The 72089-nt window shown below is 38.3% G+C and overlaps 1 long non-coding RNA gene across 1 annotated transcript; it reads right to left on the bottom strand.

Annotated features, from left to right (window-relative positions):
- Window positions 1-18463: 18463 nt before the first annotated feature.
- Window positions 18464-62926, bottom strand: LOC124393830. The gene is made up of 3 exons (XR_006927389.1): window positions 62866-62926; window positions 31340-31438; window positions 18464-18616 (listed from the first exon to the last, which is right to left on the bottom strand). It is a non-coding gene; the product is annotated as an uncharacterized LOC124393830 (long non-coding RNA).
- Window positions 62927-72089: the final 9163 nt, after the last annotated feature.

Below are 72089 nucleotides of genomic sequence, written 5' to 3'. Positions count from 1 at the left end.
TATTGAACACCTTTGGGATGAAATGGAACACTGACTGCACCTCAGACCCCCTCACCTCACCTACTTCAGTACCTGACTTTACTAACACCCTTGTGGTTAAATGAGCACAAATCTCCACAAACACACTACAAAATCTAGTTGAACACAAAAAATCTCATGTGTCAATACACTGTATATGGCATTGTTTATTTTTTATTTTATATTCTGAAATTAAAACAACCCTTTAAATATCTGAATTCATCCTCAGCTGGTAATGAATCCCTTACTTTATATCCAAATCCGTTGTTTAAAAGCTTTAGGGCTTTCTGTCATCTGTTTGTACTTTAATGGCCGTCTCATTCGACCTGATATACACCGGTGTGTTCAGTTCATAAAACATCTCTTGCATGATTGCTGACCTGGTGGTTTTATCCATGGCCCCTTGCTCACTTCTATTGATCTTGTATTCAATGAGATTTACTGTGGCAAGAAGTGAAGCCGGGGCTGTCGGCGACGTGACGGATGGAGCCTCGCGTACTGACTCGGAGCCAGAAACTGGCGAAAGGCGCTGGGCGTTTTCTTTCACTTCGCCTCGCATATATAATTTCTTACTGGCTCCAATTGACAACACTGAGCTCACTTTGCCCGGCGCTATCAGCATGCCGTCGACACAAAGCGCAACATCTTCATCATTAACGCTGAACCGGGTTTGCTCACTTGCTCGGCTGCGTGCACACAAATCCCATTCCAGACGCCATGTTCGATTTATTCGATGCGGCCCTAAACCTGTGGAATGCTCGTTTTGGCAAGCGATTGGTTTTTAGGGATTTTTGCTTTTCAGATAGGAGCCACATGACAAATAATCCCTTTGTACAGACTCAGATGCTGACTTTGTCGAACGCTGTAATGAGTAAACACAGCATGAAGAATGTTACCGGATGATTTTCCATCTTATATATTATGTAGCATCGAACAGGAAACTCTGTCTTAATGTTTTGTGCTAGCCTTTATATTGGACAATTACTCAATGTCATTGTAATTATAGGGGTTCTAAAAGGGGTTTAAAAAAAGGTATAAAGGTATTATAGAGTTTTGGAATTTATACTGATAAAGTTACAAGTTTGGCACAGAAACATTAATCTGAACCCTAATTACCATAAGCATTGCTCCTAGTCATGTAAATACAGCTGGTCAAGTACTTTGGGCAAAAGCATCTCTCTATTATAAATGTAACAAATATTAGACAATAATAACCTGTATAACTATTATACCTATTATACCTCCTTAACTATTACCTCTTCTACTTTTTTCAATATTGTACTTTCTAGGCATTTCTGCCTTACTACTTAACCACCAAGCCAATGCAGTTTCATTCAAACAGCTAAGGCCCTGAAAAAGGAAATTTTATATATGTATTAAACATGAAATTGGGAATGTGTCGGAGATGAGACCTGCTATTGTGCGACTTTAGCAAGGATGCTAGTTCAGCAGATTGCTAGTCTGATACATTTGCAGCTATGCGAGTTCAGCGTTTTGCAACAAGCAGCTGTTAATCAGTCTGATGCAAGGAGCCGAGGCTCAGCAAAATACAGTTTGTGTGTGTGTGTGTGTGTGTGTGTGTGTGTGTGTGTTATCCACCTCGTAGTACTCATGATCTATATGACATGTCCATTAAAAGTATCTGCACTGCATGCAAGTGAAAAATAACACACACTGAAGAGAACAAATCCACAAAATTAAAAACCCACACTGCATCTTAACAACTTGAAACGACAACCACTTCATCAGAAATTCTCTAACAGCACTAACAGTTACTTACAATTATATCAAATAGTGCTAAACGCATCACATATCCAGCAGAGAACGTTTGGGGCTCCTCATTTGCAAGGTCATTAGTGACACAAGATTGCCCCCTTTCCATAATACTTACCTGTTATCTAGCTACAGGTCTCCTTAGACCCCATTAGCACTTACATGGCGGGCCACAGAGCGATAATGACTTAACACGGTGCACAGTTGAACTAAAGGTGTCAAATAAACAGCATTGTGATGATGATGCAATTGAGAGAGCAGGGAATTGGTCAGTGAGCCAAGTGTTAAGAGAGAACTGCATCCTTAGATCACATCTTATGAATATAAATCATAGTTGATTTAAATAATAATAATAATAATAATAATAATAATAATAACAATGATAAATTACGGTAAATTGTTGTACAATAAATAAATAAAAAGTGAAATAGAAGCAAGGAAAAAGTATTCACTAAATAAATAAATATCGTAAGAAAAAAATACATATATTTTATCTACTAAATCTAAAAATGTATACAGAATAATATATACATTGACAAATAGAATAAGTATAACAAAGTATAATAAAACTCAACTTCAAGTATAATAATAACTTTCAACTTAACTGCCAATTTCTTTTTTAAACTCAGGTTTAACACTTAACAATGCCTAAGCCAGTCATTTCAAATTAATGTGGTTTTATATTAATAATTGATTGCATGAAAAGCTAAATAAATTAAAAAAGAATAGAAAAATATATCCAGTTGTAGGAAATGCATTTCAATTGTGATCTCTTTCTAAGATTATTAAGTCCTGATTGCTGTTATCATCTAAAAAAGTTTTTGGTTTAGTTACTCAAGGTGTCCCTCAAGACTCAGTACTCGGTCCACTCTTTTTTAGTCTAAATAATAGCTCTTCATATTATCTTCATTCTTTAATATAATGAAGCTAAAGATGTCTTAAGTCAATGTTCTTTTTTAGAAACCCAAATACTTGATGTACATATAGTTGACAGAGATATATAATATCTTTATATAACCAATATCATAGAAAAGTATAATAATGCTTATTGTCTTCTAATTCCATGCCTTAACTAATATGCCGATTTTTGTGTAATACGTGGCCAGCAAATTGAACACGACGGATGTTTCTCACTTGATATTTATAGAACCTGTGGTCTAAGTTTTGGATACAAATTTTACAATCGGTGGCATGGACTGAACAATGCGCTTAGTTTTGTGGCCTGAAAATATTAACATAAACCCATCGCAATCCACAGCATCTTCTATATTTTAATTTCAACTTGCAACCTTATGATCATTTGCCTAAAATCTGAACTACCGAACCACCTTAACCTTTTAAGCGTCCTCCAAGTTTTTTTTATATTCCCATGAACCGCTTTATCCTGGGTCACCAATTCTTTTGTTTTGGGTTTGAGATCAAAAGATGCATATGAGAGGATAGAGCAGATTTTCAGCTCTAATTTCCTTTTATATTTACATAAAATTTAGAATATATTAGAATAGATTTTGGCACATTTTGTTTTAACCCAAACATATTGTTTGTTTGAACCCAAACATACCACTAAAACATATTGGAACACATGACTGAAAAATAGTTCTTTCTGCCCAGGTTTGTCCTGTTAGATACATTCTTATACCCTAGATGTTTTCAGAGGAGACTATATAAATAGAAAATGCAAAACTCAGACTAGAGCTGGTGATCTGGTTCAAACAACAAACCCTAGACCTGTGATATTACTGTTAGTAATGTGTATTTTCCAAACAATTAATCTGATTTGACATCCAAGAACCAGGTCTATTGCAATGAAAATGTATGAAATGGCAAAAACTATTGCCATTGTTCCTTTATTTTATACACCCAATGTCCTGGTTTGACTTGAATACCACTCATATAGTTGGTTTTCCAGATTAACAACCAATCAGACAACCAAAAACTAGCATTTTATGCTATGGAAATTCACTAAAAGGAATAAAACTGTCTACTAGGTAGGCTGGAATACACCTTGGGTTGGATTGCTTTTGTAAAAGAAGCCAGAGTACCCGAAAGAAACAAAGCTGGACAGCTTCAAAACTCTACAATTCCATAACTGGACCTCAGGATTAATCACAACACTTTCTGGCTCTTAGGTACTAGTTCTTGGTTCAGAGGTAAGCAATCCATTTTAACAAGCAAGAACCAGTCTTCTGCAATGCAGATGCATGGAATGGTATTTAAAATGGCCACCTGCTTTTGAACCAGTTCCACCAATTTGTTGTTAATAAAAAACAAAAAGTATTTCAGGAAAAGCATAACTGAATCATTGGATACGCATAGAGGTCTTCACAAAAACACATTAAATGGAGTAGTGTTTTGAATATAGCACAAGGAGAGTCAGTCAGAAAAGTGGTAGTGATTCATGCTTAGGAATTAAAAGTCACAAGCCCTGAAATGGCAAATCCATCATTTGCGTAGCTGCTCTTTAATTCAACACCACTGGCTCGATCATCTTTCAATCGGCAGATGAATGCGACCAAGTTCCAGCAAAACCTAGCAGATAAATATCGTTTTGAACCTGCTGCTAATCATCTCAAAATCCCACTTTAAGCACCTGCACTATTTTGTAATGTCTCTGGCAGTGGCTGAACGCATTGTGGGACTTGTACTGATGCCAGTTAATATTATGGACCTGATCTTCTTGAATATTGTACAGCTGCTGGTTTCTTAGGAAAACCATGTGCTTCATTGATCCTGTGGATATTTTGTTATTTCTGTATCTGCTTCATCCAGCAGCCTGGAACATCAACTGCCCTCTGCTTTATTCCACCCAAAACACAGTTTGTAAAATGTCGTAGTTCACAGTCCTGACCTGGACTTGTGCTAACCTATATAACACTTAGTTGTATCTTTTGGTGGCCACCTGCACCACCCGGATATGTTCATCAAATGTGTCAGGGTGTGTGCGGTCATCCAATCTTACACTAACTTCGTGACTGACCTGGTCAATTCTTTTGTCTGCCCTTGTTTCGCCATGCTGTTTTTATACCAGAGAATTTCGAAACTGCCAAGATATCTATCAGTGCATTGGAGTGGGACGACGCACATGGGCTTGGGGTCAAAAGTGGAAAAAAACAAAGCTGTTCAAACCCTAGGGATTGCCATTTTTGTGTCTCTTTCTTGCTGGATACCTTTTTATTCGAATTCCCTGTTTAAAATAAAATATAAAAATCTGAAACAAAAGAACAGCTTTCAAGGAGTGGACACTGCATTTATTTTTTGACATACTCCTCTGCCACATACCTGGATAGAGTCAGCATAGAGAGATTTGTCCGTACGCCTGAACCATCCTAGGAGAGCCTGCTTCACATTCAGCGAAGAACTTGTAGATTAACCAGGATCAGGCGTTCCACGCACTGAACGTTATCGGGAATTACTGCAGTGGGCAACCAGGATGTCACTGATGGACATACGGCCATCTTTTAAACATTTACACCATTCAAATGTCTTACTGTGACTGAACGTCTCATTACTGTACTTTGCGTGAAGTCTTCTGTAGATATCTGCAGGTTTTATGCCTTCTTTCGCAAGAAACTTCATCACCACATGCTGTTCCACAAATGCACTAATACTGTTTTCTGCCATCTTGATTAACAGTCTCAGGACTGTGCTGTGACTTGTGCACCACCTATTAGTAATAGGACACAGTAGCCACTCACTACTGCATGTAGTACCACCAAGCTAGCATCACTTTAAATACAGTACCTGTATGAAGTCTTGGTTTTACATGTATGCACCTTGTACATTAACTCCTCTGTAAACCCTCTGACTGCTGCCATATTTCACCCCTGGTTTACAGGACAGTGTGTCAAGTACATTGTAACATGTAGAACAATCCAGGTGTCTTCTTCCATGTTTAACCTGCTCCCAGACCAGTTCCGATTTCATGTATAGTAAAATGAAAATGTTCAGTGTTAAGCCTTATTAAATTATACATTCATCAGATTTTAAATATATGTTTTTTAGAGTGATAGATCAGTGTTTAAGGTGAAATCTGATCATAATTGTATGAGTTCAGATCCCAACACCAACAAGCTGCCACTGCTGGGCCCTTACACAAGGCTCTTAAGCCTCAAAAGCTAGCAAGTTGTATACTAATAATACTAAGTTATGTTGGATAAGGGCATCTACCCAATGCCATAAATGTAAATAAAATAAAAAAAAGTAAGAAAAAGCACAGCACTCGTGGTTATACATTTTTGATGCTCTAATTGCGCTAATCTAAATCCTTTCACTCTTTAATCTTGTCCTTATTGATCACAATTTTTTTTTGTTTTCCTGGAAATAAGTAGTCATTTTACAAATACAGATCCGCATATCCCCTCCCTCTGCCCCAACACAATTACACAAATTATACCATTTATCGACTGATATTTCTCCTGTTCGAATGATAAAAAGCTTGGCTATTATTAACTAATACTGAATGAAGTCACATCCAAGGTCTCATTCTGTTTTTATTTCCTGACAGAATAACAGAAGTGTTGTTATCGACTGAGAAATGTCAGATACAGCGCTAAAAAGAAGTGCTGTTATTAAACTGCTTTGTGAACAAAGTCGATATCTATCCAACCCATTTTAATTTTATATCTTGTATTCTTATATTTGCTTGTGAACACAATATTAGGCAGGTGGTCATAATGGTATGCCTGATGGCGGTGTATAACATTATGTGTACTGTACATGGATGGCCAGTATTTATGATACATGTATTTGAAATACGTATTCAAAATATAAAATATAAAAAAAAATTTGTATTTGATAGAGTTGATGAAAATGGCTTCATATCTTGTATCAAAATACTTTAGTGCTTTGTGTTTTTGTAGTATTAAAATACTGATAAATAGTCTAAATGATGACATCATTAAAATGCAAAAAGTCGAGCCACTCGTGGCTTCTCGCGAACTTTCGATTTTTCATGATTTACTCTTAGTCCGGTTCCAAATCACGAACTATCGAGGTCGTGAGTGTCAAGGTCACGAGTATCGAAGTTCCACTGTATGTTATATTTATGATTAACAATCAAATTATTAATTAGATAGAAACTAGTTGAACACAGGTGCCATCAGTTGTCTTCTTATAGTAACTTGTTTAAGTCAGTGTTGCTAATGTAAAGTAGCCCTTCATTACCACACACTAAGTAACTAAATTAGGATACAATTATAAATGATTTGCAAACTGTTCAACATTTAACTATTAGTTACTTTAAAACTAACCTTCATTTGGGAGATCACAGCGATTATGTATGTGAATATTTGATCTGTTAACTGGTTGCATACGTCAGATTTTTTGCATGACTCAATCAGAGAAAAGCTGTAGCTATCAAACATTGTTTCCTTAATCAACTGATTCAGTGTTATGGGGAAGAACAGATCAAATAGGCCAATTGATGATTTTGTGAAAAAATTCCATGCTCCCTTGTAAAAGTATCTGTTTTATACTTCAAAAATACTAAATTCAGTTGTTTATTTTGATACATGGTGTGGCTGCTGTATTGTGTAGTTTATTTTGATACACTTAAAGTTAAGAAAAGCTTCATTATTTTGTAGCCTTCCCCAGATGTGTCCCTTACAACAGTCCTGTCTCTGAGCTTTTTTGCAGGCAGATTTTTGGTCCTCATGGCTTGGTTTTTGCTCTGATATACATTTTTAGCTGTGAGGCCTTCTATAGAAAAGCATGTGCCTTTCTAAATCATGTCTAATTAATAAAGTTTTCATTAAAAGACTTCAGTCAAGGCAACAAAATTCGCTATGATGCACACATCCAGAAATTAATACCGTCCGTGCGGAAACAAAAGTTCTGTTTGGTGTCCTGATAAAAATTTAGTTTTCATGCTCTACAGTATGTTGAGTTTGGTTTCACTAATAATAAACATACCTTGGCATCAGTATTTGTCCACGGCCATGTTGAATAAAGTAAAAGCAGATAAAAATGAGCATTTAAGTTGTGTTTAATCACGAGTTAACTTCTGACATTCATGCAATTAATCATGATTAAATATTTGAATAGGTTGAAAGCCCACATATATATATATATATATATATATATATATATATATATATATATATATATATATATATATATATATATAAATATTTATAATCACATTAGATGCATATTTCAAATATTTATAAGTAATCACTCAACAAGGGTTTGAAAATAAGGTGCATAAATAATTAAATGATATTTATATGTATGCTTTACACATACACAATTCCACATTACACCAGATGTGATTCTTTTAACTCCCACGTTTCCATTTGCATTTATTACTGTCCTTAGTTATTATTTATTTGTTATTTGTAATAAATGATCAAAATCTTAATTAAACAAAAAAACAATATTACTACATAGTATGTTTAGTATTATGCAAGTGAAATAATAAAAAAAATGTATATGCAGGCTTTATCGAAACAAAAAACAATAATATTTTAATATTAATAACGATCTAATGAAGTGTGTTCGGGGGCATAAAGGTTTAAGGCATAAAGCAAACTCAAACCAGGTTTCAGCTGCTCAATTTGAAGCATGCTTCGAATACTGCTAGGTTTTGTGGTCATTTTAAAAAAAAAGCATCATCCAACTTAATCAATGTAATATAAATAATTCAATAACAGAGAAATGGAAGAAAATGTATCATTTACATTTGGCTTATTTTGCTGACAAGTTAGACTTGAAATGTATGAGTTTGGTAGAATATAACTAGTCAGATATGATCTAATTCACATGGGTTTTTTTTTTTTTACTTTCTGTACAAAACATTTTTTTTCCATTTTTTTTGTATAATTTGTGTATCACAGAAACTTCTGCTTAAATATCCCCAACAAAACCAAACCAAAGTTTTAAAGACCATATTTATTTTACAGTCTCTCTTTTAAAATACAAACAGAAAACACATCAAATAATGAAAACAGAATTACACACAATTTCCTCAGTATTTTATGTGATCTACCTTTGCGCTAAGCACATCTTTTGGGGAGACTGTCCTGAAGTATTCTGAAGGAATCTTCTCGAAATATTATATCAGGCTTATATCAGAGTTCTCCTTCAAATGTAGGTTGTCTTTTATTTCTTTATCTTTAGATGTTCCCATACTGCCTTTGTAATGTTCAGGTCTGGACCCTTTGGAGGCTCGTCCATGACTGTTAAGTGTTTTATCAGCTGGTTTTCACTCCAAATTTCTTCACTGCATTAACAGTGTGCTTGGGATCGTTTTCATGCTGTTTTCCTGTTTTCCAAAAAAAAAAGAATGATGAATTCAAATCTGTCTCTACTTTTAAGCATTCATGATCCCATTAGTTCGGACAATATCACCAAGAACACTGGCAAAAAATAAAATAAAACCCTCCACCATGTTTCACTGAAGGCCACAAGCACTCATTCTTCCATCTCTCTCCAATATTGTCAACAACATTACCCAGAAATTTCAAACTTGGATTCATCACTACATAATACTCTTTTCCACTGAACATCTTTCCAATCTTTGTGAGCTTTAGCATATCTTAGCTTTTTCATCCAAAAAATTGTTTCTTGGCTGCTTCCCTTCCACAAAGACTTTTTATGAGAAAGCGTGTAGAAGAGTGTAGAAGATATAACTTGGCATAACTTGGCATCCTGATAAAGCTGCCAGATGCTGAGCAAGGCTGGACTTCTTTCTGTTCCTCAAAGAAGAAACTCTGAAAAACATCTCATAAGATATTGACAGTTTTCTCGACCTTCCAGGCCTTTTTCATGTCTTTGACCGCTCACAATTCTTTACAAAACACAGTTCGCAATTTCTTCAAAACAGCTAAAATACCACATCTGGAGGATACAGTTATATGGTGATTTCTCTTTAAAAGAGAGGCCTCCCTGATGCAAAAGAATGATTTTATATCTCTCTGTAAGCAGTGGCATTTCGATTGCAATAATGTGATTGAAAGTTGGTTTATTAACGAGTTTTAATGAATAAAACTCATACAGCATGTGTATGTAATGCTCAGACATGTCTTCCACAAACCTGCTGTAATACACTCTTTTTGCAGCAGTCATTTTGTCATTAAATAGTAGAACATATACAGATGGTAGCAATGATATTATTTAGGTTTCCATTTTATATAGATTTACGAAAGCCAGATTTCTGCTGTTGCTCACGTGTAAGGGAAGGTCACAATAATACTTGCCCCTTTAGTCTCTCTCTCTCTCTCTCTCTCTCTCTATATATATATATATATATATACATATATATATATATATATAATATACAGTACTGTGCAAACATCTTAATACCTGTATTGGTGGCCTAAAATATACATATATATATATATATATATATATATATATATATATATATATATATATACAGTACAGACCAAAAGTTTGGACTCACCTTCTCATTCAAAGAGTTTTGTTTGTTTCTTCTCACCAGATGGGATTTGGAGAAGTGATTCTCTGTATAGACAGAATCGTTGTGCTCTTGCTTATAATTCAGCAAGGCTTCTGAATGAAGCTTTGAATGGTCAGGGTGATTCACATCGAAAATCAAGGTTTTTTTATTTTTTGTTGTTTTAAAAGGATTAGCAGGGTCAAAATGTATTACTCACTAGTGCAATTGTTCCAAGTTATTTGTTTCCCATAGACTGCATTGAGTAATGCTTTGGGATTATGAGTAAGAATGAGTAGAAGTTTCTAATTAACTTGAATATAACGGCATAAGAAATTGTACTACGTAAAACAACCAAAAAAGCTAAATACTATGGTAATGATCAAACAGTATATAATTAAAATCACAATTTAATAATAATAATAATAATAACAACAACAACACAACAGTGCAGTCCTCGAGATGTTATGTCTGTACTACTTTGAATTAAACACATATTGCCATATACACAATATTGACAAAAGTGTTAGGACGCCAATATTTTTTTAGCCAAATGCAGTTTTTTTAGACTTCCTTAAAGGCGCACAGTTGTATGTGAAGTCTTTGGATGCAGTAGTATTACATTTTCTCCTCACTTAAACTAGGAGACCCAAACCTGTTTCAGCATGACAATGTCCCTGTGCACAAAGCCAGCTCCATAAACATCTGCTTTACATGGGTTTGAATAGAACATCTTAAGTCACCTTTAATCACTAAATCCCATTTGTTTTACTGATACACCATGTCACAAATCATGCACCAAAATTTGCGATGATGCACACATCCGGAAATGAATACCGTCCGTGTGGAAACAAAAGTTCTGTTTGGTGTCCTGATGATTTATGTAATTTAAAACACAATAATTACTTTAAAACATTTACAAGAATATTTTGTCTTTATGCTTTGTCTTTAACTTGGTTCTTTACTTTGGAGATAGAGCGAATGCTTGTTTGATGGAGATGATGTTCGGAGGAGGAGGAGGATAATTATTCTTTGGAAGGAGAATCTCCTTCCATTATGATGTCGGAGACAACTATCACTGGAATCACTGTTACATGTTATTTTTTCTTGATGATCTCCTTCCACAGTGATGGATTCTTATTTTCTTACACCTTCAATAACAGGCTTCTTTTTCATCGGCGACATGATTATCTCGATGCACTCTGTCTCACTGAGACCTGGATTAAACCAGGTGATTATATGGGTCTAAACGAGTCGACACCGTCAGGATATGTTTATAAGCATGAGCCCCGTCAGACTGGTCGTGGGGGGGGTGTAGGAACCATTTATACTGCTTCTCTTAATGTTAGTCAGATGTTAGGATTCAGCTTTAAATCATTTGAAGTGCTCGTTCTTAAAGTTGTACTTTCGGACATACATAGTAAACTCGCTCTGGTCACCGTGTACAGACCCCCAGGACCCTACGCTGATTTTCTTCAAGAGTTTGCTTGTTTTCTATCAGATCTCTTGATCAATTTTGATAAAGTGCTGCTTGTAGGAGATTTTAATATTCATGTAGATGATGTAAACGATGCTCTAGGATTATCATTTGTTGACTTATTAAACTCTTTTGGGGTTAAACAAAACGTCACCAGACCAACTCATCGCTTTAACCACACACTAGACTTAATAATATCCCACGGAGCAGACGTCACTGATATAGATATTTTACCTCAGAGTGATGACATCACAGACCATTACCTCATACTGTACACACTACCGGTAGAGCAGATTAGCCGTGTTGCACCACGTTATCGACCTGGTAGGACTATTGTTCCAACCACTAAGGACAGATTCGTAAATAACCTGCCTGATTTATCTCAATTTCTCACTAAACCCATAACTACTATTAATCTTGATGAGATAACTAAGAACATAGACCTTATCCTCACTAGCACATTAGACACCGTTGCCCTATCCGGTTAAAAAGGTTAGAGACCAAGCACCTGCATCTTGGTATAATAGTCATACACATGCCCTCAAGAGAACAGCACGTAATCTGGAGAGAAAATGGAGGAAAACTAAATTGGAGGTATTTAGAATCGCGTATAAAGACAGTATGCTCAGCTACAGACGGGCGCTAAAAGCTGCTAGAGCTGAACACCTGAGCAAACTTATAGAAAACAACAAAAACAATCCCAGGTTCCTTTTCAGTACAGTAGCTAAACTAACTACAAATCAGGGCTCTGAAAATTGTGTTCCATCACAGTTTAGTAGTGAGGACTTTATGATTTTCTTCACTGAAAAAATAGATAACATTAGAAAAACAATTGTGGCAGTTCAACCTCTTACAGCATCTCCTGAGACAGTGTTACCTTCAACTCCACAACTCCACTGTTTTACATGTATAGGACAGGAAGAGCTGTATAATGTTATTGCCAAAGCTAAATCGACAACATGTCAGTTAGATCCAATTCCTACTAAATTACTGAAGGAAGTGTTATATACAACTGGTGAGCCTCTTCTAAATATTATTAACTCCTCACTATCTTTAGGTCACGTCCCTAAATCCCTCAAGTTAGCAGTTATTAAGCCCCTCATTAAAAACCTAATCTGGATCCAAACACGTTATCAAATTACAGACCAATTTCAAATCTCCCATTTATGTCTAAGATTTTAGAAAAGATTGTCGCTGCACAGTTATGTTCCTACCTGCAAGAGAACAATATCTTTGAAGAATTTCAGTCAGGTTTTAGGCCCCATCATAGCACAGAAACTGCTCTAGTTAAAATAACTAATGACCTGTTTTTAGCTTCAGACCAAGGCTTCATCTCGCTGTTGGTTTTACTAGATCTTAGTGCTGCATTCGACACTATAGACCATGATCTCCTCCTAGATCGCTTACAAAATTACATCGGCATTCAGGGACAGGCATTAAGCTGGTTTAAATCCTACCTGTCCGATCGTTACCATTTCGTAGATTTGAATGGAGAGCTATCCAGGCTAATGCAAGTAAATTATGGCGTGCCGCAAGGTTCAGTTCTAGGACCCCTGCTCTTCACAATATACATGCTTCCGTTAGGAAATATTATTAGAAGGCATGGAATTAGCTTCCATTGTTATGCTGATGATACTCAGCTATATATTTCATCTAAACCAGGCGATACAGCTCAATTAACCCGGATGACTGAGTGTGTTAAGGAACTAAGAGATTGGATGACCCATAACTTTCTACTTTTAAATTCTGATAAGACTGAGATTTTGCTCATCGCCCAAAAACTGGTATACAGACGCTCCAGCATCTCAACCTGCATTTAGACGGATGTTCTGTAACCACTAGTTCAACGGTAAAAGACCTGGGTGTTATTTTAGACAGCGACTTGTCTTTCAAAAATCACATCAATCAGGTTACAAAACAGCCTTCTTTCACCTTAGAAATATTTCTAAGCTAAGAAATATGTTGTCTATATCCGATGCAGAGAAGCTCGTCCATGCTTATGACCTCCAGAATAGACTACTGTAATGCGTTACTAGGTGGATGTCCTGCTTCATTAATAAACAAGCTTCAGTTAGTCCAGAATGCAGCAGCCAGAGTTCTTACAAGGTCAAAAAAATATGATCACATAACCCCGATCTTATCGTCCCTACATTGGCTTCCTGTTAAGTTTCGAATAGACTACAAACTATTACTTCTCACTTATAAAGCACTAAATGGTTTGGCTCCGTGTATCTATCCAGTCTTTTAACACGCTACAATCCGCCACGCTCCCTGAGATCTCAAAACTCTGGGCTTCTAGTAGTTCCTAGAATAGCAAAGTCCACTAAAGGTGGTAGAGCATTTTCACATTTAGCTCCTAAACTCTGGAATAGTCTTCCTGACGGTGTTCGGGGCTCAGACACACTCACCCAATTTAAGTGTAGATTAAAACATATCTTTTAGCAAAGCCTACACATAACACACATCACATCATAACCTTGTGCTCCAGAACATCTGATCACATGCACATTATCAACTTGTGCTGTTAATATCATGAACAGCAGCTACGCTAATTCCTCTCCACTGCTTCTCTTTCTCTCCCCATCCCGAGGCATCCTGAGGTTGCTCCAGCTCCAGTCACCTCCCACCTCGTGATGATTACGGACCTTTAAAGAAGTAGATGCCGAACTCACAAACATCCTGAACCATCTAGAGACGTACCAGTGCCATTTGGATCCCGCTACATGTGTGGAGTTTTGACATTGGACCTCCTGGAGTGTTTAAAGGCTCTGGCATGGAGAAGCTGATGCTGGATCTGTGGTGATCACAAATGCTGAGCTTATAAAACTCGGAGCTACTAACCATATAGACTGTTTAAGACTGCAGAAAGAACATTACTTATAATCTTATACTCCAGTAATCATGTTAGTTCTCACTCTCCAGTGTTCTGTATTGTTGAAAGATTTATGATCAAACTCTTGATGTCACCCAGATGAGGATGGGTTCCCCTTTTGAGTCTGGTTCCTCTCAAGGTTTCTTCCTCATAACATCTAAGGGAGTTTTTCCTTGCCACAGTCGCCACGGCTTGCTCATCAGGGACAAATGCACACCATTCACCATCACTGTTGATTTGTGTAAAGCTGCTTTGAGACAATGTCTGTTGTGAAAAGCGCTATACAAATAAACTTGACTTGACTTGACTTGATTAAATTTAATGATCACTATTTCAAAACTAAATAATATATATTTACTGTTATGATGTAATACACAAGATGCAGTACAATATAATAGTGTGTACGACACTGTTCAGTAACGACTACTGTACTGTAGTATTAACAAAACAAAGACACCGCGAAAACCAGCGCTAAGGCGGTGCTATCACAATGAATTTCAAGACGCTGACTAAACTTGCTGAGGCGGAAAAGTGCGCGGGTTGCGTGACAGAAGAACCAACGTCCCCTTGAAACTTTAGCCACCAATAGTAAAGCCCACTAATATCAATTCCTATAACAAAATTGCAGGTGTTTTAGCTACAAACAATAAGAAAAGCAATACACAATGGTGATGATGAATAGCAGTTAAACGTTATGCGCTGTAAAGCTAAGCACAATGGGGAAATTTATTCATAAATAGCACAAAACACTGCTCCTGAGAGCATGCTGCACTGTATATAGGGAGCCTTTTATTTGTGGGGTAATAACAAAGAATGGGCCGCCTCAATAATGTTTACCCGCTTTCTAGCTGCAGGTCTCTGTGGATCCTATTAGAGTTGATATAGCAACTCTAATGGCGACGTGATGGCTTTATAAGGTGCGCAGTCAAAAGCAATCAAAGATGCACAATAAACAGTAAGAACGATGATGATGATGATGATGAGAATTCTGCAGGAATATTGGAGTGAGGCTAATTGTACATTGCCATTAAGTCTGATTTGATTAGATGAACTTTTATGACACAACCTCATATTATTCCTCTCCATATTAATGCATTTATTCAGGGAATTTAACATGCAGTTTGTTTGTTTGTTTGTTTATTTTGGCTCAGTCCTGGTCTTCCGTGAGAACCTTTATCAAGGAAGAGTCTGTTTCCCCGTCCCCGCTCCATTTCTCCATTCATTTTTTTCCCCTCCTGCATATCTTTCAGCAGTTCAGCACATTCTTATCTCCTGTTTCCTTTTCTTTTCATTTCTGTCCATCACTTCACACCATTCACTCGATTTTCTTACAGTTTCACCACCCAGAAAATACACTTTTTCAACTCCATGTCACAAGCGTGCCACAGTTTCCACATCCCAGGCGTGCATATACTGTATAAAGCATTTCACAGTAATGACTTATCCGATCAGATTCCCATTCATAATAAATGATTATTTGTGTGAGGAGAAAAGGCATCACAACGGTAGCTAATCCACATACCACAGGAATTTTCTGAACGAACTCCTGCTGCATTACACCAGCAGTAGATGATGTGGACTGTTCTTGTACCTAGTCAAAGTACTAATCACACTAAAGCTCTACTTTTTACATCCATCTGCTGAGTTAAACATGCTACACAATCACCCTTTTGCACAGATTTCACTATGATAAATGATAATAGTGTTCTATAAGAACTACACTATATGTATTTCAACACCTGATTTTTCCAGCCATTTGTGCTTATTTCTCAAACTGTTACCACAATATTAGAGGCACACAATTGTATAGAATGTCTTTGGATGCGTTAGCATTAAATTGTGCCTTTACTGGAACATGGACACTATGGATTGGCTGAATGTGCATACTTTAAAAATCATAATATCATAATATAAAGCTATGGGCAAAATTATTCAGACACCTGACTATACGCTTAATGTTCTTTTTTTTTATATATTTATATGTATATAACTATTTGCATTTGTTTATTGCATATATTATTTATTTAGATGTAATGATTTAAAAAAATCTTATTGAAGTCCATTTCAGCTATAATACTGGTGTGTGTGTGTGTGTGTGTGTGTGTGTGTGTGTGTGTGTGTGTGTGTGTGTGTGTGTGTGTGTGTTAGGGGGTCGTGGGGGGAATCAAGATGGGAGAAAACTTGTGCTAAGCACTAAAACGATTTTTCTCTTTCTCTCGTTTTATATCTATATTGTATATTATATCAACAGAACAAACAGTGCATAACATCTGGCAGAGTAATAAGAACAATTTTTTTTTGGAGAAATGGTCAGGGGGCTATGAGGCGATACGATATTACCACCGTGAGAGTTCACACGCTGCTCAGGCAAAATGAAACAGACTGCAGGTGGGCATAAAGATAAAGCATGAAGTATACGAGTTATTAGAAATTATTTATATCCAACTCAAATGTGGACTGAACTGATTTGGGTTTTTTTTGTTTCCATTTTGGTGGTAATGAAGTTTCTGATTTCATTTGTACACCACAGCGCTGTAGGATCCTCTGAGTGGTCATCAGGTGTCGATTAATTTTCTAGAGATTTAATAATGTGCTCATCATTCATTTTTTTTGTCTTTTTTCAAATAAGGAATAAAGCAGTAATAATGCATCATGTTTGCAGTTTCATTCCTTAACCTTTGTCTCTCTTCATTTTGTTATAAGGGTGCGCAAACATTTGGAGTCAACTATTAATCTATACAAGATTTTTTTTTAAATGTACACTAACATTTCTTTCGGCTTCTCCCATCAGGGGTCAACACAGCGGACCATCTGCATGTTTGATTTGGCACATGTTTTTACGCTGGATGCCCTTCCTAAAGCAACCCTCCCTATTTATCTGGGTTTGGGACCGGCACGAAGGCTTGTGCAACCCTAACGGCTGGGGTTGGTTCCCTGACCGGGGATTGAACCCGGGCCGCAGCGGTGAGAGCGCCGCATCCTAACCACTAGACCACCAGGGGACCTTTTTTTTATTATTATGTACACATCCTCTTCTTTATGTACACTATGTGGGCAAAATATTGGATACCTGACTTTTACAGCTGGGGCACACAATTATATAGGATGTATTTGGATATGATAGCATTTCATTTTCCCTTCACTTGAACTATAAGGACCCATTTTGGGTGGCCTGCTATAGAGCTCTGATCTCAACCCTGGAAAATGGGCTATATTAAATGTATAGTTCATATCTTTATTTATGATTTTATTTTTATATTTTTTATATTTTCTTCATGTTTGTATCGGACCAACACACCATGACAAATTTCTTGAAAAACACAACCCATGAAACCTGGCAGAAAAAAATCTTCTAATTCTGATTCTTCTGATGAATTAAACCCTGACTGCCCCCCAGGCCTCCTGACCCTACATTAGTACCACACTTTGCCAACACCCTTGTGGCTGAATGAGCACAAATCTCCACAAGCACACTCCAAAATCTAGAACATCTTCCAAGAAGAGTGGAGATTATTATAACAACAAATGGGGTCTAAATGCAGAATAGGATGCAAATCTTATGCTCAGGTGTCAAACATTTCTTCATAAAATGTATTGTCATCTTGATAATCGTTGAACAGACAGCGGTTATAGAAAGGAGTGATAAAAACCAATTTGACATCAATGATGTGTTTTGATTAAATAATAATCAAAAAAAGATATAAAAAGTTATATACATGAATGCTATAACATCTAAGTTGAGACACTGCAGTTTGAATTTCTGCTCAATCACTGTTAAATAAAAGAGCTGAAGAAGTAAACATGTCTGCAGTAATCTATTCTCCTGTAACCTTTCATCTTGATGAAAAGAGAAAAAAACACCTGTCTTTGTTAGTGGAATTTTTCAGAAAATGTTCAAGCAGGCGTACTTACTTATGTACACAGCCTCTTCTTTATGAAGACTGCAGGCAGAAACTGTGCCATTTAAACAGGTTGTGAAGGTCAGGGGTCATGAGTCAGGCATCCCACTGATGGAGCGATGGCTGAGTAAACGAGTGGCGAAATGTCAGCGAACGTCATCGGCGCGACTCGAATCCCAAACCTGCGATGAGACAAGAACATGAGCAGATTTTATTTATTTATTTATTTATTTATTTATTTTTATTATTATTTATTATCAAATCAAATCACGATTCAATTTGAACTAAAAACAGAGGTGCTGAAGTGATAAAAATAGAGAATTCATCATTTATGTATTAATACAATTATTACAAATTCTATTATATATTAATAAAAATTTTCAGAATTTTTCAGGAAATCACTTTTTAATAATATTATTATTGGTAAAAAAATAATAATAATGATAATTAATTCTTTATTTTAGGAGTAAAGAAGGAGTCGACTTCTTTGTTTGTACACATGGCAATTTCACATTAACTACATAATCACAAGCAATAAAATAGACACTGGTGTCTTAATGACTCACAGAGAACAAACAAGGATTAAAATGAGTCAAGCATAAGCAAATGTTTTAGAAACATTGTTTCTCAACCATTTAAAGAAAGAGGGTTGTTAAGGGGCAGTCCTATGATTCCATTAAATTATATTGTATTTTAATTGTACTGCATTTCCAACAAAGAACTTGCAGCTTTACAGAAATATAACAGATTGAGATTTATATTTAATGTAAAGAAGTTTCATGTCTCTGTCTTTCAAAGTATTTGTCTCTCAGAAAGTCTCAGAAAGTCTCTCAGAAAGTCAAAATAACTGCCCATTAAAGTGAGTACACTAAAGTGATAACAGCTGTACATCACTTAATGTCCTATTCATCATGTTCAGGTTTTTGTCTGCTTGACAGGACCATACTAATTTGTATAGCTTGTATTAGAGCACATAAAATATGGTGGTTTGAGTACAATTCTCTCTTACTGACCACTGGATGTTCAACATGTCACCTCATGGCAAAGATTCTCTGAGGATTTGAGAATTAGAATTTTTGCTCTCCACAAAGATGCCAAAGCTATAAGAAGAGCGTTAACATCCTGAAACTGAGTTACAGTACAGTGGCCAGGGTCATACACAGGTTTTCCAAAACGGGTTCTGCTCGGAAACAGGCCTCGCAAGGGTCCATAAAAGAAGTTGAGTCCTCGTGCTGTGCGTCAGGTGCAGAAGCTGCTTCAAAAAACAGATGCATGAGTGCTGCAGCATTGCTTCAGAGGTTGCGAAAGGTCTACTTAACAGTGCTCAGACCAGACGCCACACACTGCAACAAGTCGGTTTGCAAGGCCGTGGTCCCAGAAGGAGCCTCTACTGAAGCTGCTCATAGAGAAAAACAGTCTGCTGAAGAACAACCTTTTTAAGAGCATGAATTACTGGAACCATGTTCTGATGAGACTAAAATAAACCTGTTTGGCTCAGATGGTGTCCAGCATGTTTGGCAACAGCCTGGTGAGGAGCACCAAGAAGATTGTGTCTTGCCTACAGTCAAGCATGGTGGTGGTAGCATCATGGTCTGGAGGATTAAGGCAGTGCTGGATAACGATGGTGCTCACATAAAATATTGACAATTTGGATACAGTTTTGACCTTTTTACTTGGGTGTAATTACTTGGCAGTTATTTTGACATTAATGGTGGTATGTTGAGTTTAATTTCAGAGGACAGTAAACCTGTACTGCTATTCAAGCTGCACATTTACTTCTCTAAAATATATTCTAATTTCATTTCTGTAGTATTGTCCCTTGAGAAGAGATACTAAATTGTTGCTGAAATGTGTGAGGTGTACTTTTGTGAAACACTTCATTTAAAAAGATATATATATATATATATATATATATATATATATATATATATATATATATATATATAACTGACGTTTTTATATATTTTTGACCAGAAATATATATATGTTAATTATTCCCAATAGTCTCTTCATTTCATAGCTTTTCTCTCAGGTGCGCTGCTACAGGGTCTGTTCACATTAATCCAAACTGATTTCAGCCATGACATCACGTATTGTCAAAAGTATCTGCACTGATCCTTCAAAATGAACACTGCAGTCATACAACTTGCAGCATAAATTTCATGCGGCTTTAAGGCTGTTGCTTTAACCAATCAGATTGCGAGTTGACGGCACTGTGGCCATCTAGCAGGCGTCCGGTACCGTTGGCATTTCCTCGTCCTCTGATTGAATGGTCAGAAAGCACACTAGTCAGAGCTCCTAAACCGCTTCTGTAGCAAATCTGCACAAGCTCAAATACATACATGTGGATTTAATAGCTGCTTTTTTATTCCACGGCTGACAGAGAGAAGAAATTGATTGGGTCCCAGATATACTTCCAAGGACATTTACAAGACGTTTTTTTCTTTTCAGGAAAAGCTGGACATGGTGAGAAAAGGTGAGCCAAAACAGTTCACAACAGTTGTTAAACTTTTTCCTGAACTATTAATACAGCACTTTTGGGTTTTCTTTCTTGTAGAATTTGCAGTAAAAGACACAGTTTGCCTTCATACAAAATCCCCAGGAATATTGTAATGCATGGAATAATGCACAAGGAAGAAAACCAGGGGTGGGCTGTGGTTTCGTCATTTTATGAGGTTAATATCGAAGCTTCTGGTGAAAGTGATGTCGTTTTATAATATTGATGCTTTCTATAGCCATGGTGTCATAAGGATTGTATTAAGAGGTGGATTGTCAATTTCTGTTTAAATTAAACAAAAATGATCAAATTCTTTTGTAATTGCTGCGAGAGTTTTCTCAATTTTGCCCTGCAAATATGAGTGGCTGCCACTCATATTCACAGCAAAGTTAGAGTGCAGATCCTAGATGCAGCTCCATACATATATGGAGTAATTTGGGTTTTTCCAGCTCACACTTCGCTTCACGTTTGGATAGGCATGGCCTTGCAAGCTGTGGGTTGGTTTCTGTTTTTTTTTGGGTGGGCAAACGATAACACAACGTTCCACTCCAACATCTGGTTTGGGTAAGACATGTAACATATGCCATTTGGTGGCATGCTGTGTGTACCGTAATGAGTACTAGATGGGAAATGAGTTCCAGTGAAAGTGGCCAGTGCGCCTCTGCCCTCTGCTCGCTCTTGGCATGTGCCAACATTTTGCTCTCCAAATAGCAGGTGCCAGCTGCCGCCTAAAGCTGACCTTTCACCGTTCCTTTCTCGATCTGTCCATCCTGACATTTGTGTCGCTCGAATGCGAGCACAAACAACACACACACAAACAGGTGCACGCACAAACAACACCAGGCCTTTTGTGATATTTGGGTGGGAAATGAGAGAGCGCTGATCTCTGACAGACGGATATGAAAGCAGGCAGTGGGTGAGGGTTTTCTTAACGTGGAGCCTGTGACGACTTCTAATTATAGTCCACATGTGCCCTTTTAAAAGCAAGACCTTTTAATGATCTGAGTGCAGCGAAGTGGGACCTCGGTGCGGGTCTCGGGCAACTCGGTGCAAACTTCCTGCAGCTTTACCTCATCGTAAACGTGGACATGATTAAGAGAGAGAGAGAGAGAGAGAGAGAGAGAGTGTACAAGAACTCGTTTAAGGCATCAAAGCTTTATGTGCAGTACCACCGTGGGCCATGTGATGGCAATATTAGGAGGCGTCTTTGACATGAATCCACTTCCTGTCAGTAAAATAAACTTCCATCCTTTAACGTTATGGAAGACTTGAGGGAGCACAGGTCACTGGCCTGCAATGGGTCAGAAATCATTCGGTTCTTATTAGACTCACACCTGAGGGATTACACTAATACATTCTGGAGAGAAATGATCAACACTTGAGGGAAAAAAAATGGATTGTGCAAATGTATTGGCCCCTAAACACTGCCCAAAAATGGAGCACCAATGAGCAGATATTACATTGGAGTGTTTTTTTGTATTTGCCTTCAATACACCAATACACCATTGACACTCAAATAGGGTGTGTGTGTGTGTGTGTGTGTGTGTGTGTGTGTGTGTGTGTGTGTGTGTGTGTGTGTGTGTGGACAGTAACAGTGAAGTTTTTTGTCAGTTTCCAACTAGAGTGTGCACACCCCAAAATCTATAAAAGTTTTATACTAGTAAGTGGAAGTTTACTAAGGTGTCATTTAACAAACAAACAAACAAACAAATATACACAAATGACATAACACACTATAATGTGTGAAAATCAGTTTGTTTGATTTGCATGCTATGTGCTCACCTCATCACCTCATCATCTTATCGTGTGCAAATTCCATCCAACCTTTCTTTAAAAAAAGCAAAGCAAAAAAAAAATAAAAAATAATAAAATTGTCATTTATTTTTCTATTATAATATTAAATATGTAAGTACCTGGAAACAAATCTGCCCTCCTTATTTTTCTTACTTTATTGTATTTATTTATTCATCGTTCTGTGTTAATGTATTGTTTGTCTACTTACTGTCGATATGTAATGATGTGTTTTGAGTAAATTAAACTTGAATGCAATTTTCTTTTAGTTTCCACTGTCAAGAATAAACAAAAAACAAACAAACAAACAAATTTATGTGTAAATAATAAGATGGTTAGCATGTTTGGTCAGAAGTCAAGTGATTTTACTGGATGAAGATGATAGGGACATGCTAATAAGGTATAATGCAGATGATGATGATGATGATGATGATGATGATGATGATGATGCATGATGTTGATAAAAATGCATGATGTTGAATGATAAACAATGGTGATGATGATAATGATGATGATGATGATGATCAATGATGAAGATGATGGATTATAACATAATGCTGATGAAGTAAAATATAATTAAATAGATAGATAGATAGATAGATAGATAGATAGATAGATAGATAGATAGATAGATAGATAGATAGATAGATAGATAGATAGATACCCAATTTATTTTTCTTTGCAATGTATTCTTGCATATTTAAAAAAGGACCTAAGTGAAACCATATGCCATCATGCCGGATTTGTGTACAAAGTCAAACTAAAGCCGAGACTGGGGGATGAATAAAAGATTTGGCTTAGTGGACACTTACATGATGACCAACAACGTAGGCGTGTTATACAGAGCAGTAAATGAGCAGAGCAGCTGTGTTCCAGATGTTTCATGATGCACTAGACACTGCATTGTATATACATCTTATATGCATATACATTCAAGCCATATGTGTTTCTTCCCCAAGCTTACAGTTTCCCTTCACTTGAACTAGAAGAGCTAAAGCTGTTCCAGCATAACATGTAGATATCATGAAGATTTGGTTATATGGGATGGAGTGGAAGATCCCTAATGAACACCTTTGGGATGAATTGGAACGCTGAATGTAACCCAGGCCTCCCCACCCTGCATCAGTACCCGACTTTACTAAATCCATTTTAGCTCAATGAGCACAAATCTCTACAAACACACTTCAGAATTGAGTAGAAGATCTTCCCAGAAGAGTGAAGGTTATAGCATTAGAACAATAAATGGGAACTAAACATGGAGTGGGATGTTCTAAAGGCACATACAACATTCCTTATGGTCAGATCTCAAACCAATCTTCAAGACTCTAAGCAGAAACCTCATGTGATTAAACTGCAGCAAAAGAAAATCAATGTGTGTATGTATAATATAATGTTGATCCATTTTGCTTTCATATACACTTTGCAGCCACGAGGAGAGTAAAATATCTCTCGTCAATAGCTCCTTAGTGTAATTACAGCAATCGATAAATTCATTGAGCCCCGAGATGAAGCAGCACTCAATGAAACTGGCCACGTATGGACTCGAGTCTGTACTCAAAGCAACACTCGTCACGTTCAAACCTCAGCTGGAGTCGTGAAGCTGCATGAGGCTTTGTGTGCATGCTCACATTTCTGGTTCTGAATATAAACCTTATACATGTCCAGACACATCCCTCAGCCAGATGTTTATCATCATAATGCTCTCAAAGGTAAAGATGACCATCATCATCATCATCATCATCATTAACATAATCATCATTGTCATCATCATCATGACAATGATCAACAATATAAACAAAGTAAAGATCATAATCATCATCATCATAATCATCATCATCATCTTTGTCATCATCATGATCAGTGGCATCAGCACTCATCATCATCTTCACTGTCATCATCATCGTCTTCATCACTGTCGTCATCATCATCATCATCATCAGCAGCAGTAGCAGCAGCTGCAATCATCATCGTCATTGTCTTTCACTGTCATCATCTTTATCATTGTTGTCATCATCATCATCATCATCATCATCGCCTTCATCATCATCATCATCATCAGCGGCAGCAGCTCTCAACATCATCATCATTGTCATCATCATCATTGTCTTCATCATCATCAGCAGCAGCAGCAGTGGCAGCAACACTCATCATCATCATCATCATTGTCATCATCATCATTGTCTTCATCACTGTCATCATCATCAACTTTATAATTGTCATCATCTTAATCATCATCATCAGCAGCAATCATTATCATCATCACTGTCTTTCACTGTCATCATCATCATCTTCATCATTGTCGTCATTATCATCATCATCATCATCATCATAATGTTCAACAATATAAAGATGATCATTATTAACATAACCACCCCTATGTTCAACAAAGTATCATCATCATCCTCATCATCATCATCATCATCATCATCATCATCATCACCACCCCGAAGTTATACAAGTTAAAGATCATCATCATATAATAATCTATAATGGTCTCATATGTTGAGCAAATGTATGAGTTTCTCAGCAGCTCCAGTTTCCACAACTCCATCTGACTGTATAAGACTTGAAAGGACATTATTCAGAATCACACACTACTGTGCTCATGATATTTCTTACTCGCCGGTGTTTCTAACGTTTTCATGATCAATAATCACACTCTTGATGTCACTCAAAAGAGGATGGGTTCCCTTTTACGTCTGGTTCCTCTCAAGGTTTCTTCCTCATACCATCTAAGGGAGTATTTCATTGCCACAGTCATGCGAGGTTTGCTTATCAGGGATAAATACACATCATTCACTTAGATTTCAAATTTTGTTCTATAATTGTGACATTCTTTGAAGCTGTGCTGAGACAATGACCATTTTGAAAAGCGTCATCATCATCATCCTCATCGTTGCATCATCACCACCACCACCACCATGTTCTCCGAGATAAAGATGACTTTCATCACAGACACATTTCAGGTTTCATCCTGAACCGAGGCGATTGGATTTGGAGATATTAGGTATTTTAGGATATTTTTGGAGCTGCTTTTAAACACGCCTGTGAAGCGGTTTTACAGCGTTTGAATAGAGAATTGCATCAGATAGCAATGCCTTCTGGGTAAGTTCTGCTCCTTAAATTCTCAGCCGGGTTGACTCGATCCCCGAGGCCTTCAACATCTCATCGAACAAGCTTAATTTGAGCTAATAAACTAGCGGAACAGGCTTGGTTCCCTGACGGGAAATGACAAGGGGAAGTCGCCGTGGGCACGTTGCTTTAAAAAAAGGGAAAGAAAGAAAAGTGAGCAAATCTACATATTTATGACTGAAATACAATTTACACAAATTATATATAACTGATCTTCAACACAATAACTTTAAGAACCAGAATTGTAAAAGAAAACACTGATCCCATCCTGTATCCTGTACCAGGCACTGAGAAGTTCTCAATTCTGATTGGACAGGATCTGATGATGCAACACTGTAATTGTGGGTTTGACATTTACATTTACATTCATGGCTTTTGCGTCATTTCTAATGCGTTATTGTTTGTATGGTAAGAGTTCACTCCGCCGGGTCCTGACTGAAAGACTGAAGTTCAGAGAACGATTCAAAATCAATGCGTTAGAGTAATTTGAGTTGGAGAACTCGGCCAGGTGAGTTTATTACTGTCGTGCTTTCATTTGCGCAGAGGTCAAAAGGTCAAACAATTGAAAAGCTCAATGAGATTGTTAGGTGGTATTTGGTCATGAGTCAGATACAGTGCCCTCCACAATTATTGGCACCCCTGTTTAAGATGTGGTCGTGGACTTCAAAAAATTCTCCTTTTTTTTTAAACCACATAGAACCCAAATGCAAAAAAAGAGAAAAATCCAATCTTTCATTTAAGTACATAACTTTGGTGGTAAAAAAAATCATACATTTAGAAAAAAAAAAACTTGAAATCATGTGTCCCACAATTATTGGCACCCCTAACAATTCCTCTGAAAAATTTAATTGTTTTTTTTTTTATATATTTTCTGTAGTTGCTAAGGTTGGTCAGGGTATCTAGGGACTTTTAATTAGTAATTCATGATTTCCTGTTTCCCTGGGGTATAAATATGATGTGACACAGAGGCCTAATTCTCTTACCCATTTGTCAACATGGCAAAGACAAGAGAACACACCATTCAAGTAAGGCAGATGTGTGTCGACCTTCATAAGTCAGGCAATGGCTACAAGAAAATAGCCACCGCCTTAACTTGCCGGTATCTACAGTCAGAGGAATCATTAAGAAGTTTAAAACAACTGGAACAGTGACAAACAAGGCTGGAAGAGGTCCCAAGTTTATCTTGCCACAACGCACAGTGAGGAGGATGGTAAGAGAAGTAAAAAAATTTCCCAAGCTCACCGTCACAGAATTGCATCAAAGAGTGGCATCTTGGGGTCACAGAGTCTCCAAAACAACCATCAGACGCTCTCTACATGCCAACAAGCTGTTTGGGAGGCATGCAAGGAAAAAGCCTTTTCTCACTAACACTCACAAACGTAAACGCCTGGAGTTTGCTAAGCGGTACTGGGACTTCAACTGGGATCGTGTGCTTTGGTCAGATGAGACTAAGATTGAGCTTTTTGGCAACAAACACTCTAAGTGGGTCTGGCGTAAAACAAAAGATGAGTATGCCGAAAAGCACCTCATGCCCACCGTGAAGTATGGTGGAGGATCTGTGATGCTGTGGGCCTGTTTCTCTTCCAAAGGCCCTGGGAACCTTGTTAGGGTGCATGGCATTATGAACGCTTTGAAGTACCAGGATATTTTAAATAAAAACCTGATGGCCTCTGCCAGAAAGCTGAAGATGGGTCGTCATTGGGTCTTTCAGCAGGATAATGATCCAAAACATGTGGCAAAATCTACACAAAAGTGGTTCAGCAGTCACAAACTCAAGGTCCTCCCATGGCCATCTCAGTCCCCAGACCTCAACCCAATCGAAAACCTGTGGGGCGAGCTAAAGAGAAGAGTGCATAAGAGAGGACCCAGGACACTGGATGATCTAGAAAGATTGTGCAAAGAAGAATGGTCAAAATCCTCTCTGTGTTCTCCAATCTTGTGAAATGTTATAGGAGGAGATTAAGTGCTGTCTTGTTGGCAAAAGGAGGTTGTACAAAGTATTAACATCAGGGGTGCCAATAATTGTGGCACACATGATTTAAAGTTTTTTTTTTTTTCTAAATGTGTGATTTTTTTACCACCAAAGTTATGTACTTAAATAAAAGGTTGGATTTTTCTCTTTTTTTGCATTTGGGTTCTATGTTGTTTTTAAAAAAAAGGAGAATTTTTTGAAGTCCACGACCACATCTTAAACAGGGGTGCCAATAATTGTGGAGGGCACTGTAATTTTACTGGATAAGGATGGGAGGGGGGGGGTGGCGCGGTGCTAAAGATACATTTGTCTAACAATGATGATGATGATGATGATGATGATGATAAATAATGAGGATGAAGATAAGCGATGATTAAAAATGATAAACAGTGATGACGATAATGATATATGCTGATGATAAACAATGACAAAGATGATGATCAATGTTAATCGTAATAATGATGATGAAGGTGATGATGATATTTGATGATAAATGATGAAGACAACAAAGATTTTGGATGTAAATGATGATGATGATGAGGATGATGAATGATAATGAAGATGACAAAGATGATGGATGCTAATGATGATGATGATGATGATAAAGGTGATGAAATGTGATGATGAAGATCAGTGATGATAAATGAAGAACAACGATGATGATGATAAATGATGAAGGTGAATGGTGAGGCATGAAGACGATAAAATGATGACTGATGGTGATGATGATGATGAGGATGATAAAGACTGGTGATAAATGATGAAGATGACCAGCTGTAGTATTTAGTTGTCAAAACGAGAACCACTAGGAAATTATTCATGTGTTGTAGTTGGGGTCTTAAACAGGTTTTGCCATTTATCACACACTCTTATCATGCCGTGTGTGTGAGTGTGTGTGTGTGTGTGTGTGTGTGTGTGTGTGTATACAAAGCTGTCAGCATGTGGAGAACAAAGAACAGCAACATATTACTTTCTTTTATTTAAAGCTCTGACATATTTCCAACCAATATGCCCCATATACTATAGTTCTCTACAGCAATAATGGCAGGTGCCGGGTCACAGCGCTGTAAATATTAAAGTGGATTTTTATTTTCTCCTCCCTCTCTATTTCATTTTGGTTTTCTAACTAGAATACCAAATAATACAGAACTACATGTAAGACAATCTGTTGTTCTAAGCAAAGCCGGAACTACGAGTCTCTTAGCCGCAAGGCGCTCTGGGGGGAATTTGTACGAAGAGCGATTCCTAGATCCGGTGACCAGCAAAAACCCAAAACAGAGGTAAAAATGGCAATTTAAAACCGAGCTGGTCATATTCAAGAGCGGGAGCAATGGACCTACACGGCGCTTAACGATCAGAGAACGTCGATAAGACAAAGGATGGCGAGCGCCGCCGCGGTGGGCCGATGGGACCGAGCTCAGAAATGGACAAAGCGATTCGAGATGAGTTTTGAAAAGAGTTTACGGATACACTGGAATGCATTTGAGAGGAAAAAAAGAAGCCTCGGTCTGCTGGGTTTCCCACAAATCCCTGCTGCTCGGGACCTGAATCAAAGCAAGACAGATCCTCAGGTTCTGAAGGCCTGATTGCTCGTAGACGCGGCACTTCAACAGGGTTTTTATCACGATGCGGGCGTGTGTGTCGCTCGCAGGGGGAAAAGCCTGTCCTCGTCTAATTCAGAATGAGAAAAGAGCAGACAAAACAGCAACAAATTACAGAGAGGTCGCATTAATGCTGACGAACGCGGCATGACAAGAAAATAGCGCTGGGGCCGCACCTCCCCACTCGTCTCCCTGCCCCAGAGAGATTTAAATAATAAAAAAGCATCAGCTTCTGAACAAACAGGATAATTATGGCCTGCAGTCTTGCTGTCGCCGGTCCGGCACTGAGCCGCAGAAACACACGCCTTATTATTATCACTCGAAGCTTTTCCGCTAAAGAAATTAGGCTGACATCAATGTTTTATAAAACCATTTTTTGTTTTATTTTTGATTTTTTTTCTCGGAAATCGACACATTACCAGTGTCCCTCTGAACGTTGCGTATTTTTGACAAATTTTTTTAAAAAGGAAGTAAATTGTTCCAAAGGTTTACCGAGCTCCATTGTAAATAAGGCGGACATCTACACCCAGCCAAAATGGAAACGAAATAAAGTGGACAAATAATCATGTTCTAAAATTATCCGCACCAGAAAGCACTCATTTGGTAGTCGGCACGAAAAACCAACTGTGGGGAGACAAATAAATAAACCAAACAAAAGACAGGGAACTACATTTAACTTGGAATTTTCTTCCGGCTCAAACAGGTCAGTTGGGGTATTTTGGTCTCCATCTCTGAAGAGAAAATCTCAAATGGTTTTCTTGAAGCCGCTGACTGTTAACGAGCCGCAACAGTGCCGGCAACTGCTGTTCATTTTCCTAAATAAATAAACAGAACTAAAAAAAATACGAGTCTGCTTTCTTTACCGTTTAGTGAGCGCATAGGGCCGTGGCGAGGCTGGTGAAGAAGGGCAGGAGGCGGACGGGCAGTAACGAGCCGAGGCGAACGAAATCATTGACATGCACGTCCATTAAACAGCTCTGAGATCTCGCCTGAATAATGCATCAACAACGCCCTTGGTCATGAAGCAGCCCGTTAGAAATGACACTTTGTGCGAATGAATCGGATTTATGAAACATTTACGGATCAAATATGCGATTGTAGAACATGCATTAGCCCTGAAGGTAAACATGGGCATGCAAATGAAAAACTCACTCGTTCAGAGGAACGTTTTCTGTCGAATCATCAACTCTAACAACCGACAAATTTTTTATGACGTTCGTTGATGGACGAAGTACACAAACCATGTAGTTGAGTAAAAGTAGAGATACAGTAGGGAAAAATCCAACGTGGAACACATATATCTATGAGATTTGCTAGATGCCCTTACCCAGCGCTACTTAAATCTCCATCAAGAAATCAATTCCGATGATAAATACTGGTTAGGACACAGAATACTCAGGAATACCATCAGTTTAAATCCCTAACTATTTTCTCTCTCAATAGAGTTTTTGACAAAGAAGTGGATAACATTTTTTCGAAGATTGCTCGAGATTTAGCTGTTTGGACACCACCTTCCTGCCAGAACAGAGAACAGTATTGAAAAATTTCTTCCTTGTATGCTGAACGACGGTGGGACCAGTTGTGCATGGCTGAGGACAGAATGGGGCATGGTCCAGTTGTAGAGGATCGGAGGAAAAGCAGAGTAGTGTGGGGTAAGGCAGGTGCTGTGAGGTGGCTGTGTGCTGTAAAGAGGCTGTTGTGTTGGTTAATGCAGTGTTGAGGTGTACAATTTGATTTGTATTTTAGGAAAAAAACTCAGTGTGTTTGGGTGTTGAGGAACAGTGCATCGTTGAGCCTACATTCCATACTCAACTCTTTTGAAATTGGTGATTTTTAACTTATATTGGAGTAAGTAAGTAAGATACTGTATAGATATGTTTACTCAAGTATGATTTTCAGGTTCTCTTCACACCTCTAGCCAGGGGCAAATCACAGCAGTCCAAGTCTTGGGATGACGAGGGATTGAAGAAGTTCCTGAAAGGTCTGTGTGGACAGAAACAGATGAATTCTCCTGATGGTATAAAAATAAAATGAGCATGTTAGATTAGCAATGTGAGAAGAAAAAGACATGTTTCATGGTTTCAAAGAAAAGTTCATGGTTTCCCAAATGTGCATGCAGTGAAAAGAGGCACCTTAACACTTCTTGCTCAAAGCATTGGCATGAGGATTGCCAAGCAACACACTCAGACAGAGTCAGATGGCAAAGTTTCTTGCTAAATTTATTCAGACCATAGTGAATATACACCACAACAAAAGCATACATCCAAAACGACAGCACGGTTCAGACAGCAGAAAAAGGTTTAAAACAATAAATCCAGAGGCATGCTGTCATATATGGAATGCTATGAGACAGAGATAGAAAGAGCAGCTGGACAGAAAAAGAAAACCAGATAAAATGGATACAAAGAGTGGGCCAATAGATTGTAACCCTATCAAAATTTGAATCCGAGTAACAATGTTAACTCGGCTGTCATGTTAGAACGGCCGCCATTTTGGATACAGAAAGATAAAGTGGAAAGTGGAAAAGTGGGAGCCATAAACAGATTCAGGTTCGACTTAATTCATTCGAGTGTATTCGAATTGGTTGTATTGGTTATTGTGCTAGATACGAACAAACTCTTCAAATGCTTGTGAGATAGTTTACACAAGAAATGTGATATTTATGAAAATCGATTTTCTCCATTTCACTGCGAAATACTGAGCAAAATGTACATCTGACGACCGATTTTGAAATTATTTCTCGGATTCAAATCGTGTATTTTTGTTTTTCAGCCTAATGCCATTTGGAATTCACAAAAATATTGACATTTTATTCTTTTATTTATAAATTACATAGAAATGAACTTAAACCATTTTTTTGTACAGTGATCTAAGGCAAATCGACAAAAGCAAAACTATTGTTAACCTATAAAAAAAGAAAAAATATTTATATATATTTAATTACATTTTTTGCAAGGTTTGGGTGTATATGTTGATTACGGTTAATAAATGTACATTCGGCTATGCCTTCAAACTCTATAAAGTTAATAATATAAAGTTAGTAATCTTCAGTGAGTCAGATTTACAGACAATGAAAAGAATGAATTTGATTAATTTTGGGGGAAAAAACGTATGTAATCATAACATCGCTCCTTATTCAATGGTCATTTTACAATAAGCTGGTAAAGACCAAACATATTTTTGGATATGATTAAAGTGTGAAGATGTACCTTCATTTTGAGCTTGTATGATGCAGACAAATCCAGAACCCCAATAGAAATAAAAAATTTTTTATTCTTTTTTGATTAGTCTTATAATAATAAATATATCATAACATTATAAAATATAATAACGGTCACGAAAGTTCATAAAAGGCAACAAGGACTGAAAATGACCTTATAAAATTATATGGTAAACAACCTCCTCATAAGCACATCATGCACTAAATCATCAGAACCGTAGAACCCACAATACATTTTCTGTCTTTCATAAAACTCAGTTACTTTAATTTCAGTTCATAGAGTTACCTTGAATTGCTTTCTTTTATGTTTTTTCGTGTGTAATTAATATATATATATATATATATAAAAGTTAGACACTCATTTGCACAAGCATTGTTTGTAATTCTGGTTAAATCCATTTCCGATTTCTACTCCCTCAAACCAAATTACACCCTAGCCCTTATCGCCGTTTACATTTGAAGATTAAAACAATAAAAGGTAAAAGCCATGGGGGCAGTTGATGAGGGACATTTAAACCAGCGCTGAACCCACTGGGGTCGACTTGAAAGAAAAGACTTGGCTAACTGTACAAGAATCTGTGCGTCCCTTCTGACCAAAAAGCTGGCGACTCCAGGCAGGACTGTGACCTAGCAGGCTGCCCTTGCTAGCTCTCATTACAGTTCACGCACCCCGCTGAGGGAGCAAGTCTCGCCTGGCCTGATCTCATTCTCCCGAACACGCTTTAATCAGAGCGGGGGTGCAGGCAGCTCAGTGGCAACTGCGGACTCAGACATTGTTTCGTGAGCCAAGAAGAACGTCTGCCAAAGACCTCTATCAGCATGGGCTCAATCTCAGATAGACGATAGGAACAAAGAAGTAGTTTAGCGGGCCACTGTCCACTTAGTGTCTAAAGCCAGACTTCGAGTCTGGGACTTTCACTTCAATAACCGCAAGCAAGATCACAGAAAAGATCAGTTTGACTGACTGATAATCAAGCACTGGCATCTCTCATAGACCATCATCAAACAAGAACCGTTAACTCAAAGAGGTGGAAAGTAAATAAAATGTACTCGCGGTACTGTAACTGAGTCGTTTTTGTGTGTGTACCTCTACTTTTTCAAGTAGTTTTTAAAATCATTAATTTATTTGACTTTTATTTAAGTATGATTTGTTTGCGGTATTTGACTTAACTACATTTGAAATCATATCCAATACTCAGAAAAGAAAAACATAAATAGAAATGATGCAAGGGTAGTGCAGTGATTGATAGATGGGCGAGAGAACAAACGCACTAAACTCACAAGAAGAAAGATGGAGATGGACAAGACAGATGCCAGTGATGCAAATCCAGCTAAAAGCGAAATGCAGTTGAATTCTTATGAAACAAACCCCTGGCAACCACTTTGTAAGAAATAATTTAAGAAAGGCAACAAAATTATTATGCCGTGTAAGCTGTGTGCGTCTAAGGCGACTGAACTAGTAGCTTTTAAAGACTTGACATTAAACCTGTGCAAGAATTTTGAGGTAAGTTATATATTTTAAAGATATACTTATATCTTTAGATTTCAGAATTGTTGTACTCTTGTGTTGAATCACTGTGTGACACAGCTAATGTTGGTTAGCACCAGGGTTGCAAATAAATGGGACTTGGGTCAAAATTGTCAATGCACAATGAAGCTAGTTTTATTACCAGTGTCACAATATAAGAGTCATACAATAAATGAAAGGTGTTATAGTTTTGATTAGATCTGCTGGTGTTGCGTTAGTTTTGAGCATTACAGTATAATCCATCACACACTTTTGCTGAGAATGCAGTGTCCAATTAACTCTTCATGACTCCCTGCTCTCCCCTTCAGCCACTGCTCAAAACCTTGGGGTAACTATCGACAATCAACTGTCCTTCTCCTCACATGTAGCTAGTGTGGCACGTTCATGTCGATTTCTTCTCTATAATATCTGAAGGATTCGACCATTTCTGCCCACACAGGCTGCCCAGGTGCTTGTTCAGGCTCTTGTCATTTCTAGACTGGACTACTGCAGCTCTCTGCTGGCAGGTCTCTCCCTGAACGCTAATCGTCCACTGCAAATGATCCAAAACGCAGCTGCACGGCTTGTGTTCAGTCTGCCCAAGTTCTCCCACACCACCCCACTGCTGTGCTCCCACGACTGGCTTCCAGTAGCTGCACGTATCAGATTCAAAACACTGATGCTCATCTACAAGGCCAATAATGGACCAGCACCATCTTACCTCAGAGATCTCATCACATCTCGCACTGCACCACGCTGTTTGAGATCCTCCAGCACTGCTCGACTGGTACCACCTTCTCTCAGAATGAGAGGTAAGTATACTGTTCTGGCACCGAGGTGGTGGAATGAACTTCCCCTAGATGTCCGTACAGCGGAGTCCCTGGTTATCTTTAAGCGACGGTTAAAGACCTTCCTCTTCCTGAAACACTTAAATTAGCACTTTCCGAGTTTACTTTGTAAAAATCAAGTTATAGTCTGATTTATATTAAGTTTGTAATCTTGCGTACCAGTGTAGATTTATTTATTGCTACAGACTCAAAGCACTTTTGTAAGTCACTCTGGACACGAGCGTCTGCAAAATACCGCAAACGTAAATGTAAATGAAAATGCAATTAAAGCGTTTTGATTCGTCACTGCAGAAAACGCCACAGTTGTGTGTGTTCTCACTGTATGAAAGTCATAGACTGTAGTGATTTTTTTATTGAATTTTATACATTTTTCAATTTATTTGATTTGTAAAGGGGTTCCTTCAATTTAGAAACAACAAATTTAATATTTATATTGTCTTGTCCTTTTTGAACAAAAAAGGACAACTTTATTTTTTTTTAAGTAACTAATTACATTTTTGAACCACTTTTTACTTTTACTTGAGTAGATTTTTAAACCAGTACTTTTACTTCTACTTAAGAAAAATTACTCTTTTCACCTCTCATAAAATCACATAAAATGCTATATATATGTATATAGTGTGTGTTGTTGGAGGAAAATAATAATGAACACAACAGGTCACTATTCTTTTTTTAGGTTAATAAGACAAAAAAATGCAGCTTGTTAAAACACAAAAGCAGCTTAAACTCCTCATCCCTGAAGATGTCTATAAACTTACACCATGATCCGTCTTCACCCTGGAGACTCCTTATTAATACTCACATTTTGTAATCTGTTAACATGGAGCGTCTGCTGAACAAAATTCCTGTCAACGCCCTGTTGCTACAGCAACCCTAATGTATTCCGACAAGCGTATTGATATTCATAAAAACATACCATTTGCAGGTGCACTAATGTCAGACCTGCTCACTGCCTTCTGACCAATCAAAATCCAACAGCACAGAGGTATAAACACCTTCCATAACTTCCATATATTCTATAGGGTTGCCTTGAGTTCTATATGGTTGATTTGAGTCTGAAACTTGTGGCCAGAGAAGTGCACAAAAATACACAAACTGGAGTCTACCAAATGTTCACTTCTCAGTGAACTCCAAACACACAGAAGTTCCAAACTGGCACTTTCCATGTGGAATGCCTATCTTCCTTGGCGTATTCGTGTGGGTGTGACTTCCGAACTTGGCAGCTAATTAGCAGAGCGGTGTCGAAGATCAGAGGTTAAGGTATTCAGTTAAAAATTCCACGACTGCCAGAAAACCACCATGAGACTCTCAACCCTCGAGTGCTCCGCCATGAGTTTCGATTCAGCCTTGATATTCTATTATTTTTTTGGAACAAGCACAGATTGTAAAAAACAAACAAAAAATAAAATCTGATTTATTGTGATGCTATTTGGAAACACATAAGAATATGCAAAATCAATTTATGTAAAATGTTTAAAGAGGTAAAGGTCCAGTCCAAGGGCCAAGCTTAGCACTCAGAGATGTACATTTTGGATGAAATCCAACAAAGCAGCTATCTCGTGGTTGTGTGTAAACGGTTTTTAAGCTCTGCTTGGCCGATGTTCAGAGAAGCGTTTTATTGGTTGGTTTCTGGTGAGAACGATTCGTCGTGCTTTCAGGGTGTTTTGGGGAGACATGGGGATGACCTGAAAATCGTACACTCTCACCAACATTGGACGAAGAAGAACACTCGAAAGTTGGTCGAAAACCCTGAGCTTTCCAAAGGGCGCTCGGCCATTCACATTCAGCCAGAGGCTTTTTATGGGAAAGCAGCCAGGTCCGCACTTTGAATGTAAATGAATATTGCATGCTTTACTTTCCCACCAAATGTCATCCTCCTCGCATGCTGAGTTTACTCCTCATATATTTACCCGAGGAAGTGCATAAGAACCTTTCAATCAAGGAAAGGCACCTTCCTCTCGACTTCTTTTGTATTAATTATGAAAATACATTCAGGCCAAGGCCATTCAGATGTCTAGTGGCAATTGGAATTGAAAAACATTTTTTTTTCACCCAGCTATTTTTTTTCCCCCTTCCTTTCTTTGCTTGTTATTTTCGACTCGAGACTGTGGGAAATCCCAAATGCATTACGCCGGATTGCTTTCACAGTCCAATTAGCATTTTGAGCAATTACACCAAAGAAGGCAGCAGCCATTTCAGAAGTGAGTTACTTGGAGCGTCGGAGCACTTTAGATAGGAGATGAGGGTGAAGTGGAGGAGGAGGAGGAGGAGGATGAAGGGAGATGGATTAAAACAAGGCAGAGAAATGAAGGATCCACTGTATAAAAAATTGCGGGCTCAACAGAGAAGCAGCGTGGCAAGGAGGTGTCGGATTCGCCAGGTCGGGCTTCAGTGGTGCTCGGATGGATCTGACAGGTGACGAGGATAAAGACTAAAGAATGGATAAGATGCAGCCAAATAGGAGGAGTCATTACAAAAACACTAACCTTCTTATTGCAACTTTCAGTGTAACTTGGCAAACAATTTATACATTTATACACTAGATAGAATAAAAGTATTGGGATACCTGAATTTTCCGACCATTCCTGGTTCTGCCCCAAACTTTTATCACAAAGTTGGAGGCACAAAGTTTTATAGAATGTCTTTGGATGTGAGAGCAAATCATTTTCCCTTTACTTAAACTAGGAGACCCAAACCTGGTCCAGCATGACAATACCCCAGTGCACAAAGCCAGCTCCATTAAGATATGCTTTACATGGGCTGGAGTGGAAGATATTGAGCGACCTGCTGTAGAGCTCCGATATATATGTTATTGAATTGGAACCCTGAAAGCACCCCAGGCCTCCTCACCCTACATCAGTACCTGACTTTATGAAAACCTTAGTGACAAACTGAGCACAAATCTTCACAAACACACTCCAGTGTTCAAAGTGAGGAGGGGCTAGGGTTAGGGTAAGGGTTAGGCCCTAGAGAACTTCGTGTCCTTTGGTACACTCCAGTGTCCTTTGGTACACATACACGCACATGCACAAAAATAAATAAATAAATAAATTAATTAATTAATTAATTTTTATTATTTAATGCTTCTAAAAGGGTTGGGGCATGGGTGGGGGTGGGCTATAGGGTGACCCCCCAAGAGTTTTGACACAATTCGAACACTGCCACACTCCAAAATTGAGTGAATCATCTTCCCAGAAAAGTGGAGGTTATTCTAACAGTGAATGGGTAATAAATGTGGAATAGGATGTTCAAAAAGTACATACGAATTGTATGGTAGATTGTCCACAAACTTTTGTCCATACAGTGTATAATGTACTGTAATAGAAATTAAATAACACAAACACAGCAAGCTTTGTTCCGTTTCAAGCACGACGAGCATCTGTTTATATTTACTATAGTAACGTTTGTCAATATAGTGTATACTGTGCTGAAAATGTTCTCATTTAGATTAAAATTAAATGTAACTATAAATAGATAAAAATTTATAACAACAGTCTGTGGTAGAACTGCGGAGGTAGAAAACGAATCAAACGAATCAAATCTGTCCTGAAGCGTTTTATTCTTCTGTTGATACAGCGATTTTCGCCAGCACGCTTTGTTTCATTTCATAAATGCACTGTTTATCCGTTAATAGTTACGTATTGTTGCTATACTAACTTTTGTCCGTTTAGTGTATGTTGTGTTGTAATAAAAAATAATCAAGTGCAGGCTGATAGTTACAACAAATCTGCTTCATCACCCTGACCGCAATGTGGATTTTTTTCTGATTACAGAGAAAATTGGAACAATCACTCAACACCTCTTGAACCAATCAGAAGCGAGAATTCAATACTACGATGTAGAAGAAATGTACAGGATTATTATTTTTAACCATGTAGCACAAGCAGCGAACAGATGTAAAGACTCGCAGGTGTTTTTTTTTCCTCTAAACTCAAGCATCCCGAACTATAAAGAAACAGTGTTATGGCGCCTGAGGAGCGTCCTGTGAGAATAGCAATAATGAGATGTAATGAGAACACGGCGCTTACAGGTTGGTGTAATTTTCCAGGAGACAGAAGGGGTCGTAGGCAGTTTGGTGAGAAATCTTAGCGCGTCCCTCGGTTACGGCTCCCCGCGGCACATGTTCGGGACTAAGCCGATGAGGTTTTTTAATGCTAGAAATCCTAATAACTGCAGTCTGCGAGCGAAAGCTGTCCACAGTGTACAACTGTAATGATGAGAAGTCATAATAGGCGGCGAGGCCACGCTGCGAGCTAACGTTCAGATTAGCAAAGCAAGTGGACCGTGTGCTAGAAATTAAGCACGGCTAAGAAGAAACGTTTTTAAACTGCTATGGCGTCTTTGATGGCTGATTCTGAGCATTTGGACGTCCCTCTTTGTAAATTTGTATAACCTTCTGATTCCTCCAAATGCTAGAAATGTAAATGTAAATTCCAGATCTATGTTTTAGCTCAACTCACAATCCAGTGTTAGCATTAATAGAATAGGACAGGGTTTTTTTCAGTGACATGAAAAGCAGCATTTGTTTAGTTTTATTTACTTTAAGCGACAGAAAAACTGCATCTCATTTAGGTTGTTGCTAAAATGAAATGTAACTATGAACAGATAAAAAAAAATGAACGCGTTTATAGTCAGCTAATCAAGGTCATCATAGGAACGTTTTATTTATAGTTACAGCGAATCGATGCACGCAGTGGTGTTATTTTGTGAGAAGAATCACTTTATTTGGCAGATGAAGTGTGATGGTGTGTTGGAGGGGTTCACTCTATTTACTGGTTCATGCTGTTCATGTTTTACTCATTCAACAATTATTAATAAGGACAAAGCCATATGACTCTGCAATGTTACTGAGAGTCGCTAGCAAAGATGTTTAGTAATAAAAGAAAGAAAGAAAGAAAGAAAGAAAGAAAGAAAGAAAGAAAGAAAGAAAGAAAGAAAGAAAGAAAGAAAGAAAGAAATGCAAGGCACTCAAACTCAAAATAAGAATCAAGGAAGGAAGGATGGAAGAAAGAAAGGAGAGATACAAGAATATTTGATGGAAGAATGTAAGGGAGAGACAAAGGAAGAAAAGAAGGAAGGAATAATACAAAAAATACTCACTATATGAAAAGATGGAAAGAAGGAAAAATACTAGCTAAAAAAAGAAAGGAAGTATGGAAGCAAAGGAGGAAGGAAGAAAATGGGTACTGTTTAATTCAATATAAGAAAGTAAGAAAGAAGTGACAAAGTAATCAATGGAAGGAGAATTAAAATGGAGAGAATATGAGATAGTGTTATTGACCTGCAGAGGAACTCAGTCCTCACTGTTCTGTTTTTTTCTGGGTTTTTTTTCCTGCTGGTGAAGCTTTTCGGTTCCTTCTTTTGTGCAGTTTCCTCCTTAAGTGTCTGACCTTCACCCTGACCCTCATTCTGACCTTCACCCTGACCCACAACTGAGACACAGAATAAGAAGGAGAAGCAGAAGACTGTGAGTGAATGACAGAAGGTTCAGTGCAGCGTTACAAAGAGCTCACATCAGGGACCTGCAGCCTTGAGATCATCTGCGTCTGAGGAAAGCTGTGTAAATGAAAGGAGGAAAATCAGACTACAGAGGGGTGATGCAGGGACAAGAGAGCAGAGAGAGAAAGAGAAAGAGAGAGACTGTGGAATGGAGTGATGGAGAGCTTGCAGATGGAGCATTTGTGTTGGATTTACGGACAGAATGGAGGGATTGACCCCAAGAGTCACCTGTTTTTATTTCTTCCCTACTTCCTGCAAAAGCTGCATACAGATGAAATGCACAGTGAAGAGCTGACACACCATCTGCTCCCTGTGTGTGTGTGTGTGTGTGTGTGTGTGTGTGTGTGTGTGTGTGTGTGTGTGTGTAAATGCAGGGTGTTGTTTAAGGAAGGAGGTGAATGTGTTGACAAAGTGGTAAGGATCGGTGAAGGTGTCAGTGAAGAGACACACACACACACACACACACACACACACACACACACACACACACACACACACACACACTTCCCTGCTATTTCCTGCTAAACTCCCTACAGGCTAATATACACTGCATTTATTTTTTTTTCTCTTTCTTTTTTTTCCAGCTGTCATCTCTCTGTGAAAAAAACATCTGTATTTCAGTGCTTCTGCAAAAAAAAAGAAAGAAAGAAAAATAGAAAGAAAGAAAAGGAAGGAATTTGGGAAGCACTCCCTCTACAATAAAGGAAAAAAATACATTTTTTTACTTTAAAGAAAGAAAGAAAGCGTCTCTCGAAAAATAAGAAAGAAAGTGTGGAGTATAGGAAAATAAAAAATGGAAGAAAGCACTTCCTTTCAAAGAAAGAAAGAAAGGAAGCACAAAAGTAAAGCATTTTCTCTCAAAAGACAGAAGCATGTGAATTTTTCAAATGATCTTAATGCATTCTATGAAGGGATCAGCAGAAGGTGAAGGAGAAGTGGATGAAGAGAATGGGAAGCGAGTGAAACACGGCCTTCAGGCTCCTTCTACTTTCCTGGATGTGTAAATGTCTGTGAGGGAAGTGGATGGATCTGCTCTACACCTCCGTCTCCCTCAACAGCGTCTGATCTTCATTCAGGAGGAAAGCATTTTAATTGCATTTCCATGTCCGTGTCCTCGGAGAACGTCCCCCCCGTCCCTCGTCTCAGCCCCCAGGCACCACTTCACCCGCCACCCCTCCCACCCAGTGCACCAAGCCGGAGACAGGTCGAGTGCAGGATTCTATGAGGATCGTCCTCCATATGGGGACTCCAGAAACCAAAAAAAAGACAGAAAACCTTAAATACATTTATAGCACTCACCTTACAGGCAGAGTGACTCTGAGGCTTTTTTTTTTTTTTTTTTTTTGCACTGCTGCTTCCTGTTAGCCGCTTGAGATTTTCGCAGACGTTCCTTTTGCACTGGATGAATTAAAAAGCAATATTTTTATCACCAATGCGAAAAAAAAAAGGCTGCAGGCCCGAGCGCTCATCATGTTTCCGTCGCTAAAGCAGAAGTATCATTTCTCATTCGCAGCAAAAAAATAAATAGTCGCGCATTAAAGGAAGGAGTCAATTAGATGAGAACATGGCACCGCATTCATTTGCGTCTTTCTTTTTTTTTTTTTTTGCGTATGAAAAATCGGCACGCTAATTGATTCATTATTCTGAGCTGAAAGCAATTATAAAGTTTACACTGCTCGCATTAGAAAGGTTGCTAGGTTGTTGACAGATTAGCGCCCTTGTGGGCATTTGGCACCGTAATTGCTCATTAAACACGGAGGTGGTACCGAGTTCCCAGACTGTCACACGACTAGTAAACATTTCCAACCCCCGACTAACCCGCCTCAGTCCAAACACGGCCCAATTAACAACAACCTGAGTACATGTTCCAGCTCCGTCTCGCCGTCAGACGTCTGTTCCGATTCTTTCTTTCCTTGTGCTTTTTTTAATTTCTTTTTTAAAATTTCTTTTATTACTTTGTGCATGTGAAAAATTCAGCTCTGCCTTTTGGTGACCTTCGGTTTCATAACAACTGTACATGAAATGCAAGGGGGAAAAAAATACTCCATACAGCATAAATATATAAATATATATAATATCGATTTGCAGCCGTCCGCCAAGGAGTACGCAGAGATGCTTAATTGCAACTCCCATAATGTGAAATTGATGAAGATCTTGTGGAGAAGATATTAACACATCAATGGAAGCCTTAACTCTTGAGGGAAAAGAGAGAGAGTGCGGGAGAGAGAGAGAGAGAGAGAGAGAGAGAGAGAGAGAATGTGAGAGTGAGAGGGAGGAAGTTAGAGAGAGGGAGGAAAGGAGAAAGAGAAAAAAAAGTGAGAGGGACAAAATGTGAGAAAAAGGGGTAGAGAGAGAGAGGGGTGAGGAGAAAGAAAGAGTGTGAGAGGGACAAAATGTGAGAAAAAGGGGTAGAGAGGAGGGCGGGAAGGAGAAAGAAAGAGTGTGAGAGGTACAAAATGTGAAAGTAGGAGAAAGAGGGAGGAGAGAGAAAAATTGAGAAAGAGGGATAGAGAGAGGTCTAAGAAAGAGAGAGAGAGAGAGAGAGAGAGAGAGAGAGAGAGAGAATGTAAAAAGGAAGAAAGACAGAATGTAAGAGGGATGAAATGTGAGAAAGAGGGAGAGGAGAGAACGAGAGAGAAAGGGAGAGAGAGAGAGAGAGAGAGAGAGAGAGAGAGAGAGAGAGAGAGAGAGAGAGAGAGAGAGAAAGTTGATCACAGATAGACTGATTAAGATGTAAATGCACTTCCTAAGACACGGCTGCATTTCTGTGCCTCTGAGCCACTGCACTGCAGAGGCAACATGAAGCTTTTTTCTTTTAATAACTGGATTGTTGCCATTTTTGAAAATCAACTGATGAAAAATAAAAGGAGCATTTTTTCCCTTGGTAACTAATGCAGTTTAAGGTTAAGATTTTCAGCTTTCAATTTTTTTTGCACAATTAAGATTCTGTGCCTTGTGCACCTTTGCACCTTAAAGATGTCGAGCGTGGACTCTTCCTGCTTCTGAACAGTTGGCGAGGGCAGAGGTCATGCTTGCAAAGTCTAATGAGATCTCTCTGAAGTTTAAAAAAAAAATCACCTTTTTGCACTTTCATAAGGGGATTTTTTTTTTGGGAGGGGGATTTTTATAACCCAAAAAAGTTGCAGTTTTACCTTCTCTGACACTGGAGACTCGAATATGATACAATCATATTTAAAAAGAACATTATTTTTAGCTTATTTTTTCTAGACCTAATAAGTGAGCTGTTACTATGAGACCGATATGCGGTTCTGTCACGAACTTTCTTTTTTAGCACAAAGCTGGAGGTACACAATTTTGTAGAACCCTGTTTCAGCATGACAATGGTCCTGTGCACAAACCCATCTCCATGAAGATATGGGAATGGATGCTGGTATGATAAGATATGGGATAAGGAATATAATAGCTTAGTGGTTAAGGCTCTGGGTTGCTGATTTGAAGATTGGAGGGTTCAAGCCCCAGTATCACCAAGTTGCCACTCTTGGGCCCTTGAGCAAGGCCCGTATCCTTCTGTACTCCAGGGGGCACTGTTTTATGTTTTATGACCATGAATTCTGACCCCAACTTCCAAACATTGGTGGTATATACAAAGAAAGTATGTGCTTTTATGCACATATGACAAGTATAAGGCCCTTTACATGTATATGGGAAGATATGGAAGATCTCGAGTCACCTCTGATCTGAAAAACTTTGGGATCGATTGGAATACTGACTACACCCCAGGCCTCCTCATCTCACCTACAACAGTACCTGACTTTACTTACACCCTTAGGAGGCTCCTATAACAGCTAATAAGGACTAAATGTGGAATGGAATGTTCAGGTATTCATATAGTGTATAAACTATTTTTATAGAACCTCATAACCAATCAGATTAAAGCATTTTGTCAGCGCCGGGGTGTAAAACAAGTGAATAAGTATAACATGGTGGTTCTGATAGACACTCACATTGTAATAGTAAAAAAGGTAAATGGCAGATGCACAGGATCACACTGAGGTCTGAAGAAAAAAAAAGACATATGAGACTAATAATTTTGGCAACTTTGTTGGAATGCCTCCTGCAACTCCAGAGGAGACACCAGGGTTTTCGGCTCAGGAGGAAATATGAAAGGCTGAGAAGTTTGTCTCGGAGAAACTACAGAGAAGTTCTTCGTTCTTTTATACAGGTAATCCAAAACTTTTCCTTGGTCAAAGTTTTAGATCAACCAGTTACAGCTTTTTTGCTCTTCTCTTAATTCTTAAACCACGTTGTTCAGGGTTTTGTGTTTATCTAATGCGCTCGTTAAATAAAAAAAAATCCCTTGTGTTTTTTGGGTTTAAGTATAGTTGTTTAAAAGGGTTGCGTTTAAGTGTTACGCAGAGAATGAACTGTTAAATGAACACGAACAAAAAAAAGCAAACGGATTTCCGATATACTATACGGACAAACGTTTTGGGACACCTGCGTTTTCAAGCCACCTGCGGTTCTTACCACAAAATTGGAGGCACACAACTGTATATGATGTCTTTGCGTGCGATAGAATGAAATTTGCCTTTTACTTTAATTAAGACCCAAATCTGTTCCACCATGAAAATGCCCCTGTGCACAAAGCCAGCTCCGTGAACATATGCTTTATAGGTTGGTGTGGAAGATCTTGATTGCCCTGCTATAGAACTCTGACCTCAACCCTACTGAACACCTTTGGGATGAATTGGAACTCTGACTGCATCTAAGGCCTCCTCACCTGACCTTACTAACACCCTTGTAGCTGAATGAGCAAAAACTCCACAAGTACACTCCAAAATCCAGCTGATCGTCTTCCAAGAAGTGTTGAGGTTATTATCACTGCAAATGGGAACTAAATATGAAATTAGATGTTTAGAAAAAACACATACCAATCTTATGATTGGGTGTCTATAAAGTTTTGTGCCATATAGAGTATCTAAAGAACTCAGAAAGCTAGTCATGTGATTGCTTGGTTAATTAGCCAAAAGACAGACAAACACTTGACTGGATGACAACAAAAATCATGTACACATACATGACACATATTACAACTGAGATTTTTTTCTTCATTCTGTATTTTTGCTAGCTAACTATGACTAGCTAGCCACTTGGGTTTCACAAAAAGTGTAATGCTACGTTCACATGTAGCGGTTTCATTGCTGCATGGCAACAGCTACTGTATTATGTAGTGGTTAATTGGAAGAAAAAGACCTAAGACTTCTGATGGGATGATCATGAGTTAAAATCCTGGGGCCCTGACCAAGGAACTTAACCCTCAACCGCTCAGTTGTATAAATGAGATTGATTAAAGTTGGATTCTGCAAAGAAAGATCTTCGGTTGCTTTGTTGATCTGGATCACTCAAGCTTTCATGAAACCATTGCATTTAAAAAAAAAAAAAACTTGTTTTACTGATGCTATATGTGTTTTTTTTTTTTTTTTCGTGAAACAATGGCACTGTTCCATAATCAAGCTAAAATCACGTAAGAAACAAAATGCTGCAAAGTCAGAATTGTGCAAAGCAGCACTCACACTAGACCTGCTGTGAAAATGATAGGCGTCCAGCAATAACAATGTTAGAACATACAGCTTGTTTACGTACACAGCAACACCGTGTATTTCCAATTCATCCCAAAGGTGTTTATAAAGTTTGATGTCAGAGCTCTACCGCAGCACACAAGATCTTCCACTCCAACCATTGTAAAGCAAGTCTTTATGGAGAACACGTTGTGCACAGGGGAATCATTGTGTTGGAACAAGTTTGGATCCCCAAGTTCAAGTGAGGGGAAAATTGGATTCTACATACATTCTACAGTGCAGGGTGACCCTAGCGTAACCGATAGACACTACTGCTTTAGAAATGCTCCGCCCACTTTGTGTGACCATTACTTAATTTCTAAATAGTGTTCAAGTCTGTAGCCTTGTGTGAGTTCTAAACCCTGATTTATATATATTAAAAAACGATATTCTGACTATTAAATCCTCACCCTGTATATAACTCAATGGTATGAAAATAAGGCTTTCTGTTTCTGTCTTTCTTTCAGATTAATCATAAAATATCAAATTCCCCAAAAGTTACATCCTGTCACATGTCCCGAAACATCTGGAGGCAGGAAAAGCTGTCATTACCACCTTATGCACACCTCAAACCTGCAATCACACCTTAACCATGATCTTCTGCTGCTCAGAGAATACCTCGCTGTGACTCTTTTCATTCTGATAGAGGAAAGAGGCATCCTGTCTCAGCCAGGGCACAGCTGTAGGTTAAGGGGTGGAAGGGTTAGATCAACAGCCCAGGAGGAACCTTCTTCTCTGTCTCTGTGCTCCAAAAGTATGAGCACACAACTAGTTATTAATCATATTAATAAATCCCACAGTTTGTATTAATGAATGCCTCCATACAGATCACTGCTTCAATGGAACGAGTTGATGACTTACATGTCTCTAGAACTCATCTAAATTTAAACACAAAATGGACAATAGTATTGTGACACCTCATTTTTCTAGCCATATGTGGTCTACCCCCAAACACTTTTGGTATAAATTGGAACTCTGACTGCATCCTAGACCTTCTCCCCCTACCTCAGTACCTGACTTTACTAACAACCTTGTAGCTGAAATCCCTAAAAGTGTCTAAAAGTGGAATAAGTTGTTCAAAAAGCACATTCGAATCTAATCATTAGGGTCACAAAACTGTTTGTCCATTTTGTGTAGCAGCGTATAGGTGTTATTATTAGGCATGGGAATTTACCAGCACAAAAAAGATGCCAAATAAAATGCACTGAAAAACAACAATTTTACACAATCCAAACTTTTTTTAAAGGATATCTGGAGATTTGTTAGTTTTGAAGCAGATGCTACACTTCGATTTATAGGATTTAGCAGAAAATGCCAACTAAAATGATGTACAGCTGAGGGTTATAGGTTTTGCTCAATGGCCAAGTTTTTGGTGTTACTTGGTGGCATTAGGATTTAAAAACGTGATTTTCTGATTCAGAGGCCAATGTTTTAACCATTAAGTTACCACATCCCCACACTGACCCAAAGATACCCACAGATGCTAAATAAAACCATTTCAAGACCCCACAGAACATAACAAAGAACCACAGAGGAACTATTTTGTTTTCTTAAATCCATACTTTTATTAAGAAAAGTTCACAAGAACCAACTATTTTCTACCCCTCATCAGTTTTACTACTCCAACAATACACATTTTCCAAAAGTAAGTGCTCCTTATATATATATATATATATATATATATATATATATATATATATATATATATATATATATATATATATATGTATATACAAATTCACAAGTATTTTTTTTTTTCAAAAAATGCTGCTTTTTTAAAAAAATAGATTTTAGTTGCTTTGGGTGGGGAAATGTGTCTAGAAAATCTGAAGCTCGATTTTTTTTTCCCACAACATGATTGAATCTTGTTAACTGGTAATATTAATGAGAAGTCCAAAAGCAGAATGAGACGAAATGCTAGCATCAAAGTCCCAGCATGCAATCCAGCGATATGGCTAGTGAGCGATGTTCGAGATGACAGGCGTGATGAAGACGAGTGAAAGCTGAAAGTTTTTTCAGAAGAGTGTATTCATGAGAATGCAAGAGACAATCAGGAGAGATTCAAGTGCTGCTGCATCTCTTTATTGTTCCTGTATAGATAAATCGCACTGCACCACTATCAGTCCAGTACCATTGTGGGCAATGTAGAAGCCCAAGTAAAAAGATTTCATTAGAAGACATCTCCTGAACACTGTTGAGGAGCAGATGTTAATTCTAAAGATAAATATACGACGCGTACAGGATGGACTTTTCCCTTAAAGAATGTGCGTTCTTTTGGAAAGTTTTTCTTCTCCGTGACATGACTTCCCTTGAGGTTTTTTTACTTGGTGAACTTTTGCCACCCAGGCAGCACTCCATTGCTGTTTTTAATTAGAATATAGTCTCGACTGGGTCAGTAATACCTTCTGTCTTGGAGGCTGGGAGCTGAATATGAATGAGTGTGTGAGATACAGTGATTCTGCTCAAGCATGTATGTGTGTGTGTGTGTGTGAGTGTGTTATTAGAAATTATTCTAGCTTATGTTATAGAGGGAAGTCCCAGCATAATTACCTGCTAGTGAAATTATAGTGCGTGGAATTACTTGCTTTTACTTGACATGAGTTTTCTTTTAATTACCGACTGCTGTAGGTTGAGATGGGAATGTAATTAGTACAGCGACGGTGTGGTGCATAATATTAGAGCAATCACATCTTTGTCCGATCGTTGATTCATTTTCTATAATAGCCGCTCTGACAGCAGTGCAGCTGTGAATCACAGGCTTATATTGCATTATGGTCAGTGTCAGTAATGGATTGTGATTGGCTGGAAGTAAGGTGTGTTTTCAGACTGTTGAACGCACAGGTAGTTTATGGTCAGTTTAATCAGCGTTCTAATTAAATAGCTGACACTTAATACAGTCTGAAAGTCTGTACAGGTAGTACAAACTTTTTATATAAAGACAAAACTGAGCTAGCTGAGGGAAGTGGTGTCTCAGTGGTTAGGGCTCTGGGTTACTGATCAAATGGTTGGGGTTCCAAACTGCAACTCTTGGGGCCCTTGAGCAATGCATTTAACCCTCTGTGACCCCAGGGATGCCATATCATGGCTGACCCTGTGCTCTGACCACAACTTTCTAACACATATATATATATATATATATATATATATATATATATATATATATATATATATATATATATATATATATATATATACGTTATATATAATATATATCAATGCATGATATAAGGTGATAATCCACAGCTAGGTGTGAGACGTTATAGCATTTTAATGTGCTTTGCTTAACCCCGGGCCATTATTCACCCCCACATCATGCAGTAAAATGGTGTAAGACTCAGCTAGCAGTGGATTATCACTCATAATCAGTTACTCTGAATCTTATGTAACAGAATGTTCAGTCAAGGTGCTCTAGGTGATGTTAATTTAACACTTCACGGAAAGACTTTCAAGTTGATTAACCCCTGCCCCTCCCCTCTGATAGAACTGTGCCGTGTGCCGTGTGCCGTGTGTCGCGTTTAATGCAAAAAAAAAAGGAAACAAATTCTTTCTGTGGTTCAGACCTGATATTTTCGATCTATCGGCTGCAATATGATTCATGTACAGCGAGCTAATAGCACAAGTCGTATTCATTATCACGAGGCTGCTTTGCAAGGCAAATGCAGCGAACTGCCTCGCCTCGGCGTGCCGTTTCAGAGGAACAAGAGGCATCGACGGTGGCGGAACAGACATCCTGTCAGTGGTGTCAACATTTGATTTCCTTCTGACAGGGGAACGAGGGGACGGACCATGTCACAGAGTCACTCGCGCACAATTACCTCAGGGTCAGCACGGGGAAATTGCCTTCAGCATTGATCATTTCCTGTCCCGGATAATTGACCCTCCTTACATCCTGAGGGTTACACCATCTCACTGTTTAGATTCTCCGGCAAGTGAAAAAGGTCGTGACCTCGTGGCTTGGTCTCGATCTCACTTTTCCCACTCGGGTACTTGGCAAGGTGTTAAACCAAAAGCATGCAACCTTTTCTATTTTGCCTTATTAAACACTTTTGTTTGCATTCCAAGTCTCTAAGAGCTCCGTTTCAGATGTATTATCGTGCATATTACCAGTATTGCTCAAGGGGCTCGCACGGCCGTGCACTCCAAGCGTGCAGATTAATTATAAAAGTGTAGTTTATAACCATTGTCTGGGAAGTTTCATGGCTCGAGTCTTATTTACCACCGATTGCATAAGAAGCTTTATCTGCTCATCAGTGGGCGGCTCGGGCTTTACAAAGTGGTCCGGTTTGTTGGAAAGTGGTTTATAGAAAGGCAGTTTAACACCTTTTGTTGTCTTCTTTATGCACTTCAGTGAGATTTTGAGGGGTGAGATGTTGGAGGTGATGGCAGATTTGACCTTAAAAACATGCTCTCTTAAAGCAATCCAAATCGAGCCACAGGAGAAAAAAGATAAACGGAGGATGAAAAACCTCGTGAATCTGGATTTGTTGCTTATTGGTTCATACAGACGTACAGCACGAGGTACCGAGTGTGTGATGTTTCTCCACAGAAATGTCACAGAGACATAAGATAAGACAAACGAAAGAACCAAATTCTCATTTCTGCATTTAGATTTCGTTCACACTGATATTTTTTTCATCCATCTTTGCATTCTTTATGAGAATAAAGCTCCAGAGGTGCACTTAGTAGTTTAATATAACCCTATTGCTCACAGTAAATAATTTATTATTTAACACACGGCTCTGTGCAAAAGACTGCGGCGCTTCGCTGAGCGAAGATGCCCTGCAAATGTAAAAATAATGAAAAAAAAAGATGTCTTAATATAAAAAATGACTAGAAACAGCACTAAACATCTACTAGCAGAGTAGAAGTAAAATAAAAAAAAAAAAAAAAAAATCAATATTCAGTTTCTTTGTATATATTAGTTCGATCAGTTTAGAAGGAAATGACATTGATGTCAACTTTTTTGTTGCGCATCCGCTTGCTATCAGCGTAAGAAATGAAGGGTATTCTTTTTAAAAAAAAATGAAAAAAACAACAACTAAAAACTCATTCTGACAGGCATTGGACACCAGGAATTATTGTACCAACTGAATTATTTTTCACAAACCGTATTTATTTTTTGTATTTTCGTGCTCCAGCGGTTTACGTGTTCTCATCTTTAGTTTTATAAAACTGATAACGGCATTATTTTTAGAATACATGATGTGGCCAAAAGTATTGGGACACCCAACTTTTCAGAATTAGAAAAAGCTTTATCACCAAAGACTTTGACTCGGCATCAGGAGCTTCCAGTGCAGAAGTACAGACATAATGTATCAGAATAGTGAACCAGACAGTTAAATAATGCAATATATATGGAGTAAAACTGTTGTTAAATAAATGTACAGATGTTATTTACAAGTGTTCAGTTTACAAATGGATTATTGGATTCTATGTACAAATAAACAAGTTATGATGGACAATGTGTAGTTATGAATATTTTAATCGTTCATGCTGATTATAGCCTGCGGGAAAAAGCTGTTTTGGTCAAGTCAAGTTTATTTTTATAGCGCTTTTCACAACAGACCTTATCTCAAAGCAGCTTTATGATTGTGGCAAGGAAAAACTCCTTTAGAAGTCATGAGGAAGAAACCTTGAGAGAAACCAGACTTAAAGAGTCTCACGAGTGTGATTATAAATCTTTAAACAATAGAGAACACTGGATTTTGTGCCGGCTGTTCTGGTGGACGGAGCTCTGTAGCGCCGACCAGAGGGCAACATATCGAAGAGAGACTGGGCTGAGTGTGTGGGGCCCAAAGTGATATTCTTAGCCCTTTTCTCCACTCTTGATGAGTAAAGCTCTTGGAGCACTGGGCAGTGGGGCACGAATAATCCTCTCAGCATACCTGACTGTCCGCTGTAGCTTCTTGATGTCTGATTTGGTAGCTGAACCAAACCAGACAATTATAGATCTACACAGGACAGACTCTATCATGTCGTTATTTCAGATATTATTTCAGACTTTTTCAACTTTTGGGTTCTTCCCCAAACTGTTACCACAAAGTAGGAAGCAAACAATAATATTGATTATAAAAAAAATATAAAGTTGTCCAAGGAAGGAACAGTGGTGGACAACAGTGGACGACAGGGTGATGCACGTGGGGGGCGAAGTCTGGCTCGTGTGGTCCAACAGACGAGCTCATGTAGCTTAAATTGTTAAAGAAGTTAATGCTGTTATTGCTCGATGGGTCAGAACTGTTTCGGAAACAAAAGGGGGACCAACACAATATTAGGCAGGTGGTCATAATGTTATGCCTGATCTGTATTTATAGCAATTATAGCATTGTCAGATGCCCTTATCCAGAGCGACTTACCACTGAGCAGTTGAGTGTTAAGGGCCTTGCTCAAGGGCCCAGGAATGGCAGCTTGGTGGTGGGATTAATATTTGTGATCTTCTGATCTAGAGTTCAACGCCTTAACCACCAAACTACCACTTCACCTCAATACAGAGCTGAACTCTTGCAGAAGTCATGCAGAATTCATGCAGCTCTTGAGTGTCCTGCTATAGAGCTCTGACCTCAACTCTACTGAAAACCTTTGGGATGAAGTGAAACTTTGAGGCCTCATCACCTCACCTTCATCAGTACTTGGATTAACTGACACCACTGTTAGTTAAAAATCTTCCGAGAAGAGTGGAGGTTATTATAACAGCAAATGGGGACTAAATGTGTGATGGGATGTTCAAAAAGCACATCCAAATATTATGGTCTGTGATAAAGATACATATTAAAATGCTCACAGTAACAGGAACCAGAAACCAAAGGATCAGATGAGTTGCACATCCGGCAGCTCTGGGATGCGATTGTGATTGTAATGCAGGACGGGGCGTATTGTGTATCGTACGCTAATCGACCATCTGTTTCTCATTACCGCAAAAAAAAGCAAAAACACAGGAATCGATTTACAGACACAGTGATGCTAATACGTGAATAAGACTTCCAACTCGTGCAGTCTGAGATCATCTCTACGGCTTTTAGGATTTTTTTGCCAGTTTGTATCATTAGTGATGTTCGGAGTGCTTCTGGGAAGTTTGTCGTTGCTCCGACTTGTGTTTCTGGCGTTTTGAGAGACGACGGCTAGCCGTGTTAGCAAGACACTTAGCGTAAGTGCCTCCTGCATTTACAGGCGTAAAAAAGAAAAAAGAAAAATAGATAAATAAAATAAATAATCCTGTTCTAATCGACATCTTTCCTTCTTTTGACTGGAAGCATTCACTATGTGTTCATGAAAGCAATTGATTTTTTTCTTTTTTTCTTTCTTTTACAGTTTTTCTCCTTGAATGCAGCCAGACGTCTAGCCAGGAAGCACAGAGCAGAAGAGCAGGAGAGCAGGACTGTGCAGCTTCAGTGGCAAATGAACATAAAAGTACACCATTTTCTCCTTTTGATAAGAACTACTTATAGAAAATCAATCTCCATTCACACAATTCTTTTTTTTTTTCCCCAGCTTGTATTAAGCGTATTGTGTTACAGTGTTGTGTGCAGAGGCGGCTGGTGGAAGTGTGTGTAGAGGACTGAAAAATATATATAAAGCATTAGATCAGTTTATTTGCTGTGAACAGAAACCTAAAGGAAGACGACTTTTAGATTTTTGTATAACTTAGTGCAACAGCTCTTAAACACACCCACACATCCACAAATCCACACACACACACACACACCCACACACACATACTAGACGGAAAAGTAAAGCTGATTTCCTGCAGTTTGTAGATCATGCAGCCAGTCATGAGTCACATGATTACACAAATTAGTCTTACTCACACACACACACACACACACACACACACACACACACCCACACACACATACACACACCCAAAACCTGTAAAAAATTTAAAATAATTGTACAATTTTGTCGTATTGATATCGTCATCGCAAGATCGCAAAATCTGTGGAACCATAATAACTCAAGGACCACCAGGCAGGAGAGTTCAAATTCTTTGTGGTTTATCTTAATTTTTAAATCTTAACTAATATATAAAAATATATAGATATGTGTGTGTGTGTGTGTGTGTGTGTGTGTGTGTGTTATTATTATTATTATTAGAATTATTATTAGAATTATTATTATTAATTAATATTATTATTATTATTATTTTTTTATTATTATTATTATTATAAAGAAATGATGCATATTCAAAAATGGTGAGACCAGAAAATATTAATAATAATAATAAAAATAATAATAATATGTCAGCGTGATGAAGCATGCCAGGTTTCAATGTTCAGTAGCGGCGAGATGATGGATCTCACGCTGCTCAGAAATAAGTGTCATGAAAAAGAATGCGACTCTGGAATGAGCACCAATAAATCTCGAAGACGTTTGATGCCTCCAACGCCGATGCGACCCCAGGACCGAGCGTTTCCTGATTAAATCTGAACACATCAATACCATCCAGTGAGTGAGGAGATGAAGAAGTAGAAGAAGAAGGAGAAGAGGAAAAAGAAGAAGATGAAGGAGGAGGAAGAGGAAAAGAAGAAGAAGGTGAAGGAAGTGGGAAAAAAAAGACAACAGAGGCTGTGAAAAGTCCTGGAAAAGGCCTGGTCCTGCAGGACTTTATAAGAACATGTTTTTTTTCTCTCTCTCCCTAAAGCCTAGTGATATTAACTATTCATAAGAAAACATTATGCAGATGTTTATGGCCTGGGTTTTGGGCCAAAGTCTATACATTCTCCTCGCTCCTGATATTGAACATATGCTGTGAAAATGACCCTAAGCGTAAACAAGAGGAAAAATAAATAAAATAAATATCACACACACACACACACACACACACACACACACACACACAGACACATACTGTATATATACGTGTGTATATACATATACAAATATACACACACAGACACACACACACACACACAAACACACACACACACACACACACACACACACACACACACACACACACACACAGAGGATAAAGCTCAACACTAAGCACAAATCTGATGCCACAAATGGACCTCATGCAATATTATAGAAGTCAGATTTCATATGAATGCTAAAGGAGTTTGGGCATTTGCTCGTTATTAATTAATTAATTTATTTATTTAGCAGAAACTTTCTTTCACACACACACACACACACACACACACACACACACCTGCCAGACTTGAAACTTTCCCCTTACCCAAGGTGGTAATTGAACTCATTTAGCTCAGTGTGTAATCAGCTCATTTTTGTGCTAGCTCTATACAGATCGACTTTGTTCATAGATCAGCATCCGGAGCCATCGATAAATCTAATTCCTTTTTTTTTTACTCCTCCTCTCGTTACCTTTAATCACTTGAGACGCTTTAGGGAAGTAAATTAGAATGCGTCAGTGCATTAATCACAGGGTTTTCTCACATTGTGGAGGTTCAGACGTGCGTGCATATGTGTGTGTGTGTGTGTATGTGTGTGTGTGCATGCGCAATTTTCCGATTTTGGTCTTGTCACATTATTGTATTGGATCCCAATAAAATCTCCTCTCAGATCTCTGTCTGACTCAGAGCGAGTGATCTTCAGGTCAGATTATAGATTCTATAATGCTAGTCCTGCTATTATAGATGACGGCTACATTCTGCTCTGGTCCGCAGAGACACTCGCTTTGAAAACAAGCTAGCATAAGCATTGTTCAGCTGTTTGTCTGAGGTAATGAAATGATTTTTTCCGGTCATTTACATGTTTTCTTTAGATTTTGTGGTTGCGCTAAACAGACTTAAAAGTGTCCTGTGAGTTTTGTGTCATTTTGTGACATTCAAAAACATGTACATGCCTGAACGCTAATTCTTGATTAGCCTGGATTATTTTAGTTCTGGTTTCAAAAGTAAATTTTTTTAACACTGTCATGCTAGTTCGGATTCAATTATGCGTGTTTGCCTGCTCAGTTGTCTAGTAAATGACATAATTGGGGAGTGGTGGCTCAGTGGTTACGATGCTTTGGGGCAAATAAAGGCTATTTTATAATTGCAAATCTCTCTGGGAATTGGTATGTAAAAGTTTTAAAAATAGCTTTGTTTTACAAAAAATATACTTTATTGATCTATGTTTATAGACTTATAGACTATCACCTTCGAAATAGTCCGCTTGCACAGCACTACAGCACTCTCAGTGTTCCCACCTTTTCTGAAATATGTCCTGGAAGTCTTCTTTTCTAAGCGTGTGAAGCACCTTCTGCGATTCGCATTGGAACTCCACAATGGTGTCAAAACGGCAAGCTTTGAGCTGGATCTTCATGTTCGTGAAATCCACAGGAGCCAAGCATGGTGAGTAGGGTGGGTGTGGAAGTGAGAGCATGTTGTTTCCGTCATGGAATCTCACATGTGAAGAGAGCTTATTGACAGGGTGGGCACGTGGTCAGAATAGCACCAGTTGCACAGCTCACGATGTACACTAGCACACTGACAAATGAAAGTCGGTGCTCCCTGTGACTGTGCGTATTTTCTTAACTATTATATATATATATATATATATATATATATATATATATATATATATATATATATATATATATAATATAAATTAAGACAGTGTGAGGTGGAAACTCACCACATTCACCGTTGCTTAATTTCCTAGAACAGCACACCACAGATTAAACTATTCTATATTTAATGACCTGAAAGACCAGCAGAGATGCAAACAACCACTGACACACCAGCAGCCTGGAAAGTTCTCCATTATGTCTATTATGCTAATGCATCTGAATGATCACATCCTGCTTTATTACAAATACGTTCCAAATGGCGTTCAGAAAGTCTCTAAAGCGAAGCGCTGACTGATGTGTGCGCTCCTGCTTCCCTGCACAGATTTCTCTATAAATCTCTGAACTCTTCGCCAATCACCAGTAAACAGGTAAACATCATTGATGTTTCCTTCTGCTTGCCTGCTTTCTGCTTAATCCCTCTTTCATCGATCGGGGCTGCATTGACAGGCCAGGCAGGGCCACAGCGTGCTCAAAAGAGATTGCGTCTGCTCAAACTTTTCTCGCCTGTAACTTGCATTCAGCTGGAAACGCCGGCGAGACGCCTCCTCCCGGGCTCGCGCAGAGCAATGAAAGGAGATATTCAGCGCTATTTGGTGCATTAGTAAATTTTAAGTGTGATTCATCGGCCATCCTACAGCGCTAAAGTAATAAAAAAAAAACCATAAATAAATAAATAAATAAGCCCAAGCGGGGTCTTTTTTGTTCGGCGATTAATGACTTACAGCATGACACCGCTTGGAACACACGCTGCTTTCGCACGGGTAATTGCGTATTATGTGAAAGTGTGCTTAAAAATAGTAGCTGGAGTTTCACAATCATCCCCAAGCACAAGAATATTTGTCTTATCCACTTTATTAATCTTATAAGCCGACTTCAGGATCCCTGAGGTGATTTTTTATTTATTTATTTATTTTTTTCCCCTTAAACCACAGGCTCACCTAGAACATCCTGAGTTTTAGGTCGATTCAGAATGGATGTGGCAACGACTGAAGGCAACGCCAGAGCACCAGAGCTTGTTGCCATGGATTTCTTTCGCCTCCCCTGTTGCCAGTAGCAACAGATCCATTCCCCAGCCGCCAGCATGTTCTGTGCTACAGTAAGCCCTTACACATCCCTAACCCTAGTGCTTTAAATGAATAATCAAAGTACTACAACTGCCATGAGTGCTGAAGAGTTCATAGTTTCGTTTGGAACAATTCTGGCTCTTAAATCAAATTAAAATTAAAGAAAAGAAAAGAAACATGCCAATGAGAATATCACTTATTTAGCCATTTATTCTATTTATTAAATGCAGCAGGACAAATTATATAAAATTTGATACTACTTTGATTCAAAATTTGATTCGATTTCTGCTCAGCGCAACTCACCTCACATTACCAAGAAAAAAATAAAAATAAATCCAAGCCTTTTTGGGGGTTTGCATGTTTTTTGTTTTGTTTGTTAACAACCAAAAAGATCACAGTCCTGCAGTCACAGGGTTGAAGCTAAATGCTAAAATTTTAACTGGATAACTTCAGAAGCAAATGATTGTCTTAATTTTTTTGCATAATGTGTATTTTCTTGGGAGTATCTTGGAAGTAAGAGATAGCAAAGAGTATGGATTAAAAGGGTGCCGATAATTTTGCCACACACACACACACACACACACACACACACACACACACACACACACACACACACACACACACACACACACATACATACATACATACATATATATATATATATATATATATATATATATATATATATATATATATACACACATACATAACTCTAGATAACATTCTTCTTCTATAATGTGTGATAAGGTTGAAGATCACATTGCAAGGGATATGAGAGTATTCCTTCAAACACAATCTCTCCAGGTTCTTCAAATTTCAAGTTCCATACTGACATGCAGATTAAGCTTTTAGAGGTAGTCTGCTGTTCATTTAATATCTGTAATATTTGATAGAGTTCATGATACCATGTATCCTAACCTGATGTCCAGGTCCACTGGCAAAAAAAAACATAAAAAACAAAAACAAAGTGTTGGACAGTAACAAATTAAATGTAATTTGTTAGTGCACTAAAGTAGACACTAGTAGACACTTGACGGGTGACTTCATGACCAGGAAGCTATAAAACATGCATGCGGTGGAGCTGACACTAGCACTAGCCTTTGGTTTTCCTCACTCACACCATGGTACAGATGTCGCCGAGGCTGCGCCTGTATGCCTCCCCCCATTGAGCTGCTCCCAGGAGTTCTGGAGAGAGTCTGCCAGGAAGGAGCCCGTCTCCTGCCCGGAGTTATAAAGGCTGTGGTCTCTCTTATAAAGCCACTGGTCTCTCTACCGAGGAGGTAGAGACCCTTCTCCAGTCCAGAGGTCCCTCCATGATGAGGTCGTTTATAACTAAATGGCACCTGTTCTCTGTGTGGTGCGAACATCACTAGTTGGACCCAGTTAACTGGCTGGTTGATTTAGTACTGGAGTTCCTTCAGGAGCAGTTCACAGTAGGGTTGTCTACTTCCACCCTGAAAGGTTATGTGTCCACTATCACGGCTTATTGTGCTCCGCTTGCCTCGGTGACAAGTTTTCTGTGCAGCACCCGAAGGCTGAGGCCCGGGACGTGACCCAGAGTGCCTGTGTGGGAATTGGCCGTTTTTTTACAGCCCCTGTCTAAGCTTCCCTTCGGTTTTCTGCCAGACAAGACTGCCTTTCTTCTGGCTTTCTCCCCCCTGAAGAGGGTGGGGGACCTTCAGGCTCTTTTCATGGCCTGGTGTTCACCCCCAGTATGGCCAGTGCCTTTCTCTACCCCAGACAGGGGTACGTTCCTAAGGTGCCCTTCGGTTCACCAACGACTTGTCGTGCTATCAGGCCTTCTATCCTCCTTCTTTTCAGGCCCTTGGCCAGGAGAAGCTAAACCAATTGTGTCTGGTACAAGCATTGGATACATACGTCTACAGGACAGAACTGTGGAGGAAGTTGGAGCAGCTGTTCGTCTGCTACAGTCCCTATAAAAAAAAGGGCTCTCTGTGAACAACCCTCAGCAGGTGAATTGTGGATGCCATCTTATCCTCATATGAGTATTTTGGTCTCCACCTTTTGGGTCAGAGCTCACTCTACTTTGAGTTTGGTGGCCTCTGCAGCCTGTTCCTCTGGAGTTCCCCTTCAAGACATTTGCAATGCTGCAGGCTTTGTACGCCACTTTTGTCAGGTTCTATAACGTTGACTTTAGAGCCACTCCTGGCCCCTCCGTTCTTTGGTCTAGCTGTGCCCAACCACACTAAGCAGGGACTGGTCAGACTGATGTGATTGGACTCTCGTTCTGATGCACATTTTATAGCTTCCTGGTCACCCTGCCGGTGATGTTGTGCCTCTTCGTTGGACAGATAACACACGTGATTCAGAGCGCGGACAACGCAGAAGCTTTTCCAAAGCGTTGTTGACGCAGCGTTCTGTTCCCTGCAGGGACCTGAGTTACATATATAACCTAGAAACGTTCTTGCTTATTGTCCTGATTGTGGAAAAGGGCATTATCAATGCTTTTGTTATATTCTTATAGTCATTTGACTATCACATATTACAGCTTTATTCTTTAGTCATCCCCATTGTAAGAAATAAATAAAGGAATCTGGTTTTTGTGTTACCTCATATTCATACCTCTGTGAAACAGGAAGTCATGCTTGAACAATTTCCTGTTCCTAGTCATTCAAGTGTACTAAAAATATAAAATATTAATGGAATAATAATGTAGGAAATGTTTCAGGTCCCTCATCAGACATTATAGGAAATAAACTCAGAGCTGTTATCTTGGCAAAGGTAGAGAGAACAAAGTATTGACTAAAACACGCATATTTAACAAAGAAACTGTGTTGTGTTTGCAATTGCTTAATATCTACGAGAGCAGAATATTTTAGTGAGATTTTTTGACACAGCTTTCTTTGATCATATTTGCAAAGGTTGCCAATTTTTGTAAAAAGTGGACAACACATTTTGTTTGAAATCAAACCAACTGACTCAACTGTCATTGCTATTACTTCGGTGTTAGGATGTGAAGTACATTCTATAGTACATCGATTCCATCAAGGCACTGAGATTTCAGTTCCTGCTGTGGTTTTGGAGCCAGATTTGGAGTTCATCGTTGTTATTAAAATGCCAGGATGAGAGCCAAATGCTAGTGCTAAGTGAGTCCTGGCAAATGGCCACCTCTCATTTATTATTCAGGTACACTAATTTCAATTACACTCTTCTTTCTCTTATACGCCATAGTCCACCTGAGTCGCCGGCTAATCGAATCCACAATCTACTGTTCATTCTGCAGTGATTTTATTAAATCTTTTTAGTCATATTTGAATTTTGATTCATTTCAACTAATTTCATAGACTAAAGATATTGTTGTAGGTGCGTGTGTGTGTGTGTGTGTGTGTGTGTGTGTGTGTGTGTGTTTTATTAACACTATTTATGAGTACCTGTAGTGTTAAAATGCCTGTAGTGAAATTAAAATTAAATAAATGTACCGTATTTCCCGGACTATAAGCCGCTACTTTTTTCCCACGTTTTAAACCCCGCGGCTTATACAATGATGTGGCTAATTTATGGATTTTTCCGGGGGTTTTCCCGGTTTCACAAGCTTCAAGCCAAAACACTAAGCCGCATAACAGTAGACCAATGAAATTGCCGAACGGGTTCAGGTGAACCAATGAAATTCTTTATATTAAATCACGCTTCCACTGAATTGGGCCGCACCACATCATAAATATGGATAATGTGCCTCTGACGTTTGACCTGCCGCTCACTCGGACTGTCAACAGGAAATGCGAATCATTCGTCACTCTGAAAACAACAGGGCATGAAAAAACGCACTTCACCTGTGATCTGAGCTGCACGGCATCAGGAGAAAAGCTTCACCGATGGTGATTTTTAAACGCACGATGATGCCAAAAGATAAACTCTAGAGAGAAATAGTTGTGAAAGGAAGGAGGAAGACAGTGAACAATGACTTTCTTGGTAGGCTGCTGTTTAGATACAAGCCGTTGTAACAGACACTGTCTTTCGTTAAAGCCTGTGTAAAGTTCATTAGTTTCAATGTAGGAACCTGTGGCTTATAGACAGGTGCGTCGTATTTATGTTCAAAATAAAAATCTTTGTAAAATTCAGTGGGTGCGGTTTATATTTGGGTGTGTTTAATAGTCCGGAAATTACGGTAGTAAAGAAGGTTGAGTAGAGGAACAAGAATGACTAGATGCATTCAAAAATCCTAGAAACACTACTGATAGCTATGCTGTTATTATAATGGCTATATGGCTAAAGGTTGTGGACATCTGGCCATAAGATTTGTACATGGTTTTTGAATATCTCATTCCACATTTACTTATAATAGCCTCCACTAACATGGGAAGACATTCTACTGGATTTTGAAGAGTACAGTACATGGACATGTAAGCTCAGCAGATGTTTGACTGATGTTTGATGTTCATAAATTCAGCCACCACACCCACATGCATACAGATAAGTGAGAAATGTTTAGATTTCACTAGCAATTTTCTTTTTTTTTGGCTGCTCCCGTTAGTGGTCGCCACAGCGGATCATCCGAGATTTCAATAGCAATTAATATGAAAAAAACTGTCATTATGATAATAATGTGCTTTTAATAGGCTATATGTTTCTAGAAAAGTAATGCTCATTTGTCTGTACAGTGCAAAACAGAATAATTAACTAATCTAGCATTAGGAGGCATAATAAATACATTTAAAATCATTATGCTCCTCACAGAAAAACGTTTAGGGACCCCTGCTCTAATCTGTAGTAATATATACTCTACATTTTGTTTAATCTCTAAGTGTAGATGTGATTAAAATCCTATAATCGACTCTCAAATCTCAGTTTACTGCTCCAAATTGTAGCTCTCCTTTACTCTAATATTAAATCTAAACGACATACTCTTGAAATAACTCATATATATACTTCATTCAGAGATACATTACTGCATACACTGCAAGAACCTTAACCTATATATAATCTAAACTTCCCCATTAATCTGTTCACTACTCCACTCCTTGCAGCTTCCTCGAAGCTCCAGTGTACTATGCTCATTACTCTTTACTCCTCGATCCTCCCTGCTCTAACGGCTCTAATCAACAGTACCCATTAGAATCACAAATCATGCATTCGCAGAACTTGTAAACCACAGACTACCAACGCAACTGATGTCAACTGTAAAATACATAACAAAATATAAATATAGATCTAGATAGATAAACAGGGAGTGTGAGAGGACTCGCGGTGACTCACTCAAGCCCATTAGCGCTGTGCTCCTCCGGTGTCCCTCAGGCACACTGCGGCGAACCTCACAGCTATATCTGCTTCGTGTTCTTCTCCTCATACAGCCACCATTAACTTTTCATCATGTAGAAGGAATTCCAAGCACTGCATCCTGAGCAGGAATTCGATTACCATGGGCGTGGTCGGATTGGCCTCGTGGTCAGCGCAGGTGTTTGAGATGCTATAAATAAGGAATGCTTAAAAAAGTCTCACCCTGTGGCTTATATAAAGAGGATTATACACTTAGTATATACACTATATTCAATACTTAGTAGAGTCTGAATCCCGCTCTGGTCTTGGCAATCTTTAATGTCTCTTAAGTGTTGCAGTGTTACAGTGTTACAGTGTTGATAAAAGTATTGGGACACCTGGCTTTACTAGCTATATGTGTTTTTCCCCAATCTGTTGCTACAAATCTAGAGACACACACTTGTATATAGTCTTTGGATGTTGTAGCATTACATTTTCCATTCACTTAAACTAGGAGACCCAAACTTGTTCCAGCATGACAATGTCCCTGTGCACAAAGCCAGTTCCATTAAGATATGCTTAAAGATCTTTAAGAAGATCTTGAATGGCCTGCTATAGAGCTCTAACCTCAACCCTATTGAACACTTTTGGAATGACCTGGAACGCAATGCCCACAACACTCTGCATTATGTTACTCTACAACTCAGAACTAACATTTCCTTTTATTTGTCACTATATACTCTTATTGCTTTTCTACATTTCAGTAAATGCCTACATGGGTCTCTAAAAGTTTATTTTCAATTTAGTTCTTCACTTTAGGGCTTAGACGAAATGACAATATAATTCTGGCATCAACCATATTAATACCTCAAAATGATTGTTTTTTTATATTGTGATAACATTTGACTAAATAATTAATTATTATGAATTACATTATTACATAGTGTATGATTTCTTTTTAGAGAAATCAGGGTAAGTTTTTATTATATCTATTTTTTTTATTAAAAATGAAAAAGGAATTTTTTATTATATTGTATGTAATTTACAATATCAATACCAGAATATCTGGGACGATGACATGTATTAAAAAACAATAATAATAATGCAATGATTGGTAAATCTCATAAACCCATATTTTATTCACAACAGAACTGAGGAAATTGATGTAGTTACTAAAAAAAAAAAAAAAAAAAACAATTAGAGGGATATTTTGCTACTTTTTATTTTATTTTATGCATGATAATTATTAATCGTTTGTAAATTATCTTGCTTTGCTTTTCTAGATCATGTTCACGTATGGCTTCTTCTTTGCATACTAGAAATTTAACCTGCATTTGTGGATGACAAGGCAAACTTGGTTTCCAGACAGTGATTTCTGGAGGTGTTTCTAAACCCATTCAGTGATTTTCTTTACAGAATCAGGCATGTTGTAAAGCAGCTCTACCTGAGGGCCTGAAGTTCACGGCCATCCAATATTGATTTTCGCAATTGTGCTTTTCGGATTTATTTATTATATTATTATGTACTGTAGATGATGAAATATTCAAAGTTTTTGCAATTAGATGTTGAGGAACATTATTCTGAAATTGTTTCACAATTTGTACACATAGTTTGTCGCAGATTGGTGAATCTCTGCACATCTTTATTTCTGAGAGACTCTGCCTCTCTAAGAAACTCCTTTTGTATACCCAATCATGTTTATGACCTGTTAATCTAATTAGTTGCAAAATGTTCCTCCAGATGTTTTATTTAAGTAACACTTACTTTTCCAGCCTTTTGTTGCTCTGTCCAAAATTTCTGGAGACTTGTTGCTGACAACAAATCAAAAATGTTCTAATTATTCCCTAAGATGATACATTTCCTAAGTTTCAAATATAGGTTTATGAGATTTGCCAATCACTGCATTCTTTTTCATTCACATTTTACACAATGTCTCAACTTTTTTGTAATTAGTGTTGGAAATTTACATACTCTGACTATTATAACATTTAGATTCTTTTTATTGTTTGTAATTAATATATAATTATATCAATTCTAATATATTACAATATAATATATTACTATAAAAATATTTTACAAAATATATTTATTATTCTCAAAAATTTCTATATTTTTTTAAATGTTAAACTACTAGATTGCTATAGAAGAATGCTACGAAGCATTTGTCGAGAAAGTTGATTTTTTTTCACAGGCTGCCCCTTAACGCCTCTGTGCCTATAGTCTACTGTGTTCTCTCGCTCGCTTTCCCTGCTCTACTTTGTAATCTGGGCTGTCAGTTGCAATTTATCTCTACAGCGCTTAGAAAAACAGTTATTGTCATATAGCAGCTTTAGAGAAATCCATGCCTAGTCCACTAACGAGCGAGCTAATGGTGATGGCAGTAAGGAACAACTTTCAGAGATCATTAGGACAAAAACTAGGGGAAACAGGGATCCAGTTGTCCATTTGTTCAACACCAGATAGCAAAGGATCATCACAAAAGTACAGTCGAAGATGTAAACAGGCTAAAAAGAGAGCAAAGTTGGCCAAGATACTGTATATTGAGGACTGATGTTGTGTCTATCACCCAGTGAAAACACCCAGTGAAAATGAAGGCAGTAAAGGAAAAGAGGAAGATGTTTTTGTTTCACACAGGCAGTCGTACAAGCACCTAGCTAATGGCAAATTATCACATAGCAGCCATTTAAATAGGAGGTGATAATTGTCAGCGTGACATCTGGACGAGTAATTCCAGAGAGTAGACATGAACAAAGTACATTTACTCTCGGCAAAGACGGTGGAACGATGGAGTTACTCGAGCGTGTGTTTGGATTGCACACAGCTCCGATTCTTCTAATCGACCTCTCTGTGCCTTTTCTTGTACTTAGCTCTACTCTACTCAAATACCTGCTATCGATTCTACACTAAAACACACTATACACTCTAATCTACTCTATATACCCTGTCCTCAAATATTGACTATCGGGTTCCATCGATCTTGACATAAACCGAGATGATAGTAATGAAATCATACTCAAAATCCAACATGAAGACCATGAACATTTAAGCTTTGATCCCAGGTTTCATTCTTGCTTCAGTAAATAATCTCACCTGTATATCTGTATTAAGCCCCGAGAACTGCTGCTTTAATTATAAAGGCTGACTTGTTTGGTTTATAGGCTGTTTTCTTTTAAACACACATCACATTAGCAGGATGTCGGTGTTTTAAATCAGCTACATATGTTATCGTTTGTAGGTGATCCATGCATGCTACTTTGTTTGACTTGTAACAGCTAATTTGTGTACAGTAGGTCAGATTCATAACACTGCATAACACTGCATGCAGTATTGAGATACATCACATGACCATGCAGGGCATTTTGTTTAAAAAATGCACATCAAATTTCAAGGTTTTTCAAAGTTCAAAGTTTTAGGTTTATTGCCATTTGCACAGATACGTTACAATGCAATACATGTACATTTGGATTTTGGAGCGTTTCTCAATTTAAATATATATGGGAGGGACACAGGGAACACCGACCTTCATAAGTATCAAAAGACATCGTCCTGTGTACGTTGGGAGCAACAGCAAGTAAGAACAAAGAACAAATTTTACATTTTGCATAAAACCCAGGAGGTGCTGCAATGAGTCATTTGAAGTGGCACACATTTTGAGTGGCACATGTGCTTCAAGAACAGATGAACATCACTAGAAGACGTCAAGAGATCTGAAAGACCTTCAACAATCTCAACCCCTGAAAATATCGAAACCATTCAGCAACTTGTTCATCATGATCGTCAGAGAACAATCACAACATTGCTGCCATTGTCTGTGACATATAGAGCAATAGAAGCAATTCTAATGTGTGATTTGAACATGTGCTGTGTTCCTGCCAAGTTTGTCTTCAGCCTGCTGACCCACGAGCAGAATGAACACCGCGTTAAAGTCTGCCAAGAACTCTACCGGTGGAGAAACTTAGGTGTACGATAAAACCCTGAGGCAAAGCAACAGTCTTCACAGTGAAAGAGCCCATCATCAGTCCACCACAACCGAAAAAGATGAGGCAGGTCTGCAGCTCGACCAAGTGCCTGCTCATTGTCTTTTTCGGCATTCGTGTCATTGTGCATCGAGAATACGTCCCCAGCGCACTGACCATCAATAGCGAGTTCTACTGAGAGGTTTTAAGGCATCTGAGGGAGGACATTCGGGAAAAGTAACAAAATATATAGCCCATTATATGAATGATATTGCACGTTGTGTACATAAGTAATATTTCACATGTTAGATGACAGAAGTAAGATGCTAATGCTCCTATTTTTACACCCATGTGGTTAACATGATTGTATACAAAGTCTCAAAGCAAAAGCATCCTACACGGGAAACATTATATATCGGGGGTTTACGGTTGCTGAACAACTTCTGGTTGTCTGCTGGATATTAACACAACGTCTGCATGTCTAGACAAGAGTGCCTGGCGGATCTGATTTAATCAGCCTGGCGTATCCAACCAAATCCTAACGCTGAAAAGAAACAAAACGACCTGGTGTACATCTCAACTGCAACTGGACTTATTGCATGAGTGATGCTTATTGCATTCCATCGTCCCGCTCTTGTATATTTCCCCCGTTACTGATTTCATTAGTATTCTGTATTTAGAAAGCCCTGATCATGCTTGGATATGGTGATATGATTAAGAGGGTCTTACAGGAACGGAGTGCACCTTCATCAGCGCACGATTGACTGGAGCCACATCGCATTAAGTGCTCTGGGGAAGAGTCCTTTGCTAAATGAATAAATATAGGCCTGAATATATCTAGCAACACAGCGTAATGCTGCCGAATTGCTCCTTAACAATGTTACATCTTGTTATCTGCTTACAGCCTCACCAAGTTAATCATTCGGACGTCTCAAAAGTGCGCCACGCTCAGTGTGGTGATGGCAGCATACTACTGACCTTAGTGTCAGTGCACTATTTTTCACTAAAGCTCCAATAATTACCACAAAAACTGTCTAACCAAGTTTCTTGCGCTCAGATAGTCAATTAGGATACAGCCATGATTTAATAAAGGACGAATCGCAATGCTTATTAGCCACTGCTTCCTACAAGAACGAGCATGAGAGACAGGACGCTAATCGTCTAGCCAGTTCAAGCGCTGTGAGGTTTTTTTTATATATATATTTCTTTTTTAACGTTCTTGTGTCTTACATTTCCCTCAGTCAATGCTTTTTTTAACCTCCAGGCTTCAGTGGCATTATCAAATCTCCTTTTGCTCCCTGTGCATCCCTTGGCAAAGGCAATTATGCTGAAACTACAGGCCCTGAAGTCGAGAGTCGATGTTACTTTGAGCCAATCCTTTTCAAACAAAACCTTTTTAATTGGCATACATTCAGGACCCAGGGAAAAAAATGAATAAGAATAAACTATGAGGTCATTACTTTTTTTTTTCCTCCCCCACTGTCACTAGGATGATGTACTCAAGACGAAAGTCATGGGGTTTCTGCTGATTCTTTTTTTATGATGAGAGAAAAAGAAATCCATTTGAAGTATAGGAAAGCTTCCATCCTGGGTTTCAGTGCCTCCTCCCGTAGGAAAGGCGTGCACAAGGAGCGGAGGGCGCGTTTATGAAAACGTTAAATCAAACTCGCGATCTCGACGCAGCTCACGGCATTTGATTTGACAAATCTGACAATGATATCGCACAAACCAGAATAAACATACGGGTAGCAAGAGACCTGGGTTTGATTAATACACTCATGAACATAGTCATCCATCGATCATTAAACGCATAACGCACAGACGACCCGAGTTGAAAGTAAAATCGTGAAAATAATAATAATACAATTTATGTAAAGGTTTTAAAACACTCAAGAACACCATACAATTAAGTGTTAATCATAAAAACATGAGAAAACTACAAACAACAGCTGGTTAACTGTTAAATCAGAAAAATCTCATCTAAACAAATGAGTTTTGAGTTCAAAAGTGGTCTTTCTCAAATAAATTGTGGAAGAGAATTCCAAATATGAGGAGCAGCCCAGCTAAATGCCCTTGACCCTATATATATATATATATATATATATATATATATATATATATATATATATATATATATACAGTATATATATATATACATAGTGCAAGTATGCACTCTGTTTTCAACTTTGTAGATTGCTGCTTGGTGGTGTCTACAGTATTTATCACGAACATACAGTTCAGCGTCAGTTCAACAGAAAACTGAACAATATGAGTGGAATAAATGATGGAAGAAACTACTGACTCAAACTTGCCACAATACCCAAAAGCAAAGAGTCTTGTGACAAACATTATAATACTAACATTATAGCCATAATAAATCATAGTACTTTATACTTAGTACATTTAAAAGCAAAGGTACTTTTACTTACTATATTTTTCGGACTATAAGCCGCTACCTTTTTCCCACGTTTTGAACCCCGCGGCTTAAACAACAAAGCGGCTAATTTGTGATTTTTTCCTGGGTTTTTCTCGGTTTCACAAACTTCAATCCAAAAAACTGAGCCCCATAATATTAGACCAATTAAATTTCCGAACGGAAACAAAAAAACGCACCTCACCTGTGTTCTGAGCTGCACGGCATCGGGAGAAAAACTTCCATCGGGTGATTTTTAAACGCACGACGATGCCAAAATATAAACTCCCGAGAGAAATAGTTGTGAAAGGAAGGAGGAAGACAGTGAACAATGACTTTCTTGGTCAGACTTGGACTTACTTACTACTGTTTAGATACAAGCCGTTGTAGCGCGTTGAGTCTGGGTGAAGGGATAGCTCGCTAACTCCAGTCATATAAGCACAGACAGGTTTCCAAAACTCGTGCTTTTTTATTTTTCTTGGCAACAGCATTACGGGTTAGTCAAAGAAACTTGGATATGAGCATCAGAAAATAATAAGGACATATTCCTCGTCTTGCGCACATGCAGTAATACTGGAAAAAATGCAGTGGCATGCTATTCCCAAAATACCGCTATGCTCCTAAAGGAAGCGCAACATATTTCACTCGTTACACCGTGTGTAACGTGTCTTTCGGTAAAGCCTGTGCAAAGTACATTAGTGCGGCTTATAGACAAGTTCAGCTTATTTATGTTAAAAATACAAATATTTGTAAAATTCAGTGGGTGCGGCTTATTTATGAGTGCGCTTTATAGTCCGGAAATTACGGTAAGTGAAAGTTTAAAGGAAACACTTTTACTGGAGTAAAATGTTTTCCTTGTGTATCTCTAATTTTACTCTAATACATGGTTTGTGTATTTCATCCACCACTGTAGACAATGCTTATGAAGATTTATGCTCATTCAGCCACAAGGGGTTTAGTAAAATCAGGTACTGATGTAGGTGGGGTTCCAATTCATCCCGAAGGAGCTTAATTGCAGGCTATTCCAGATCTTCCACTCACTACAAACCAATGTAAAGCACCTTCTTGGAGCTGGCTTTGTTCACAGTAGCATTGTGATGTGAACATGTTTGGATCTCCTACTTCAAGTGAAGAAAAAATGTATTGTTATTAAATGATCTTATACAATTAAACGCATTCGACCTCATGCTAACAGTTTGAGAAGGAACCACATACTGATGGAAAACTCAGGTGTGTCAATACTTTTGTCTGTATAGTATATATCGTATAAACAGTCACCTTGTAAAAGTCTAGACAATTTATGCGAAGATTGAAAATTCCTCTTGAGCCAAGTTTAAATGATAGTGATACAAAAAGCCGAAGGCAAGGAAACAAGCAGCTTCGGAAATTACATAGATCCTCAAAAGTGCTAAATTATTCAATGCTGTTGAATACTGTCGACCTGGCTTTTTGAACCCCTGATACGTCCTTGGTGGATGTCAAAAATATTTTCTTATTGATTTGCTTGCATGAAGGAATCTGAACAACTGCGAGATTCTTTCTGTCTCACGCACAAAAAGCATAGGTTTTATTTCGTGGACGTGCATTGCCTAGACTACCCCTGGGCCAATACGCTGTAGACACGGAACAGATTTTTTAATGCCTACAGATTAGCATCAAATCATCAACCTCAGTGTCGTATTCAGATTGACCATAAATGATAGATTTTCACTGGGGGACGAAACTCTGCAGCCAGATTTCGAGCTGAATCTCGCTCCTGCCGTGACAAACATTTGCTCATCCCCACGTTCCCTTTCGCATCATTAAACCCTACTATTGTAGAACTCCTTGCCGCACGTCAAGACTTTCAGTCGTGTTTTTTTTTTTTTTTTTGCGGCTTACAGTTTACAGAGCATCTCAATCAGCGGTGGAATACAGACACGCTCCTCGCTCTAATGCCACTCGGGAAGCAGGACAGATTGTGTGTGTCATCTTGTAAAAATGGATTGTGACCTCCATACAAAAGAGTCACAACAACAACCTTGATAAAATAGTGTTTTAATAAAAAGAACTAAGCAAAAGATGAAAAAAAGGATTCATCAGATGCTTTTTTTTCCCTTTCTGTTTTCTCCGACAAATATTTCGACAACCTTCGGTAACCTCCAACATGCTGCACATTTAAACTAATTAAAATTCCCTGGCTGAATTAAAGCACACACAGACACACACATACACAAACACACGAAAGGCAGGCACAATTACAATTCAGAACTGACATTCAGCCTTTCATTTAGAGCAATCACAATGTACGACGCTGTAACGCAAACAACAATTACACAACCGCGTCATTCTTTCAATCATGAATAAGCATGTAAGCACGGTCATAAATGATGCACTGTTTACTTTTTCATATGGAATCCAGCTTTTACAATTTCCTCTTTTTTTTGGGTGGTATAATGGGCTTGTTTTTTTTCATACATATCGAATAATAAAGGTAATTACAAATTAAGCACTGAAGTCACCAGCCATAAAAAAAAAATTCCATTTATTAATGTGTTACGCGGAAATATTGTGCGCCAGGTTTGTAAAATGGATGTTAATTTTAATGCGGTCGCTTTAACAAGCTTTTTCTCCCCCACGGTTCGGAGAACATTTGCTCTGATTCGAAATGCATGACGCGCAAAATGAAAAATCGTAATTCAGCTGGTGAACACTTGATGAGGTTAGGCTCTGGAATCGTTCAACAGGATGCATTTGAGTTTCATTGGCGCCGAAAGTCGCCAAAAGTCTCTCTGTCCGAGTGCAAAGCCATAATGTTTCAATTCCAGGACAGAGGAACCACTCTGAAAGGCAATTCTTTAATGGCCCTATTCAGA

This window comes from Silurus meridionalis, chromosome 11 (genome assembly GCF_014805685.1).
Source record: "Silurus meridionalis isolate SWU-2019-XX chromosome 11, ASM1480568v1, whole genome shotgun sequence".
NCBI lineage: Eukaryota > Metazoa > Chordata > Actinopteri > Siluriformes > Siluridae > Silurus > Silurus meridionalis.
The sequence above is the reverse complement of the archived record's forward strand: the minus strand, read 5'-3'. Positions and strand labels throughout refer to the sequence as shown.